General features: G+C 33.4%; 2 protein-coding genes across 9 annotated transcripts in view; both read left to right on the top strand.

Moving 5' to 3' along the window:
* Positions 1 to 20,426: 20,426 nt before the first annotated feature.
* Positions 20,427 to 50,815, top strand: LOC143229346 (XK-related protein 6-like). Of its 5 annotated transcripts, none has more exons than XM_076461551.1 (9): positions 20,427 to 20,671; positions 26,295 to 26,733; positions 29,209 to 29,432; positions 30,328 to 30,610; positions 31,901 to 32,135; positions 40,980 to 41,054; positions 45,659 to 45,712; positions 47,123 to 47,201; positions 49,536 to 50,815. In XM_076461551.1, exons 2-9 carry the CDS (start codon positions 26,330 to 26,332, stop codon positions 49,571 to 49,573), a joined length of 1,392 nt encoding a protein of 463 aa, XP_076317666.1. In that variant the 5' UTR covers positions 20,427 to 20,671; positions 26,295 to 26,329; the 3' UTR covers positions 49,574 to 50,815. The 5 variants fall into 5 exon arrangements, with proteins under 5 accessions (XP_076317666.1, XP_076317669.1, XP_076317670.1 ...); XM_076461553.1 differs by having other exon boundaries at positions 20,428 to 20,671; positions 31,904 to 32,135; XM_076461552.1 differs by lacking the exon at positions 20,427 to 20,671 and adding an exon at positions 23,160 to 23,330.
* A 7,898-nt stretch (positions 50,816 to 58,713) lies between these two features.
* Positions 58,714 to 72,089, top strand: part of LOC143229344 (XK-related protein 8-like) — a 17,861-nt gene continuing 4,485 nt past the window's right edge. The window contains exons 1-2 of one of the 4 annotated variants that reach the window (XM_076461547.1): positions 58,714 to 58,922; positions 68,584 to 69,238. In XM_076461547.1, the coding sequence (XP_076317662.1) occupies positions 68,595 to 69,238 (644 nt within the window). In that variant the 5' untranslated portion in view covers positions 58,714 to 58,922; positions 68,584 to 68,594. The other 3 variants (XM_076461546.1, XM_076461550.1, XM_076461548.1) reach the window with 3 other exon arrangements.

The following is a 72,089-nucleotide window of genomic DNA, read 5'->3' as shown; positions in this document are numbered from 1 at the left end:
TTGATGAGAAATAAAGATTAAATATCCTAGTGAAACATATTTTTTTGATTTGTTATCTTATATTTAATATATAAAACTGTGTCATTATGAAGTGACTTGACTTTAGCCTATAAAATATCATTCGGTAGATATAATATAATTTACCAAAATATCTCCTGTTCTATGCCACAAAATTTTCTAATTGTAAACACTTACTTCCAATGCTATTTTATTTTGTAATTTATAATTTGTCAACAAATATTTCTCATATAAAATCGAATCCTTATAAAATAATATGACATTAATCTAAAAAATATCAACCATTAAATATAATATTATTTACCAATAAAGCGCATATCTCTGGATTACAAAATTTTTAATTTTAGATCTTTACTTTCATTCTATTTTATTTCATCAGTTTTTAAAAGGGGAACTGTTTTTTGGTTCAAAGTTCATATGTCAGTGATCTCGAAGTCGAGAACTGAAATTACACTTGTGTGTAATGAAGCTTACCAATGTAATTTTCCTACGTAAGTTACCTTACATTTCATTGTTTAACAGATGATTCGAAGAAGTCGTGATGATGGCCTTTCTGTTCAATATTGTTCTGAAAAGGTCCAATCAAGCTTTTTGAATATATACATATTTTGTGATGAAATGAAACCCTGATATGTTTAAAATGTAAGGCTTATTTCCATCATTTTAACAATGAGAAGATCCGATATGCCACACAAATCTCGAAATGAGAGATTAATTCCTGAAAAAGCAGGAATAATTTCAATATCTCAAAATTTCAGGTTAACTCGTTGTGGACCACATTATAAAAACATATACAGGTAAACTTATATGTAGTGGTACCGCTAATGGTGTGTCTGCAAGCCATAAAACCGTAAGAGACAACACAGTTTTGTGTTTTAACAGCCCCTTATAAAAGATGTTAAGATGAGCGTATATATAGTGTTATTATTAGCTGTGTGACTGAAAATCAGAACACTGCCAAGACAACTAACTAACTGTTCATGTTTCAGTCTTGCAGTAGTTCCTATAGTTGAGGAAATACTATCTTTGGAAGATCTGATGCACACATGCAATCACAGTTACAGATCTGTATATTGATATCTCCAATTATTATAAAGATGATGATGAGACAGATATCAGTTGATACTTTAATTAGGACGATCGTAGATAGAAAATGTTTGAAACCAAACATACTTCTTTTGAAATACCATATAACAGACACTGTTTTTAATTTTTCACTTTCAAAGCTAAAGAATAAAGGAATATAACTATTTTAATGACGTAACTACTGACCTTCATATATGACATACTAACTCAGTACATATGGCATGCAACTGTAAAAACAAGAAAGGAAAGAATAAACATCTGATATTCAACTTCACTTATTTATTTAATACTAATAAATACTGGTGTCCTTTGTTTTATATTTAATATAATAAAAAACTAATAATATTCTGACTTGAGTCTGAAGGATTATATTTCTCAAATTATACATAAAATAAAAAATATCATTTACTAGATTTATTATCCTGATCATTTTGGTATATTATGACCTTTAGTGTACCGTAGGTTTGGATTACTTTGTCTGTAGTGGAATTTGAAGCTCGCTGTCATAGTAGCACTAATTAGAAGTTTAGATAAATCTTGTGCATACATGAAGTTTCGAGCACACACAAGTAATTCATGCTCAAATAATGCTGCTTCAGTGTAGATAATTACCCACAGGTTATGGGACAGTGTGTTACAGCGCCATGTCCACAGATTTACCCGCTGAATCACGAGTTTCGATATCCGGGGTGTACAGAACACTAATAGCTCATTGAATTTCTATATGCTTAACTTCAAAAGAAACAAATTTCTTTTATGTTAGACAAAAATGTGATTTATAGACTGCTTGAAAACCTAGGTGTTTTATGGAAAAATAAAAGTAGTCGAAATAATGTAAACGTACTCACATGTACTTTTTTTACCTTGATAAGTAGTTTTATATGAATTCAATCACTTAGTCACAGAAATGAAAAAAGAGTTAAAAACACACAGTTTCAACAGTCTATCTTTCACTTAGTCTGCAGAAGTCTATATTTTTGAAAATTAGGCAAAATATTGACTATAATTAAACAATTTGATATTTACCAAACTCAAAAGTAGCCTTTAAATTCCAATGTTCATTACTAGCGTTTCGTTGATGTCGTTCTGAGAAACGAAAATCAAAACAGAATTTTAGAAAAAATAATCACTTGTGTTCATCCAATAGATATGATGTTCTACACTACGTGGCCAAACGTATGTGGACACCCCTTCCAATATGTGGGTACGGCTCTTTCAGCCGCACCAATTGCTAACAGCTGCATAAAATCAAGCATATAGCCGTGCAATCTCCACAGACAAACATTAGCAGTATAATGTGTCATATTGAATAGCTCAGTGAATTTCAACGTGGACTGTTGTAGAATTCCACCTTTACAACTAGTCAGTTCGTCAAATTTGTCTTTTGCTAGGTCTGCTCCGGTCAATTGTAAGTGCTGTTATTGTGAAGTCAAGACTTTTAGGAGCAACAACAGTTTAGCCACGTAGCGGTAGGCAACACTAACTCACAGAACGGGATCGCTTAGTGCTGAAACGCATTGCGCGTAAAAATCGTTTGTCCACAGTTACAACACTCATTACCGAGTTCCAAACTGCCTCTGAAAGCAACGCCAGCACAATAATTGTTCGTCTGGAGCTTCATGAAATTGGTTTCCTTGGTCAAGCAGCCGCACAAAAGCCTAAGATCACGATGCGCAATACCAAACATTGGCTGAAGTGGTGTAACGCACGCGGTCATTGGACTCTGGAGCAGTGGAAACGCGTTCTCCAGAGTGATGAATCACGTTTCACTATCTAGCAGTCTGACAGACAAATCTGGATTTGGCGGATACTAGTTGAACGCTACCTTCCTAAATGCGTAGTAACAACTGTAAAGTTTTGTGGAGAAGGAATAATAGTTTAGGGCTGTCTTTCAAGGTTTGGGCTAGGCTCTTTAGTTCTATTGCAGAGAAATCTTAATGCTACAGCATACAATGACATTCTAGAGAATTGTGTGCTTCCAACTTTGTGGCAAAAGTTTAGGGAAGGCCCTTTTTTGTGTCAGCATAATAATGCCACCGTGCACAGAGCAAGGTCCATGAAGACATGTTTTGGCGATGTTGTTGTGGAAGAACTTGACTAGCTTGCAGAGAACCTTGACCTCAATCCCATCGAACACCTTTGAGATGAATTTAAAAGTCGACTACGAGCCAAGCCATCTCGCCTGGCATCAGTGCCCGACCTTACTAATACTCTTGCGGTTGAATGGGGCGAATTTCTGCAGCTATGTTCCAAAGTCTAGTGAGAAGCCTTCCCAGAAGAATGAAGGCTATTATTGCAGCCAAGGAGGACCAACTCCATATTAATGCCCATAGCTTTTGGAATGAGATGTTCAGTGTTCACATACTTTTGGCCATATAGTGGACCTGCTCTAGGCTCTAGAAATTATTATTTACACTGCTCTGATTCAACGTTTCTGTGACAAAGGGTAAGCAAAATGTTTTTGAAGTTTAGTTCTAAGAAACTGTATTCTCATGACTAACATTACACATGGAACACGACGATTGCTCGTGAGATGGCACCAACAAAATGATACACAAATATCATTACACAAATATGTCATAGAACTGTTCAAATGAGCGTCAAGATACGTTAATATATGCTACACGAAAGTTAAACATTTTCATGATTCTTACCTACCTTTTAGGTAATCCCTCATCCAGTTTCTAAACATTACTTCGGCAAACAATTAATGACTTCACTACCCAACTTTGAAGCCCTCAGTACCATTATAGTTTATTTGTTTTTACGTTTGTACTTTTGTCGATACCTTATTATTTCTGTGTGAAATTCTAATTCCAGAGTAACCATTTCATTACTTATACAAATGTTTTTGTTTTGTTATTTTTATTTTGTCATTTGTATTTCTTTGATAGTTGAAATTTTTACTATTATAGTGGAAAGATTAATTAAGGTTAGTTCAAATGTATATTGGAAATCCATTATCATTTTGTTTTATTATATTTTGATTTGACATACGCATTCGTACAGACCTATAATTTTATATTTTTCATATTGTTAAATATATCGTATTTTATTACTAATGTAATCGCTTTTCGCCCTAAATTGATAAAAGATACACACCTGTTTCGGTTGCAGCTATTATTGAACTTAAGATCTCAAATTAATAAATAAATTATTATATATGATTATAAAACATAAAACTACTGGTAGATTTATGACATTGTATTAGATAGTGGTCAATATAAAATCATTACTAGTTTAATTTACTTACACTGAATACACTGCACAACAAAGTTTTTGCTTCTTGAACACTGTTTGGTGTTCCTTATAGATTTTTTGGCTTGTGATCACGAAAATGATACCAAAATGTGCCCATCACGAACCGTTTCATCGAAATCTTGGTTACGCCAGGACATTACTACAATGGAAAAATAATATCAGGACAACTGGAATCCGTCAATGCTTGCTGACTACTGTTGGACACTGCAACGTGATGCACCGGACATTTAATACAAAAGAAAATCAGAAGCAAAACACTTTTAATTATGTTGAACTTAATTGCGTATTAGAAACATAAACGCAATTAAATACGTTATTGCCGGTAAACAGTTAACTGTCTATTTCTCAGAGTTCCTGAGTTTGTGATAAAGCAAAACCAAAACTATATTTGTGCATACCCACCAGGTACTTGTCACAATCAGCAAAAACTTTTCAGAAAGCGAAACTTTTCAAAAAATTGTTGTGCAGTGATATCTGAAATCTGGAAATATTCTGCCATCTGTATTTTATCGTGGAGAATGGACAGTTTATTTACACAACTGTACTTTTGGAAAATTCTAGGTAGATGAATTCTATTTATCAAGTCACGGGTTGAAAATTTCATAACCAGTTTTTTTAAACAAATAAATATGTTATTTTAAATATTTAAGCTCAAGCTTACGACATTACGCTCATTACAAAGCTTCTTTATAAGATGATACAACAAGTTTTTTTATTTATATATCTTTGTTGCAAAATTTGTAACTTATACTATATTAGAAAATAATATTTTGATCAGCATTTATGTTTTTAGCTTGTACACAGGTGTATATTTCTACAAAATATAGTTCTAATTAGATTATATACACCTGTAAATTTTCAGAAATGGAATAGAACGCAGCTAAATTATCACAACTCACGTTACAAAAGGTGGTACCTAGTGGGACAGTAGTATGACTACTGATTTTTAACTTTAAAATTAGAAATTCCATTGCCTTTGGTGGACACAGTAGAAAACGCGATATGACTTTTTTCTGTGAAACATACATACACGCACATACACAAAATTTAACTTAAACTTACGTAAGTAAGAGTGTTTTCAGCCACTGCAGAGTTTATCAAAATACACTTCCTTTTTCATGTGTTTACGAGATTTTGGCTGACAGTTCCGCCCTCTCTTAACAAATTTGGGGTCTCGAAACAGGTGTGAACTCGGGATTGTAAATACTGTCGATTTTTGTGTTTGACTACGCCTTAGGTCTCACTGGTTAATTTAATCTAATCTTGTCCAAAAGAATTTAAAGATGAAAGCAGGCTGCTAGAGATGGTGATAAGTAATAAAATTGAATCAGATATACACGCGCCCATAATTGGCATTGTTTTCACACATATGTATAGGTAATAAAAATGGGGAAAATATCTCATAGGTTTATTTACTCTAATCCTATTTAAAAGAATTCAAAGTGACACAACTTATGAAGCTTTCATTTGGTTTACCTGAAGCATAAAAAAGACTATTTTGATAAGCCTTGATAATAAGTAATTAACTTAACCTCTCAATAAATGAGAGAAATTGTGAGTAAAAGTTAAACTATTTGTAGATATTTTCATTGAAAACCAATCGTACTGAGCAGAATAAGTTTCTATATAGGTAAAAACGGCTGGTTTGAGTTGAGAAATGTTTTTATGTAGAGGAGCTAACAACGTTTCGACCTTCTTCGGTCATCGTCAGGTTCACAAAGAGAGAAAAAGGTAACTGAGCAATAGTTGACCACATGTTTGAAGGAGGTTGTGTAACTGAGTGTGGGAATGTAGAGGGTGTGCTTAGATATTGAGACAGTGAGACCAGTTAGCGTTCATATTTTTTCCCACATATTGGTACTTCTGACGACATGATCCGCAATATCGACGAAAGGTATACTGTAAGGGGCTGATTGATCCTACTGTTGTATAAAATTAGAGTAACTCAAAAACTGACTGAGGTCGCTTTTAGGTATCTTTCTCTTACTCCAGTCAATGAGCTCAAAATTAGATTTTGCTTTGTGCAGATAGAATTTAAACATAGCTTTGAGTGAGAATTTCAAAAGAAATAAGACGTAATACATTTAGAACTCGAATTTTGTTTGATTTGTAAAGTATAACTCAGAATACGAATCAAGCGCTGATTTGCTCAACTCTCATTCCTAAGAGCTCTTAAACCATATTTTTTTCCAATACAAGGTATTTGGTGAAATAGAGGCGAGTGCTTTAGACTTGTAATTATAAAGATACGAACTTTAAGCTGACAAGACCATTGTCATTTTGTTCGTGAAAAGGAAAGGTTAAGAAATAACAAATTTATTTTTGGTGTTGTACAGAATGCAGAAACTGAATCAATAGGGTTTTACGGAAAACCGGAATTAAATATATGCCCCATATGATGCAGCAACAGTAATAATTCATTTCTTAACTGGAGTTATGTTACGAAAGTGTGTTTGTTGTTATACTTCATGTTGTAACATTATGAAACTATAAAAAATAACCTTAAAGTTCTTTGGTTAAACCTAACTTAAGTTACAAAACTTGGTTAGACCTTTAGAGAATAATTCCGATGCCATGATCATTTGTTCACTCTAGATTCAGTTGTATCACATCTCATCTTAAGATAGCCAAACCCACATCAGATTCCCACAATTACTATCGGTTATTTAGTGACACTACAACAAAGGGGCAAATTTACAACGGAAGAGTTCCATGACTGTTTGTCTCTTATGATTTTAGTGATAGAGTGGAATTAGTTTGTGAAACCTTATAAGTGTAGTGTGTGTTTGCATTGTAACCCTGAATATAAGACATAGTGTAGGATCACTTAGCTTAGAGCCAAGTTCACAATATTTATATTGAAAGTAAAAATATCATGTCAATTTAAACAATAATGTCAGGACAAGCCTCAATAAGATTTTCATTTTTATCTTGATACTTTATGAATATTTTAAGGATATAAACAACAAATATAAACAAATGTTTTTACGTTCTCAATTTACTTCTGTTCGAAGTCCAACGTTTGTTCATTTGAAATTGTTGCATAAAAAATAACAAGATATTCTCGTTGTTCCTATTTCACACACCGAGCAATAAAGTTCTACTCTTCCTCAACCACCAATAAGATTCGAACTCACGATCACTAGCTTATGAGAGCAGTACTCTACTACCGAGCTACAGATAAAATTTGTAGGGGAATGCTTTTGAGTTAAAGTAAATCAAACACATTTTAAGCATAAAATATTCAACATAATTTAATGAAATTACTCTCAATCAAAGATAGCTGAGAATTTCTGTATCTACAATTCGTTTATTTTGTAAAATAAATTCTAGGTACTGGTTTAAGCATCAAAGATAGTTTTTCATTATGTCATTTACAAGTACATTGTACAGAATAAACTCGAAGCAAGTAGCAGTGAATCATTTGAGTTTTTAAACAACTTTTTACCTACTTTTCAGAAAAAAATATTTAGCACTACTGAAGTTACAAGCAGAGAAATCCAAAATAAGGCCAAAGTTGTTTTTTTTAGCACAAAGCTATAGAAAAGACAATCTAAACTCTGCCAACCACTGGTGTCGAAACACGATTTTTAGCTGTATGAGTCCTCATACATACTACCGTATTAGCGGACAAACCGCGTCCAAAATAAACGTTTCCACTTACGTATGATATAAAATATAGACACAATCATAAACTTCTATAAACCGATAATTAAAAAAAACTTTAACAAATTAGTTTCTTTAAAGGTTCTTTTTGAAAGTACTTTTGCTATGAATAATTATATCTGCAAGGAACACGAAAGACCTTTTGCTTGTTTCTTCAATATAAAGCAGAATTACTTTACCCAATACTGTGTGTTAACTGCTTTGAATTGAACTCCACCTTTTGGCATTGTATATCTCTACCCATACAACTGTACCACAAAGAGACTCACAATAAACCTGTTGTGGCCCATTTATTAGCCAATCGATCTGTTAATTAAAGATGTGTGGTTTGAAACTTGATCCTGCTTAATATGATATTGACTTTCAGTTATAGGTACATAACAAAAGTGACAGTTTACATACTTGTTCTGTTCAAAGTCGTTGTAGTGGTAGGTATCACTGACTGACAAGATTCTTCATGCTTCACATTAAAGTCATGTTGTTAAAAACGGATGCTGTTTCAGGTACGGTACAATGACCACATCAATAATCAATGTCCTTATAATGGTCATCTGATGTATAACTCCTGTGATGGAGAGTTTATTTTATAACAGGACTCAGGTTATTCGGTGTATTTCGTGATACTAATATTTTCTATTTATTTTGGCAGACAGAGACAAAATAAATTCCCCTACCAATTCGGTTAGCTTTACTATTAGAAACAGAGAACAGCCTCAATAACTAGAGTAACTTTGTCACTACTATGTCAAGATCATCGTTTTCGATCGTGCATTTAAATTGGTTCTCATCTATATCATAAACAAGATCTGACTCATTTCAGTTGAAATAGAATAATTATCGCTTTTAATTTTCAACAACGAATTTAACTTAAAATTCAGGACGGATAGAGTTAATGTGGTATTTACGAATAAACATCTCCTTGCGATTTTCACCTTGAAAAGTTTACACATCTCAAATGTTACAAAAATCAAAACTTTTACACGTCACATTTACAATCTTAACATTCTTCCAGTCATTTTAACGACATGTAGTACAACAAAGCTTTATGACCATTTGAAATCTGTTAATTGTTATAACACTATTACTCTTGATAAGCGTGGAGAAGATACATTGTTATCTGCTTCGTTTGTTTGTTTTGAATTTCGAGCAAAGCTACACGAAGGCTATCTGCTTAATTTATCAGTGTAAGACTAGAGGAAAGGCAGCTCGTCATCACCACTTTCCGCCAACTCTTGGGCTACTCTTTTACCAACAAGTATTGGGATTGACCATCACATTATAACGTCCCCGAGGTTGAAAAGGTGAGCATATTTGTTGTGATAGGAATTTGAAACTCGCGACCCTCAGATTAAGAGACGAGTGCCATAACCACCTGTCCATGTTGGGCCTTATCTGCTTCGAGATTAATGTGCAAAAATAATTTAGAACAGAACACTCTTGCGATATAAGTCAAAATATTACTTTCATTAAAATGACCTTTCTGTAACTAATAAGAAAAATGTCTCTCTCTGTTATTTAAAAATTAGGTAGGTTGACAAAAAATGTATTATAGGTCAAACCAATTACGTTCACATTCGCTAAAAAACGGACCGATTTTCCGAAAGTTGTTTACTATTCTTGATTTAAGAAGGGCTATAATTAGGAATGGTAATTTTTCAGTTTTATCGAAGAAAGTCGTGTCTTTAGAATGGGTAAAGGCATATGTCTGGAAAAGATTAATTTCACTTCTAAGTAAAAAACATTATTCTTTCCAAACACATTTGAATAAGACGATTGAATTATGCTACACGAAAATACATGGTTATACGCCTCTATAGCTCAGTGTTATAGCACTGGTCTCGTAATCTAGTGCAGACGTGTGTTTTTGAGCTCCGTTATTTGTTACTTCTTATATTTCGCTAGGCCTCGTTTTCTGAATATTAATTGTTTCTTGTGCTACTAATCGTTTTTGCTGTTTTTTCGCTGTGTAGTAGCGATGTTTTCTAATGACGTTGATGTGCTTGATGTTATGCGACGTACTGTTTTTGTTGAATGTTCTAATGCCAGCCATGGTGAAGTTATCCATGCAGTGTGTTCAACATTTGGAGCGGCTTCAGTAACTTCAGTTGTTCCACGACCCGGTGGCCATGAGGTTGCTTTCGTTTTATCTGCTGATGTCGATATGGTGATTGATTCTGGTTTATTGGTTAATGGAATGCATTACTTCACGAATGGGGTTACCAAACGTACAGTTACTGTTTCTTTCATGAATGTACCCGAGTATATCGACGATGCTGTACTTTTACAGAAGTTGAAGGACTTTGAATGTGAGGTTAAAAAGTCCTCTTGTATGGAAACGGGACCAAGGTATTTATGTTCGCCATGTTCGTGTTTCGTTTAGTGCCACATGTACATCTTTGCCATATGTCGTGAAGGTTATTGATCCCCTGGGAAAGGTTGTAATGTTTAAGGTAAAACATGACCATCAAATGAAAGTGTGTAATTTGTGTTTAAGTGCGGATCATCTGTATAGAGATTGTCCCCATTTAATTTGCCGGAACTGTCATGAGCAAGGTCACGTGCGTCATCTTTGTCCTAAGCTTGGGATTTCCCCGCCTCTCCCTCGCGATAGTGCTGTAGTGGCTCAGCCCCTATTGAAAGTGTAGAATCAGATAAGGGTGATCGACCAACTGACGTTTCACGACAAACAATGGAGGTTCCTCTCCAACTGAAAGAGGCAGCTACCCATAATGTCTTACAGGACAAGTCTTCTCGTCGTTTGACTGTCTCTGCAGGTGCGAGAGAACGAGCTAGTGGTCAACCCTCTGTTGGACGCCAACATTTAGACAGCCACTTCCCACCCTTACAGGTTCGAGGCGAGTCTGCCACAAGTGCTGTTGTGGAACCTGTATCTCGCCAATGGAAATATGCGAGTGTGGTGGCGACGGACACTCCTGGGACCACGAAGAAGGGTGGTGGACGGAAACGTTTATCGGACATGACGGTAGTGCGTCTCTCTAAGGCGAAGCCTAAGACCATGTCTCAACAGTAGTTACCTATTTGCTAATTTTCTTCTTATTTTTTGTGTCATTACGATATTGTGCAAGTGAATAATGTACTTTTATATAGTGCATTTTCTACTACATGTTGATATCTTTGTTCATCTTTTGTACTAGATTGATTTGTTTATTCATACCATGTCTTTTATCTTAGCATGATCCAATCACTTAGGGTGGGTGTATTGAATTGTAACGGTTTGCATAATATCAGCAAATTGTCGTATTTTTTGGATTACTTTTCTGCTAATTTGATGTGGTGTGTTTACAGGAAACTTTTTTTTACTAATGATTTTATTGAAGTTGTCACGGAATATTGGAAGGGTGCTGTTTTGGTCAATAATTCACATAATGCACGTCAGGGGTGGCTATTTTGTTACAGCGGCATTTGAGTGACAAAGTTATACTTAATATCTCGGATGGGGGTGGTCGAGTGGTAACGTTAAAGTTCATATTTAGGAATTTATCATTTAAATTGTCATTTGTTTATGCACCACGTGACATTTACGAACGACGGGATTTTTTTCGTTCATTAGACTTTTCTTTAGATGATTGCTCTGGATTAATAGTAGTTGGGGATTTTAATTGTGTTTTGGATGAAACGCGTGAAAAATTTCATGTATGTTTATCCCGCGATGCCAGTCGTCTAGCCTTTGAACAGTTCATTACAAGGTTCGGTTTATTGGATGCATTTATATAAACCTATAATTTTATTTTTTATATTGTTAAATATTCCATATTTGACTGACTAATACAGTCATGTGAAAAAGTTAGGACACCCTATGAAAGCCTGTGTATTTCTGTAACATTTTTGGATATATTAGATATTTAATCTCAATTTCAACAATACTGAGAGATTATAGGAATATAACTAAACAATTAAAACTGAAGAAAAGACCTTTCAAGATCTTCTGTAAATGTATTCTACAAAAATGCATACTTTAACTGAGGAAAAAAAATTAGGACACTCTTCCCCTTAATAGCTAGTGTTATCCTCTTTGGCTGAAATAACTGCAGTGAGACCCTTCTTGTAGCCATTTACCAATCTCTGACATCGGTCTGTAGAAAGTTTGCCCACTCCTTAATGCAGAATTCTGTCAGCTGTTTGAAGAGTGTCTTGCATGTACAGCCCGTTTCAAGTCACTCCACAACATCTCAATGGGATTAAGATCTGGGCTTTAACTCGGCCATTCCAGGACTCTCTATTTTTTAGTTTTCAGCCAGTTCTTGGTGGATTTACTGGTATGTTTTGGGTCATTGTCGTGTTGCAGGGTCCAGTTCCGCTTCAGCTTTAATTTTTGTACAGATGGTCTCACATAATCCTCAAGCACCCTCTGATACACAGTAGAATTCATGGTGGATTCTATGATTGTGAGCTATCCAGGCTGCAGCAAAGCAGCCCCAAACCATGACACTTCCACCTCCATGCTTTACAGTTGGTATGAGGTTCTTTTTCTGGAATGCTGTATTTGGTTTATGTCAAACATGTCCTCTGTTCTGGTGTCCAAATAATTCAATTTTGGAATATTAATTCAAAGAACATTATTCCAGAAGTCATGGTCTTTGTGTACATTCTCTCTGGCAAACTTCAGTCTGGCTTTGATGTTTCCTTTAGAGAGCAAAAGGTTTTCTCCTTGCACACCTCCCATGCAAGTTAAACTTGTGCAGTCTCTTTCATATTGCAGGGGCATGCATTTTCACATCAACAGTAGCCAGAGCCTTCTGTAGGTCCCGTGATGACATGTTAGGATGTTTGGAGACCTCATTTAGCATCTTGCGGTCTGCTCTCGGGGTGAACTTGCTTGGACGACCAGACCTGGGCATGTTGGCAATTGCTTTGAAAGACCTACACTTGTCTATTTTCCGGACAGTGGAATGGCTGATTTCAAAATCCTTTGGGATCTTTTTAAATCCCTTACCAGACTCATAAGCTGCTACAATTTTCTTTCTGAAGGCCTCAGACAGCTCTTTTGCTCTCACCATGGTGCTCACTCTCACTTCAACAGTCAGGAGCACACCAAACTAAATGTCTGAAGTTTAAATAGAGCAAGCCTCATTCAAAATGCTGAGTAACAATCTTCTACTCATGTGCACCTGGTGTGAAACACCTGTGTATGAGTTGAGCCATTTTAAGTGGTAATAAATGTGGGGGTGTCCTAACTTTTTCCTCAGTTAGAATATGCATTTTTATAAAATTACATTTACAGAAGATCTTGAAAAGTCTTTTCTTCAGTTTTAATTGTTTAGTTATATTCCTATTATCTCTCAGTATTGTTGAAATTGAGATTAAATATCTATATATCCAAAAATGTAACACAAATACACAGGCTTTCATAGGGTGTCCTAACTTTTTAACATGACTGTATATCAGGTCATCCCATAAATAATGTCCGAAAATGTAATACAGAAAGTGCGTCATCATTTTTTGTTTTTGTAGGAGGTTTTATTGACTAAAATATGTAGCAGAATGCACATAAAAATGTTCAGACAAATAAAAGAAACCAACCAAACTCCACTTTTTCAGATCATTAATCAAATAAACCCTTATGAAGATGATGTGTTTAAAGAGCACATTAGGCATATAATGCTTTATGAGTTTAAGAAAGGCAATAGTGTAGCCGAAACTACACGAATCATTCAAGGTGTTTATGGTGCGGAGTCTCTCAATGAAAGAAAATGTCGAAGGTGGTTCCTGAAGTTCAGATCAGGTGACTACAGCTTAAGTGATGCGCCACGTTCAGGTCGTTCTGTTGAGTTTAATGATAACTTACTGCTGGCTGCACTTGATGAAGATCGTGCTGTATCAGTTGCATAAATAGCACAAAGGCTTAATTCAACTCATTAAACAGTTCACCATCATCTGCAACAACTTAGAAAGTTGTCAAAACTTGGAAAATGGGTCCCCCATGATTTGACAGAAGCCAATCTTAGAGCAAGAGTAGACATTTGGACTTATCTGCACTCTCGTGAACGTAATTCACCTTTTTTGGACAGGTTAGTGACTGGAAATAAAAAATGAATATAATATAAAAATGTTAAGCGCCGCAAATAATGGCTCAGTGCAGGTAAACTGGCTAAAGCACAGCCCAAAACTGACTTTCACCCTAGGAAAGTATTGTTAAACGTTTGGTGGAATATTGTTGATGTGAGTTGCTGCCTCTCAATGTAAAGATTACACCAAACTTCTATTGTTAAATTTAGAGCACTTGGATGTTGCACTGAAAGGAAAGAGGCCTTCTTTGATCAATCGTAAAGGTGTTGTGTTACACCAGGATAACGCACGGCCCCATACAGCAAAGATTGAAGAGCTGGACTGGGAAAAACCTCCACATCCTCCTTATTCTGCAGACCTTGCCCCATCTGATTATAGTTTATTCCGAAGTTTGCAGAACTATCTTGATGGAAAAGAGCTTGTAACACGTGAAGATGTTAAAACTACACTGTCTATGTTCTTTTCCTCCAAACTCTAAGAGTTTTATAGAAGTGACATTCAGAAGCTTCTGAATCGTTGGCAGGAAGTAATTAATAATAATGGAACATACATTATTGATTAAATAACATTAAAAGCATTTGAAAACCTTTCTCTTTTCCTGAAACTAAAATCGGACATTACTTTACGCCCTCAACTAGTACAAAATACATAATTATGTCCGTCACAGCTATTATTGTACTTAATATCTTAAATTAATAAGTAAATTATTTTGTATGATTATAAAGTATAAAAGTTCTGTTAAGTTTATGATAGTGTATTAGATTGTGGTCGTTATAAAATCATTACTGCTCTATTTTATTTATAGTGTGTGTGTGTGTGTGTGTGTGTGTTTTCTTATAGCAAAGCCACATCGGGCTATCTGCTGAGCCTACCGAGGGAAATCAAACCACTGATTTTAAAGTTATAAATCTGTAGACATACCACTGTACTAGCGGGGGTCGTGTTTATAGTGAGTATCTAAAATACGTAACTTTTCTGCCATCTGCGTCTTATCAAACAAAAATTTGTTTGTTTCAAAATGAGTGTCAGCAATCATGGAGGTGAGACATTGTCCTGGATCCAATTTTGTAGAGTAATTATTACAAAGCGAATGTCTAATCTAGAATATTTTTTGTTGTCGGAGTTATTCAGTGTGTTATCCCTTTGGCTCGACCACTCCTATGACTCAAAGCCACTTAAATATTTAAACTACAAAACAAGAAATTAACAAAGCACGACTGCATGATATAAAGGTGATAGAAGTTCGTGTATGATATGCATATCATCTTTATACATTATTCCATTTATTTTTTATTGACATGAAACAGAGGCTTTGCTGTAAAGAACCAATACTTTAATAATACATTACCCTCCAAGCCATCTTCTGCATTACATATGATAGTACAAATGGGAAACAGGGAATATAGCTGTCTCTTCGACTGCCTGGCATGACCACTTTTTCAGGGCGCTCAACTGAGGTTCATAGGTTCGAATCCCCATTCCACCAAACATGCTTGCCTTCTTAGCCATGACGGCATTATAATATTATGGCTAATCCCACTGTTTGTTAGTAAAAATGTAGCCAAATAATTGGTGATGGGAGATGATTATTAGCTGTCTTTGGTAAATATAAGGATTTACAATATTGAAATCAGGAATTCGATTTCCCTCGGCAGACACCACAGATAGTCCTATGTGGCTTTGCTATAAGAAAACACATACACACACAATTATCCATTTACTTTATTTGTAAACCACTTCACTAATACATGTTGAAGCAGACATATTCGTCTAAGACTACAATGCCAGTCTGTGTATTTAAGTTTCCGAACATCGAGATTACTGACATACTCGATAAACTTTGGTTTTAGAAACACAAAGGGTCATTGATAGGAGATGCCGTCGCTGAGCCAGAAAACCAGTTCACTTTTAAACCTGGTAAAATAAACAGCATTCAACGTTATGGTCTACACGTGTGAACTTTTGTAGCATGTGTTTTTTTTCTTATAGCAAAGTCACATTGGGATATCTTCTGAGTCCACCGCGGGGAATCGAACCGCTGATTGTAGGGTTGTAAATCTTTAGACTTACCATTGGACCAGCGAGGAAAGACTTTTGTAGCATTGAGACGTATACTGTTTTGGTAAAGTATATTATATGTAATGAATGATAATTTTGAGATTAAAGATAGGTCACTTTATAGTGATCCAGTGTTACGTATTAGATATCTTTTGACAAGTCAGAAAATATGCTACACTATGACATTCAATCTTAAATGTATATCAAAACATCAAATACGTCTTCACAATTGATGAGAGTTTATAACTAAAAAAAAAAGAGTTGACAATCATAATCTTAAAATAACCTTTATTTATAAATCAAGTGATTATTCTTTCACATTTTATAAATCCAAACATTTATTGTATATCTTTAGAACAGCAATATAAAATCATAGACTTGACAAATATACTGAAAGGCTTATTAACAAAACTTCAAGATTCACAAACGATTTAAATAAACATTTTAATTGTTATACAACTTTTGCATGTTATGTTCATCTTATATTATTTCATTTAGAGTTTATATTTTATATATTAGGCTCTTGTAGAATACAAATGTTGGAAAATTTGTTAAATTCTTTAAAGTTATACCACTCTATTATTGGTTTGTTTGTTTATTGTTTGTAATTTTGTGCTAGCCGTCCACAATTTAGCATTGTAGACGAGAGGGGAGGCGGCTAGTCATCTCCACCAAGAGCCAACTCTTTGATTTCTCTTTTATCAACAAATAGTAGAATTGACAATCACAATATAATGCCCTCACGGCTGAAAGGGCGAACATGACTGGTGTGACGAGATTCAAACTCGAGAACCTCATATTTCGAGTCAAGCGCCTTAACCACCTGGTCTTCTATCGTTGAAACAATACGACAAAAGATATGGTCAACAAGAAAAGACGTATCTATCATTTTACGTACAATCCGTTTATGAATGGTGTTCACATAAAAACCGTGTCAAATATTCGTCAACATGACTGGATTTGTTTTCAGAGGCTGCTGGCCAAAGACTATGATTATTATAGTCAAGTTAGTATTATTCCTACTGTATAACATAAAAATAGAATTTCAGTTTTCATATCTTACAGGTCAAAGAAATTGTTATAAGATTTGCAAAAGTGAGTAAAGTTCATTGTAGTAACAAAAATAAGACAAAGCCATAACTCGTTATCTTATAGCTGACCCTAAAGTAACAGTCGTAAAAAAAAAAAAAAAGTTATGCTCCTGTATTAAGGAGCAATAGATGTACAACGTAGAATCTGTTGTTAGTGAAGTGTCTGTTTTAAATATTCACGAACTTGTGTTTGATGTCAGTCTCGAGGCCTCATACTCAAACCGTACAGTTAGATACACGACCAAAAGACGTAGGTGACGTAGTGTCCCTGATTAGTATAAAGTGTTCCAAAACATTGCGACTACTTTCTTGAATTAGAGAATTATTTGACGCATATCAATAAAACTGATAATACTCCTTTATGAGTCTTTTTTCATTGATCCTTCATCACAGGTCTTCAAAGAGGAGAAACGTATAAGCACTTTGATGTGTGCACCTTATGACGCACGCAGCTACTAATGATGCCTTTCACTAATGCCAAATCTCGTTTGGTCAGCTGGAAATGTAACTAAGTCTCAGTCAAAACACTATGTCAGTCATCAATGTTATATTAACTTCAGGAGTACTTAACTTCAGGAGTTTATAGTTATAAAAACTGCTTTGTATAAATTACATTAATTATGAATTTCAAAAATTTATTATTACTATAAAGTTAGTGACATTTTCATCTAGATCTCTCTGGTGATTCATATCCAAACTATCTGCACACTCATCATAACATAACGTAATGTTTCATAACAACAAGGGGCCAGTTGGTCTATTTCGTCTGTCCCACCCTATAAGTCAAACTAAAACGATTAATTAAGAAACAATCAGAACACTTAAAGTCGGCTTTTATCATTCACACATCTATCACGTTTTCTTTTAAATCTGGTGCCTCCACAACATTCAAAGACACTCCACAGGCCAACAAAACTATTTGAAAAATAAAATTATTTTAGCTGAATACGGCTTCCACCTTGATTATGTCTATATTATTGACCACTAGTTCTATAAAGCTTGTCGCTAAGTATTAAAAATGATGATACATCAATATTTTCAATTCTTTTTTACAATCTTAAACGCCTCAGTCAGATCTTTTCTAAGTCGTCTTTTCTCAAGAAAAAACAACTTTAAGGATGTTAATCTCTCTTCATATGATATCCCCTCTATGCCATGTACCTTTCAATAACTTTCATCTGAATCCTTTCCAACAATTCAATGGTTTTCCTACGGTAAGGAGCGAAAGACTGAGCATAATACATAAAGGTGGCCTAACCAATGACATATAATATGGAATTATAACCTCTTTCACTTGTATTCAATATTTCTATAGAAGGCCCAGTACGGCCAAGTGATTAACATACTTGATTCATAATATGAGGGTCGTGTGTTCGAATCCATGTCACACCAAACATGCTCTCCCTTTCAGCCGTGGGATCGTTATAACGAACGATCAATTCCACTATTCGTTGGTAAAAGATTAGCCCAAGAGTTGGCGATGAGTGTGATGACTAGTTGCCTTCCCTCTATTCTTTCACTGCTGAATTAGGGACGGCTAGCACAGATAGCCCTCGTGTAGCTTTGGGCGAAATTCAAAATAAACCAAATCAACTGCTGTAGATAGAACATAAAATACTATTTGTCCTACCACTAATAATTACTTCGATGGCATAAGAGGCCGATCAGTCATTACACCAATATTTTTTTCTTTCGTTAAATAGTCAAGGATATTTCCATCCAAATTATACTTATAATTCAAATTATGGTAACTCACATGCAATATTTTGTATTTATCACAATTAAAACCTATCTGACATTTAGTTGCCCAACTTACTAAATGATCTACGCCCTTAATCTAATCTACATACGCAGTAGCATTTTGAAAACATGTCCAAAGATTGGTAGGGTAAGGTTTTTCCCTCACGGAAACAATGTTCACTATCTGATAAAATTCTAGACTTTGTTTAATGACTTTTAGAAAGTATCTTTTATCAGATTTTCCAAAACGTCTCCCCAACTGTTGTAAGACTAGTAGACCTATAATTACTGGGGCAATGTATATTATTTCTCTCGAAGAAAGGAGCAATATTAGCTAATTTCCAATCTGTTGATACTTGCCTATTATTCAAGGATTTAGAAAAAAAGTTTGGGAAGTGACACACATATCCAGTCCTTGACTCCATCTAAAACCCTTGGAGAAATATTATCTGGCCCAGGAGCTTTATCATTCTTTGATCTTCCCAATTTAAATAGAAAGCTCAGAATTTATACAGTTGGCTTTCTCAACTGTTTGTATCTCTCAATTGCTGAAAATTATGAATACTGCTTAAGTCTTCATCAGTAAAAACAGAGTAAAGAGCAGAAATAAATAACCTAGCCGTTTCATAATCATCAGAAACAAGCCTTCCTTTATCATCTCTAAATGGTCCTATACCCACTCAAACATTTTATTTATTCTTAATGTGCTTAAAAAATCCTCACGGTGCCACTTTCTAGAACTATGATGTCGTCCCTCCCATAAGACAACTACACCTTCTAATGAATCTTAAAGACACTATGATGTAATAATCTCTGGAAGGTAGTACTTTGGCATCATCGTCTCTACCTTCCCCTAAGACAGCCAATCAGTGCGTGTGTCAAGGGTCATACTCTAACTACTGAGATCGCTATCCTTTTATGGTTAGTTTAAGTACAGTATTCGTTATGAATATATAAAAGCGAAATAGCTAGTAACTGCTTAGTTCAGGATGACACTTGTATTGAAAAGTATTGTATAATTAATGTACAAATTAACTGAAGTAGAATGGACAGCATTTCGAAGGACTTATCGAAGACGAAATACAGAAATCTTTCGAAATGTCGTCCGTTTTAGACTAGTTCTCAAATACTTTCCGTACAAGTACGACTCTGAAGAAAATAATTGCTGTGCATTTCGCCTTTGTTTATTCATCGCTATACTTGTAATACTGGTTTCAGTTCCGTAGGTCATGTATTTTGTGTCATACGTTTTCTGTCGAAAATATTAATTATTTATGCTTTGGAGTTTAGTAAGATCTAAGTAACTCTACAATATCAAACTAATTTTATATTGTAAATTTTTAGAATCGTAACAACTCTCAGACATTCTTCGTGATAACAGCAGTTTTATCTCAGAGTAATGATATCTGTATTAAGCAAAAGTCGGATTTTGGGCCACGTAAGCTATATATATGTACATACAACGCTTCAGATACTGTTGCCCTGAGAAACATACGCTTTTGGAATTAGCTTCGCGTAGCGTAAGTTTCATTTTAGAATGCACGTGTTTCGGAAATTAGGTAGAAATCTTAGATAACAAGTAGCTTATCATGTCAATAACACGTAACTTCCGTACATGATGAGAACTGACTCATTGGCTATTAATTCTAACTGAACGAATGAAAGAAGACACGTGGAACTACAAATGAAAAAAGAATAGTTTGAACACATATCTCAGAAGAAAGGTGAGCGCTTATGTATTTTTGTATATTAAAATATTATTAGAAACATTTCTAACAGTCAGTGGTAAAATAGCCTACATTAAATTACTATAAAAAGAATCATATATGACTGCTTGAACAAACACAATAGGTCATGATTATCAATCAAGTATAAGATAAAATAATTCGATTTTTTAGTGTGTCTTAGGTGAGGTTGTCAGAGCTAAACCTCTTTCGGTGTTGTGGTTACTGCTTGTATTCACACATTCTTATATACTTTCATTATAAAGAACGATGTGTGAAATCATTTAAATTCTGTTACCATTGTAATAATAAAATATATCAGCACAATAGTGAAAGTTAAGAAATATTGAATGTAAAGGAGGCCCGGCATGGCCTAGCGCGTTAAGGCGTGCGCTTCGTAATCTGAGGGTCGCGGGTTCGCGCCCGAGTCGCACTAAACATGCTCGCCCTCCCAGCCGTGGGGGTGTATAATGTGACGGTCAATCCCACTATTCGTTGGTAAAAGAGTAGCCCAAGAGTTGGCGGTGGGTGGTGATGACTAGCTGCCTTCCCTCTAGTCTTACACTACTAAATTAGGGACGGCTAGCACAGATAGCCCTCGAGTAGCTTTGCGCGAAATTCCAAAACCAAACCTTGAATGTAATATCTAACTAGATGGTTATAAATAGTTTCGGGCCACGCATGGCCAATTGGTTTGGGCGCTCGACTCATAATCTCAGAGTCGCAGGTTCGAATCCACGTCACAACAAACACGTTCACCCTTTCAGCATGGGAGCAATATAAAGTGACTAGAGGGAAGGCAGCTAGTCATCACCACCCACCGCCAACTCTTGGGCTACTCTTTTACCAACGAATAGTGGGATTGACCGTAACATTATAACGCCCCCACGGCTACGAGGGCGAGCATGTTTAGCGCGACGCGGGCGCGAACCCGCGACCCTCGGATTACGAGTCGCACGCCTTACGCGCTTGGCCATGCCGGGCCGTTAGGGACGGCTAGCGGAATTCAATCAAACATATAAATTGTTTTAAAACAATCTGAAATAATAGTTTTAAATACGGTGTGTATTTATGAAAACAATAACAACGATAAATCAGTTGAAGCCGACCTAACTTAAGGAACGTGCCCACGGAACTTTTGTAATTCATGTTTTCCATCCATAACGGTACCTGATAAATACGTACACATGGACTTTGAACATAACAGATTAACTTATCTCCAACCCCTTTCAGTTTACTATATTCTGGCTTTATTTCTCAAACTATAGCTTAGTAGATAAAACGTGTTTGTTTTACTTATCGATATTGTATGAATTAGGCCGACCGCAGTGCTCTTAATGCACTCTTTCAATCCATAGCCGTACTCTGTACGTAATATGATAAATGGGCTTTGTGTACAGTAACTTGTGAGATCTCCCACTCATTATAATTTATATTTTTTGCGGTTTATTTCTCAAACCACGACTTTCAAGATCAGAAGTTATTATTTGGTGGGCAGAAAATATCTAGGTCAAAACTATGTCAGTAGTACTATGTTAGTAGTGATACTGTGTTGGAAAATAAAACACGTGTCTTCTCGACTATAATCATACCCACAGAGTTTTCATCCAAAGTTGACTTTGTTAAATTTACAGTTATCATCAATTACTATACATGTCATATACAGCGTGTCAAATAACTGGTCGTCTTCCTTATGTCAGTTAATGCATATGTGATATACAACGTGTCAAGTCACTAGGCACCTTGCGTATTCTTCATAATTAAACAAGAGGAAATCATCAATAGCTGCGACACTTAAAATTCTTTTAAGCGAAATTAAAGTTTTTCGTCTTTGAAATTTTTTTTTATGAGCTATATTTTTTGTGCCAAAAATACCAAGTGTGGGGTGTACATAAACCCGATTCAATCTAACTACTCATCAAGACCTATACCAGCCTTTAAGACAGAATTAGAGTAGATTAATCTATGAGGCCTTGGGCATGGTGAAATGTATCAATGGAAAGGATTTAATCTCCTGAGTCCAAAAATGTAAGGAGATCTCATATCGATCAAAAAGGAACAGAGCTATGAGGTTAAAGTTTACATTTAATAAAAAGCAAATAATCAAAGCGATTATATGAGTCGCCATGCCGCGGCGAAAAATTATGTCACCCAAGTAGTAATCTTACAAACTAATATCAAATAATTTTGTTTTGTATCTAAACGGTGCAGTAAATTTGCCCGAAATTAAAAAAAAAAAAATGTATATAAACGTGTGATAAAAGACCCGCCTCGAAAATTCTCAAAATAGTTTATTTTCACTGTTGCTGTTATATATCTATGCTAAGCGTATACACTGTTCTTAATCTTAAACGTGTATTATGATTCGTAAATCCGATTATATGTGAGACCCTTAAAAACTGATTTTATCTTATCTTTTATGCAAAATTGCATTCATAGCATAAACTGCTCACAGATTATACGACTGTTCCTGCGTGTTTCAGGTACTGAAACTACAGTCTTACATGATGAGAATAATTAGTTGAAACACTTTACAAGCACTTCTTTGTTTGAAATATACGCCATATTATAGTATTAGATAAAGCTGATTTGTCTTAGTAGTTAACATGCTGATCTGCGGAATAGGAAGGTTGAAGATAAGGTTTACTTTCAGTTGAAGGTGTGTTTTAAATGTATTAGTTCAACAGCTATTTCATTAACGCTAGCCGTATAGGTGGAAAATGCTGTTGACTGTTTGCCCAACAACTAGGCAGTAGCTCTGAAGTAGAAACGCTTTGTCTGAACCATGGTTTGGTTTGGATTGAATTTTATGCAAAGCAACACGAGGGCTATCTGCGCTAACCGTCTCTAATTTTGCAGTGCAAGACTAGAGGGAAGGCAACTAATCATCACCACCCACCGCCAACTCTTGGACTACTCTTTTACCAACGAATAGTGGGATTGACCGTCACGTTATAACGCCCCCACGGCTGAAAGGGCGAGCATCTTTGGTGTGACGGGGATTCGACTCCCGCAACTCTCAAATTACGAGTCGAGTGCCTTAACCGCCTGGCCATGTCGGGCCCTGAACCATGGGGTCTCTATCTTAGTCGTGTCAAATGAGTTGCTGCTCACGACGAAAATACAAAGTATATGTGAATTTTTTAAGCAGTTTTTGAACCAATATTATTTGAGAAGTAATATGTTGACCTCAGTATTTGTTGACAAAGATGTAAATAACTGTCTTACTTCATTTATTTTAAAAAGTGTATTATATACTTTATATTATATGTTTTGTTACTTAATAGGTTTTATATTTTATAACTTTTTAAATACGAATCTCTTCATCATAATTCTTGGTGACATGCACAAAAAGATATTGATTTTAAAAATACTTTTCAATGTCAGTGGACATAAATATATTTATAACTACCTCGTTTGCGGGGCCCGGCATGGCCAAGTGGTTAAGGCACTGGACTCGTAATCCGAAGTCGCGGGTTTGAATCCCCGTCGCGCCAAACATGCTCTTCCTTTCAGCCATGAGAGCGTTATAATGTGACGGTCAAGCCCACTATTCGTTGGTAAAAGAGTAGCCCAAGAGTTGGCGGTGGGTGGTGATGACTAGCTGCCTTCCCTCTAGTCTTACACTGCTAAATTAGGGACGGCTAGCACAGATAGCCCTCGAGTAGCTTTGTGCGAAATTCCCAAACAAACAAACAAACCTGCGCAGATAACTCTCGTGTAGCTTCGCCGAAATTCAGAACAAAGAAACCTCGTTTGCCACTACGCTAATCAAGATATTTAAAGAAAATAATAGTACAAGCTGTACTACTTTAAGTCATGACGGTGTTACCACATATATTCATGTCTGGATTTATACCCAAGTGGTCTAAGAAGAAGTAAAGAAACTTTTTATATCATGATGTGTAGCCTGTTTGTAGTTAAACTAATATACATATCACTAGAACTATTTGTATAAACCTTATTTATCACATTGTACACACACACCTACCTATACAGTTCTACAGAACAGTGTTTTATTTGTCTCAAAACTACAAAATATGCTATCCGCGAATCCGTTACTGTCAAGACGTGATTCGCACTATCGATAGATGTTTTTTTTTTTTGTAAGGGAATGATTAATCCTACTGTTGTATCAGATTAGAATAACTCAAAAACTGGCCGAGGGAGCTGTTAACTATCTGCTTGTTACACCAGTCTATGAGCTCAAAATTAGATCTGGCTATGCGCAAAGAAGCTTCATACCTATTTTTGAGTGACAATTTCAGAAAAAATAAACCGCAATTCAAGATCTCAGATTTTGTTTGATTCACATGGTGAAAATCAGAAACAAACCGTGTGCTGATTAGCTCAACCCTCTTTTGTTAGATGTATTAGATCACAATTTTTTTTTCTATTTCAGGGTATGTCGTGACCTAGAGGCGAGTGCTTTAGACTTGTAATTATAAAGATACGGACTTGAAGCTTACCAGTCCATATTTTGTTTCTCCGTGAAAAAGATACTTTCAGAAAATATGTTTTAGTCTGACCAGTTACTAGGAACTGACATCGCGTTCACAAGTATATGAAAACTATTACACATTGTTGTCCCACTGTTTGTTCTCTTTTATTAACAAAGAGCTACACAGTAGGCTATTTGTGTTTCCCCACCTTGGGTATCGAATTCCAATGTGCAGTGTTATAAGCCCCTAGACTGCGTCATATAGGCCATATACTTAATCCTGGTTTCCTGTGGAACAGTACGAATTTATTTCTTAAATGATGTTATGTTTCCAAAAAGCGTTTGTTATACTTCATGTTGTTACATTGCGAAATAAAAGAAAGACTCATAAAAATTGTTTGACCTAACTTGAATCACAAAACGTGACCAGACTATTAAATAACAAATCCTGTGACATGATCAGCTGTATACTGTAGATTCAGATACATCAGATCTCATCTTTAGATAGCCAAACCCACATGAGATGTCTACAATTACTATCGGTTATTTAGTGAAATACAATGAAGGGGACAGATTTGGAGAAGTAAAATATGAAACAATAAACATGTTACCAAATTGTACGATATCGCGTGTATGTTGAACTCTACTTGTGAGAGCTACAGGAAAAAACTGTACCCACCGATAAAATCCTGTGGCTTCAAATCTCATCTTATGTAATATATGAGATATAAATATCATTCTACCCGAACAACACATTCATAAGATCAAACTAATACAGAATACTCTTAGTATGTATTTCCCTTAATATCTTGTAACACGGAAAAGTACTCATTTACCGTGACAAGATTTCTAGTCGACAACACATTAATTGAAAATAGAAGTATCTGAATAATAAGTTTAGAATATTTTCCAGTGTTCTTCAATAAACGTGAAGTAAGTGTATCATAGTTAGTAAGCGGTTCGCTTACAGACTGACAATGGTGGAAACCGAATATGGTACTGATAGGCCATGGTGCAGCTTTGCGCTGTAACAAAGAATGTTTTGTTTTTAGTTCAGATTTTGAATAATCGTGTTTCCGCACCTTTAATATATTAATGAAAGATAGCTATATATTGTTAAATATAGTTTTCGAATGTTTATTACTTCTTTTAGTCTCTTTTTTTCTTTAAATGGTGACTTAGATTGAAAACAAAATATACAATCGAATAACATATGAATGGATGAAAAGCACCAGACAACCTCTGATCATCTTCAAAAGGATGAAGACGTCGATCATGGTGATAAACGTGATGGAGAACGCTATTATGATGAAGAAACGCAAGCCTGTTCTTTAACTGAAGAAGAGCTTAGTTTCACGCTGACACAAAAGCTAAGCATCGTAGCTGGAATAGTACTGTTTATTACAGACTTATTTCTTGACATCGTTGTTTGTTATCAGCACTACAGAAAAGGATACAAAGAGTATTTTGGAATAACAGTAGCAGTTATTATTTTATCATCACTTCTACACACGTTATGGAGTCTCTCTTGGTACTTCAAGTACGAGAAAGCTTCCGTAAGCTTCTATCGATGGATATTTCGTGGGACTTTTTCTGTACTGCTACTGTCTCCAGTTTTAAGGTAAACAGAAATACGTTTTACTCTAAAGCTACGAAAGCACGAGTGTTGAGGAAATTAAATTACTTTAATTGTTTAATCAAGGCTGAATTCAAAAAAGCAGCGTATCTAGTGATCTAGCTTTGCAGTATATCATTTTTAAGGTAAACTTTTATGTAAGATTTTCTGAAAGCTGTTGTTACTAATATAGATAAAACAATTATTAGTGTTTATTAATTTTGGAAGATTAAATAAAGTTATTAATCTGCTAATAAGTATTTAAATGCAACTAATAACATGATTGTAAGTCCTATTACAAAGAGTTATTCAAATAACTTTATCATAGTAAAAGTGCTTAGATTGATACGTTTTGAAACAATAATAAACATAGAATGTTGCATGTTGCATTTGGTATTACGATACTAAACTTTACATCTCATTGCTATAAATTTATTGTAACTACAACAGTTGTGTTTGCACTTTGCGGTTGTAACTGCTATGTGAGAATAGGCTCTTTTTGCTTTAAAATATATTAATTGCAGTAGCAAAAATATTTAGCATCAATTGGTCAGATGATGGTGGGCTGTATGTTTCGTAACTGTTGTTAAAAAGTTAGTTATCTATGTTTTACCAAAATTATTCAGTACTTTTTAAAACTGATTTGTTACTCAAATTAATTAATGTTTATCTTCGTTTCATAAATAGGCTAATGATTTAGGTTTATAACTTCCATGCGCTCTTAAGTGGACCAAAGGTACACAATCCATCAGATCTACATTAAGGTACTTTGATCACATCAAAGACACAGATGGTTACTAGAGCTACATCAAGTGAATTTAAGCAAATAAAAGGCTTATATATGGTCATCAGAACTGCTTAAAGGGACTTAAAGTACATCAAAGGCACATGTGGTCACGGGGCTGCATCAAGGATATTTAAGTAGACCAAAGGTACATATGGTCACCGACATTGCGTCAAGGGGATTTAAGTAAACCAAAAGCACATATGGTCACCGAGAATGTATGAAGGGGATTTAAGTAGACCAAAGGCACATACGATAGCTAGAGTTAGAACAAGAAGATTTAAATAGACCAAAGACACGTATATTCACTGAAGCTGAACAAAAAACAACTTTAAGCAGACCAAAGTACAATGTACCTACAACAAGAAACTTCATAGTTTCTCGTTTCATCTTCTGTGCGAATGTTTTGGAAAAAGAGGTTACGTAACCTTTAAATCATAAATCATATTTTAGAAAAATATTGAAAACCTTGTCAGTACAGCTTGCTTATATATGCAGGACAGATACATATCTCTTCTGTGACAATAGTTTCTGTACTGTTTTAATATTATGAAGGAACTGATAAATAAAGTTAATTTACATGAGTTTTTAAATTATGTCATCATTTATGTATAACTTTTATTTATTTTTGCTGATAACTATTTTACTATTAAGTAACTGGTATAGTTTTGTTTATTTAAAGTAAGATATCTTAAGTCTACCTAATATATCCGAAAAATATAAATAGTGTTTGCTAAATTATCATGTTTATATGAAACTAAGAAGTTTTTAATAACATTCTTTGAATATTGCATATAATATTCGAGCAGGCATGCTAAGCGTTTATAGGTTACCAATTCTAGGTTCTGTGTTCGTAGCTTGTTGCTGCAGAAATGCGCTCCACATTTTGGACCTGGTGCACTATGCGAGTAACGATCAAATACCACTATTAGGTGGTAATATTAGTCTAAAAGATGACAGTGGATTGTGTTGATTAGCTGCCTTCTCTATTGATTGTCAGTTCAAAATTAGGTACGGTTATAAAACATTTAGATCACGTGTAGATTTATAAAACGTTTTGAAACAAAAACAACAGTATATAATACTTTATTGAAATTACACATTGGCTTCCCCTCTGTATTCAGTTCATTATGATAAACGTTTAAAACAAAACATTTATACTCCATCTAAATATAAAATAATATATCTTTATTTAAACCAGCGTTTTGCCTTTGCAGTTTCTTCAGAGTTAACATACATACACATAACATATACATTTATATAATATACATAACATAAGAAGTCGCAAAGGCGTAACATTGGTTTAAATAAAAATATATTCGTTTATATTTATCTGGAGTGTTGAGGTCGTTCTTTCCAAGTTTTATCACCAATGAAGATTCCCAGCTATAAATGTCTTTACCACAGCTTGAAAAACATTAGTCTGAATATATAGTCTTAAAAGACATATCATATGAACGTCAGAATAATTTGACAGTATACCTTGGTTTAGGCATATCATCAAACTAAAAAATGTACAGAAGAAATAAAAGAACTGAGCCTTAAATAACTCCAGCAAAAAAATCAAAGATTTAAAACCATTTCATTTGGATTACATTTTGTAATGTGATAGAATACTATAACCGAATGCCCCGTCGCTAGTACTTACCATAACATTAATCTTCGTTGTGCCTCACAAAATATATTTATCTTCTTAGATTTTTCGAGGCGTTTTGGTATGGAATTAAAATCCGAAGGAGCAACAACGAAAGTAAAAACTACTATTACGACCGTTTCTGCAGTTATTTCTTAGACGCTGTTGAACTGCGATTAGCTGAATCGTTCATGGAGGCTGCTCCACAGCTGCTAATTCAAGCGTTCATCCAGATTAGGATTATCCCTAGAAATGCTCTGTACCCTACAGGACAGGCATACAAAGACTGTAAGGCCTGATGTATTAATATATCTAAAACAAGTGTTAAGACATTTTTAGTTAATATGAAAAATATAAAGCTGGATATTTGCTGTATTTGTTTGTTTGTTTGTTTTGGAATTTCGCACAAAGCTACTCGAGGGCTATCTGTGCTAGCCGTCCCTAATTTTGCAGTGTAAGACTAGAAGGAAGGCAGCTAGTCATCACCACCCACCGCCAACTCTTGGGCTACTCTTTTACCAACGAATAGTGGGATTGACCGTAACATTATACGCCCCCACGGCTGGGAGGGCGAGCATGTTTAGCGCGACGCGGGCGCGAACCCGCGACCCTCGGATTACGAGTCGCACGCCTTACGCGCTTGGCCATGCCAGGCCAATATTTGCTGTAACAACAATAAAATGTGAATAACTTTCGTACTGAATTAACAGTCATACGAGTTAAAGAGAATACTTTAAATTGTAGTATTTACCGTATTAGTAATGACACTATGGATTAATAAGTTATTAGTTGAATCTAAATAATGTTACGGACCTAAAAGGCTTAGTAGTTAGGGGCGATTAATTCGCATGTTGAGAGTTCTAATCCTGGTGGTGAGATAATCATCAAACTATCTTGCCGTCTCTCTAGTCCTACAGTATTAAATTAGGGACGACTAACACAAATAACCCTTGTGTAGCTTTAAGCGAAATTCTAACCAAATAAATAATTTTATACTTAATTTTATAACACATATTTAGGATTTTGAATTCCATTTACATTTGATATCAAAATTTAATTGTAATACTAATATAATAAGTAATACTTACTGTATTGTAGTAAACAAAATCTGGTACGTACTAACAGAATTTGAGCTTCTGGTATGAATTTATGTTAACGTTTCTTCTTCCCTCTTCTTTTTCAGTTATTGTGCGATTAGTATCGATAGTTTCATCTCTCATTTCCTTGGCCTGGTCTCTGGTCTCCTATTACAGCGGTCTATTTATGAAATACAAGATATGTTTTAAAATCAAGATTAAAATTATTGTATTCCTATGGCAGTTTTTTACCATAGCTTCCCGTGTGATGGCGCTCGTTCTTTTTGCTTCTTTCAGTCTGAAAAGTTTTGGTATTTACTGTGGACTGCGGATAGTTTTTGTAATATCGATGAATTTGGGGAAAGGCGGCAGAATCTTCAATTGTAACTGGTAAACAGTATAGTTTTAGATATACTTTCATTATTAAAAATATTTTTGGAATATATTTTATCGATCATCATGTTTAATGACATTGAGATAAGGTTTTTGCAACGAAGAAAGTCACTTCATGTACCCAACTTTATACCACAGTAAACTAAACATTATAATTCTAAGTGGTGTCAAATAAATAATGTTAAAACCCATCAAATAACGAAAGACAACATTGTTACCAATACTTTTAGTTTAACACTTACATGCTCTGGAGTATTATACAGTGTTACAATTTGTTGTTAACACTGCTGGTGATTTTTGTATCCTTTCAACTTTACATTTTTGTTTCTTAGCAGCGACTATTTGTCAGCAACTAGCTAATTATAAAACATATTGTGGTTCTGGTTATTATTATATTTCATTATAAATAAGAGGTGTCATATGTTAATATAGCTGTATAGTTCCTGTTGTAACTATACTATAATATCAGAAAAATAGTGAAACAGTAACAATAATGTATACATTCATAAAGGCGTGTTTCGACACACTTTAGAAACAGGATTTTTTGAGAGGTTTTATAAATTAACGAATATTCAGTACAAAAAGTTGTATGTATTAACCATGATGAAATCGCAAAGACGAAACGTTAGTTACGACAAAAAGCTCCTTTTTAATTTTCTGGAGTGTGAAGGACATTTTTCTAACCTTTTTATTAAAATTTAGAATGTAGTTGTGTTTGTAGAAAATCTTTGAAATTAGTTTTTCTAAATATCGAAACTTAAAGAAATGTTTTTACTGTTTTAAAATAAGAGCTTTTAAATGCTCCTTATGAATGATAGATTTTATGTACGGATTAGTTAGACCACTCTGACGACTAGTGTTTTATAAACATTTGAATTTTCACAAAACACATTATGTTTGGTGTTTCAGAAATATTTAATATTAATTAAATTGTTCAGATTATCGAAAACGTGAAAAATTATTATTTGACATTTTTGTAACCTATAACTTTTTTGTATAATCCAAACTGTGTACATGCAAATACTAATATAAGTAGCTAAGCCTAACATTATTATGTTAATTATTCTCCAAATAAGTGCGTGATATTTATTTGTTTCATACTTTTTTAGATTTCCTGGACACAGAAAATATTTTCTATTTACATTTAAATGCTGATTTAAGTCCTATAATATTATTCATTACTTCTATGGTAAATAAATAATTGTTTGTGGATTTCAAACTGTATTTAATTAAAAAAACAACGTTGTGACGTTAATATTCTAAATGTATTATTCTTATTTCTGAAAGCAGTACAGAAGATTTCCTATTGTCAGCTATAAAGGGAATTATTTCTACGTTTTGTTACTTCAACTACAAATCTGCACCCATTAAAAGAGATTGCATCCTGTACTACACAGTTACAGCAATAGAAAACACTGTCTTCAGTATGCTGTGGTACTCTCATTCAGATGTTGCGTTTCTACTTCGTATACCATTGATGTGTTTTCTTTTTCTGAGCTTTTCTATTGGAATTATAATCATGGTAAGTCTGTATTTTACATTTGAAGCATAATATTTTCATGGTCTTGTTTTAAAACGTAATTTTATGAAAGGCATGGTATATACTTTTATTTTTCAACTAAATACAGTTTAACGAGCCAACGATTTATTAATTTCTGCCAAACTGTGTTTGAAAAATATTTTATTACATATTTTATCATGTTCTATAAGGTTCCATTAAAAGCTACTACATTTATCAAATGATTTCTTTAAATTGTATGATCACTCGTAAAATGCCCTAGTGACACAGCGGTAAGTCTGCGGACTTATAAAAACAGGGTTCAATAATTATGGTAGGCAGAGCATAAATAGTCGTAAGAGTGTTGTCCTTATGATAATTTTAAAATAAACGACTTTACCGTTTATAAGTAGAAGAAAAGCATAAAGCATACACACTCAAAAGAAAATAGAACTGATTATTTACATTACCAACTGAATTATTATACACGGTGTGTTTAGTTTCCTTCAGTAAGCTTTACTTTTTCAGAGATTTCGGGATGTATTTTGTTCTTTTCATAAAAAAAGTATCCTGGTAGGTCAGCGTTAAGTTTCCGGGCTTTCAACAAACAAAAATACTGTGTTTGATTACCTGTAATGGATATATCACAGATAACACATTTTGTAGCTTTGCAGAAGAAAAGCAACAACGTAAGAAATGTTTTTGTCTCAAGGCAAAAACTTATCAAAATAAATAAAGTTTATTGACTAATTTTAAAACAGTGAAAATAAAAAGACTTTCAGAAGATAGTGAATGCAAATGACCACTCAAAATGACGGATAAAGAAAAGGAAAGAGTGACTCGGTAACACATTCTGAAGCTGAAATACACCAAAGAAAAGTATGAGAAGTCAACACAAAACATTAATTAGTTCTGTGGTGTTAGATAACTTAAACCATGTAAAATGACGTTTAATTATAGTGACGTAATATTGAACTAGGTAAACAATTAAGAATAATATAAGTATATTCAAGAAACTGGTCAGATATTCAAACCATAATAAATAGATAATAAACAGCAGAAAAGTGAACTCTTGCAACAAGTAATAGTGTCCTAAGAAATGAGAATTAAATACTAGTCACATCGTACATCGTTGCATACAGTTTATAAAGGTCTGCAACTGATACAGGCAGCTAGTTGTCCCAGGCGAATACTCTACTGACACTAAAATACAGTTGTGATACGCAACGTTCAACTAGATATTACCAGAAAAGATATTTTTATCTGAGTTGAAAGATGAATGTTTTAAGTAGTCACCACTGTAATAATTACGTCCTACAAAATGGGCTAGATCACTCCTTTATTAAGGATTACTCTTGAAAATACAGAGCAGTCAACAAGCTTAATCAAAATCGTATTAAATCTTGTGGTTCGCACATCATATAATTAAAGCTACTAATACCTCTCAAATGCCAGTACTTCAGTTGTTGAAAATTCCAGCATATTAAAGGCGTTTATACCTTAAGAACCGGTTGTAAGGTTTAATGATTTTTCACCCTGTTTTGGGATGTCCATGGCAAAGGAATGATCCAAAATACGTGAACTGTGGCAGTGCTCATACAGCACTAAATCAAGGCTGTCACAAATATCTTTAAGTACTAAAAATAGTAAAATTATCTAAATCCTAAGCATCACCTACCAACCATATAAAGAACCATTTTTACTCCTGGACCACTGACCTAACGACTAACCATGATCCAATTAGTACCTCCACAGATACGGCCGGGCTTAACTACTTCAACATAAATAACAAGACAAGGAAACAGCACCTACACAGAAATTTTACAACTGAAATCATCTACCAGATTTGCGCCTAGACTCTTCACCACGCTGATTACACCAAAGATTTTATAACTGACATGATTCCAAAACCAATGTGTGATAACTTACAAACCTCGTCAAAATAATTTGTGCGGCATCGTATTATTATTTCTATATAAAAAAGTTCTGATTTTAAACCTTGGAAGCAAAACGAAGTTACCTAGCAAACTAACCCTTGACGCAAATATAAAATGACTGAAAGTTTTGCATCTTAATATTCAAGGTGGCTTGCGTCACAAAATATTTGAACTCCTTAACTTATGTAACACTGATGGCATAGCTGTAAATAAAACCCAACTAATTCCAAATAAGAAGTTAAAGATGTTATTCGCTCTCAAAGCCTAAAACATCTGTGTAAAACTCAAAATATTGTGTTCAGTATAACACTTATAATAAATGCTAAAAGTACGTAATAGTAATCAGCAACTCTATCGCATACCAACCACGTTTACTAAACCTCACGTGAGTAACCACTTCTCAGATAATAAACTAATTATGCGAAATTGGTGGTTATAATAAAGATAGTAATACACACACGATCAACCTAATATACAAAATGATTATTAGACCAATTCTATGACCACATGTAACACTTACTGTATATAGAGCACAGAAATTTTTATTTATGTTTGTTTGTCCTTTATCTTACTCTTTTTAAGTCGCTGGACCAACCTGTATAAAACTTTGTGGGATGAAAAGTTAGAACAAGAGGCATGATGTGTGAGTTGACAACCCATCCATTTCCATCAATGAGCGTTTATTATCTCTGACGCAAGTTAACGTAAACTACATTTATATATAGCGCAACGTTCTTACATCAAAAAACAAAAGTACTTTGAACTACAAATACATTTCTATTTTTGTCTGTCCCTTATGTAGCTACTCCTGGATCACTAGGCCAATCTCAATTAAATATTGTGAGATTATAAGTTGGAATAAGGGGCACGTTACTGGAGGTTCACAAAGCCTTTACCCTTGTTCTTGCTGTCACAAAGCGTTTATTATCTTTGACGTAAACTAACGTTAACTACATTAATGGATGGCGCCACGTTCTTATATCAAACAAAAAATTTATTAAATTTTTTCGTTCTCCAATGGCAAGACTTCGGAGTTATAACGCTAAAACCAGGGACTATTTTTCCATCAGTGGACACAGTAAATATCTCAGTGTGGCTTTGCCATAACGACCCACACAGACACATAAATTACATTTTCTGTAACATAATACACACACATATACACAATGTGTCGAAGGGCACATAAACGTCTTGTGTATCCCAAAGAGTGCACACTATAACTTTCCTTGGAAAATGCAATGAAAAAATGGCCATCACTGTTGCAAGAACCTACAAACTCAGATTCACCATAACGTTGATATGAAGAACCGTTTCCTAAGTTATTCCTACTTCCTACTTTTGACACTTCGCCGTACAATTTCATTCCACAAGACACTTCTGCAGCCAATGATCGTCAGTTAATTAATAACATGAAACAGTATGGAAGGACATTAAGAGGTGGGTATTGAATACGTGTTTACAGAAACCACCCATACCGCCACTAATCTAGCAAACTACTTTACAAAGTCCACCTAACCATCACACAATGTATATCATGTTTAAAGTACGTACTATTTAGTTCTTAAAGTTTATACAAAACTTTTGGTGCGGTAATAATGGATAGTGTAATAATATGTTACGCTATAAATATACCATGTGAAAATTAGAATTTTTGCTTTTAATTTGTCACAAACTGAAACACAGTCCGAATTTTGAAATTAAAAAAAAATGCGAGTAGATGCTATGAATCGTCGTAGGACGTTTTAACTACGTTTTGATACGTCCTACGACGAATCACCCGACAGAGATTCCTTGCCAGGTGAATTCCCATATCTAGCGACTGCCCCTTCTTCTTGGAAGAAATGCATATCCTCAAACAATATCTAACTCATGAAATTTATAAAATCACCTTGGGGCATGTTGCTTTTTCATCTGATATTACCAATATTATTATTACAATTATCATTTTTATTAATGATTTTATTTCTTCTAAGGTTATTAGTCTTTATCTTTACTTAGCTTAATTTTAATGGGTTATATACCAACTTTGTTCTTGAAAAATGTAATACCATACCTACCTTTATCTGAACTTTAAACAATATTTGTTATATTACATGGTCCATTACACAAAAGTCTTACATATACAGAGTAAATTGCTATTATAAATTTTGTAATGTCGAAATTATTTTAAAGATTGGACATGTATTATACATAAGATTGTCAGGTACCTTTATCTCAGTTATTTCAAACTTATTATTCTCATCTATTTGTACCTTGTTCTTTTTCAGATTGTTTAGTTTTACCTGTTATCAATAAATACCGATACCTCTTGATTTACGCAATACTCACTCTACCTGAAATGGTCACTAGTCAGTATTTCTTCTTAAAAAGTGTAACATGTTTTTATGTATTCGTCATTTATTTATCTTACTTCGTTTATCCCAAGGCAATTCTTATTTATTCGTACATGGGACTATTGCAATTTATTTAGATTTTACTTGTTATCGATAAGTAATAATATGCACTAAATTAAGCATTACTTATTAAACCTAAAATGATCTTCTTTTCTCTACAGAATGTAAACAGTTTATATGTGTTTACTTTTTGGAAAATATATTGTGTTGTACACTTATCATATAAGATAAAAGGTGTTATGGGTACAGTCTTGCTCCTCTGAGTTTGAACTTTCACTGCAGTGGTGTGATGTAGCTCTGATCTTCTACGGGTCTAGCATGGCCAGGTGGGTTAAGGCGTTCGACTCGTAATCCGAGAGTCGCGGGTTCGAATTCTCATCGTATCAAATACGCTCACCCTTTGAGCCGTTGGGGCGTTATAATGTGACGGTCAATCCCATTGTTTGTTGGTAAAAGAGTAACCCATGAGTTGGCGGTGGGTGGTGATGACTAACTGCCTTCCCTTCAGTCTTACACTGCTAAATTAGGGACGGCTAGCTTTACACGAAATTCAAAACAAACCAAACCTAGTCTTCGGCATAGATGTGATAATTGTATTTAAATTAAACTCTACCATAAGAATGTTTACAACACACGGGTGGCAAATAATATAAGTTCATATCTTGAGTACCAACCAAATATGTTCCACCAATTTCCTTATTATGTTTATGGGGGAGAGGTGAATAATTAATTGTGACTATTCCTGACTTATCTTATCAAAAACATGATGATTATAATGATAACCAGCCGGATTGTGTCGAAATTATATGGAATGAGGGTAAAACGATATAAATTTTTACAGACTTTTCAGTATGAATTTTAAAACATTTTAGCTCTCCAAAACATATTAGATGTACTAATTAGGTGCACAAGTCTGGCCATCCAAAATTCATTATATTAGTTCAAGCCGATTTTGAAACATGTTGACAACATGTATAACAAGGACTTTTAAGAGTAATTAAGGAATGGATACCACAGTTTGCAGCGAGCTCCAAACCTTTATTAATTGAATATTAATTGTTTAGGCGAGTTTATGTTTGACTGCAACATGGAGAATACTTTCAATATGGTAATATTGTTTCAAGTTTGAGGAGGATAGTGTCATAGGGCGTATCTTTTTCAACTTGGATGGATGCTAGCAGAGGAGTCATGAGTGTGTTTCGACATCGTCGGGTTCTGAAAAATGTCACACTACCAATTTGGTAACCTTCCACAAAATAATGTATTTCTTTAAGTATGCTAATGTATTTTACTATATAACATTTTGTATCCTGTCCAGCAGTTTGAGACTAAACGTTCTGAAATGTCCAGAAAGTCTATTTAATTTAACGTAGCTGCTCTTGGCATTTTGGAATTTCTCTGAGGAATAGAGGAAACAAACTTTAAATATTTTCTACTCTTAAAGTGGTTTGTAAGGAAAAAACATTTTATTCTATTAAATGTTTAACAATGGGTAACTGTCAGTAATGGAGTAGAGAATGTGATTAATGCCAAAAACTGGTTCATTTGCTACTAAGGCTACAACTTAGCAACAAACAAAACCTCACTTTCTCAAGGAGTGTTGGTCACGGAATTCTGTGTATAAGATGAATAACGTCTTTCAACCATCCGTACACAGTGAAAAAAGTCAAAATTCATGTTTAACTTTCAACCGTATTTCAAAACAAAAATATATCTGGCTGGTGCATCTAGAAAGTTGGTTAACAGGAAATTAAAACGTCTGAATGAATGTGTGAAAAAAAGTTTGGTTAAAAATGTAAAACATTAACAATAAATATTTTTAATTACATTATTGAACAGTTGATAGATGACAATAAGGTCCAACAATATAATTACGTTATTTGTGGGCCTGATAAAAATATTTAGAAGTTTAAAAAATAACGATAGGGGTCCTTGGAAGATAATATTTCCTCAAGGGTTTTCAAGGAAGTTAAGGATAGAATATGTAAACCACTTGATGCTATTTTTTAAGTTCAAAGGATTGGAAGTTAGCAAATGTCACTTCTCTTTTTAAGGAAGTTAATAGAAATTGTCCCAGTAATTACAGGCCTATTATTATTACGTTAGTTGTGATAAAAGTTTTGGAAAATCTGATGAAAGATGTTCTACAGTATCATTTAACAACTTTAGAATTTTATTGGATATTGAACTAGGTTCCAGTAAGGAAACATCTTGCCTTACAAATCTTTTGACGTTCTTTGGAAATGATACTGAATACTTAGATTAAAGATACGGGTGTAAGTTTAGTGTATCTAGATTTTCAGACAAGGTGCCACATAAAAAACCTGCAAAAATGTTCAATTTAGGTAAGAGGGATAGGTTAGCTAATTGGACAGAAGAATGGTTTGATGGAAGAAAGCAGAGGGTTGTTATAAATGGAGTTCAATCAATCTATATTAATGATACAAGGAAGGTACCTCAAGGTTCAGTCTTATGATCTTTGCTCTTTTGATTTACATCAGTGATATAGATGAAGAAATGGTTAATAAATTATTACAATTTGCTGTTGATATTAAGATCTTGGGTGTTGTTAGCTGTTAAGAGAATGTTGCTGATTTACAAAAGGTTTGTTTGTTTGTTTTCTGTATAGCAAAGTCACAAGGGTTATCTCCTCAGCCCACCGAGAGGAATCGAACCCCTGATTTTAGCGTTGTAAATCCGGAGACATACTGCTGGACTAGCGGTGGGCTTTACAAAAGGATTTAGATAATTTATTGAGTTAGGCAAATATGTGGCAAATGGTTTTAATTATAATAAATGCAGGATGATCCACGGGAGTTATCATAATTTAAATTATAAATATAGTTTGGATAGATATAACCTTAACAACATTATGAAAGAATATTCTAACAAAGTTGTTGGCATTTAAAATGGAATGCCTTAGAATGTTGTGGAAGCAGAAATTGAAGTGAATTTAAAAGTATACTTGATAACTCTGCGAATAAGAGCTAACTTTAAGATTTTTGTTTGTTTATTTATTTGGTAGTTTTAGTTTAATCTAAAAATGAAACAGCCGAGATGGATAAAGTTGTTCCTGTCTGTCCTTAAACTTTATGTTATGTTATATATATATATAAAGCACAAAAATTTGTGTGCTTGTGTCTGTTTCTCTCTTATCTAACTACACCTAGGTCGTTGTACCAACCTTAACCTAACTTTATGGGATTATAGTCTGGTACAAGGAGCATGTTAATGGTGGTTTGACAACCCTTTCATCTTCCATTATTGCTTTTATCAAGAGTTTATTATCTTTGATGTAAGTTAACATTAATTAGATTCATAGATGGTGTCATCTACTTACATCAAAAAAGACTATTAAATATTATTAACAACTAAACCATTAATGTAGATGGTTGTTTGTCCCTTATCTAACTACTCGTTTGTCGCTGTATCAATCTCAGCCAAAGTTTGTGTGATGATAGTTTGGAACATGGGACATGTTAATTAATGAGGTTCTCAACACTTAATCTACATTATTGATGTTATTAAGTATTTATTATCTTTTACGTAAATTAACATTAACTAAATAGCAGATTTAGTTCTGGTGCTACAGATGGTGCTACGTTTCTACATTTTTCGTTTAGGCTTCGGGTAAGTAATTATTGTCATCTCTCTCACAGTTGAATAATGTAGTTAGAAATTTAATGTACAGTGTTTAACAAACGTTATGTCTGCGAGTTTTCAATCAATACTTTAATTGGTAACTTACTGGCAGTATTAAGTTAATTAATGGATGTTTAGAATGCTTATTTGAGGAACAGTTATCTGTTCTGATTGAAGAATTTTGTAATTTTAACAACGAACATTTTCAAGATACCTACGGTAGTTTTGACGTAGTCGATTATCTTAATATGTTGCATTAAAGTGTTATGTTTTGAGTCTCAGTCTCCGAGTCAATTCTTCTTTCTAAGTATAAATTTCCTCGTGTTAGTGACTTGTGTACTCCACTCACGACAGTATGATCTTGAGTTCATAAATAACTAAATAAATCTGTTGTTCATTGGATGAAGTCGAACTCCAATGACTAGCTTACATGGTGTCTACATTTACACATGTTTCATGTATATATATATATATATATAGTGATTTTTTAAAGCTTATACAAAACGTTTGGTGAAGTAATAATGAACACCGTAATAACATGTTATGGTATAAATAAATAGTACGAAATTTAACATTTTTATCATAGCATCCAGTCCCCACAATATTTTAAAATTCATAACCTGGACAAAAGATGAATACATTAGCTTGTATTAAATGTATCTGTTATACTTTCTGAAAACAACAAGCAGTTCATAATAGTTATTTCATAGATCGAGTTTGATCACACTATTGCACCAGAAGATTATATTAATAGTTAGAAATATCTTTGTGGTATTTTGTTTATAGTCAAATCTTAAAAGTAGTTGTTTTTTTACAAATTATGATTACCTTTTATTTATTTTTTACTCTTGAAACCATAATACAATATCATATATATGTATATATATAATATTTAGGTTTTTCTACTGAAAAACCAAAAGGTTATGCAAAATCAGATTGAAAGAATGATTACTACGGTGCACATCAGACAAGTAAGTATCTTTCTGAAAGTTTTTCAACGATTTCCATCGTGAATTTATTTACAATATTACCTAACTGGTGGAATAAACCACAGTTAAATGTTCGATGCTTTTAACAGAAAATAGCTGTATCAGTGATTGTCTGTAAATGTTTTCATAAATTCTACGAAGATTGTTTTTTGTTTGCAATTAAGCGCAAAGCTACGCAATGGGCTATTTATGCTTTCTCCATCATGTATATTGAAACACCGTTTCTAGCGTTGTAAGTCCGCAGACATACCGTTGTGCTATTGTGGGGCATTTCAGAAGGAAAATGTTTAAAAGACTTAAATTATTAGATCTATCTTCTGTAAAAGGTTGTTTACTAATGATAAGTGCCAGCATAAAAGGTTGTAAAAGATACCATGAGTAAGTCTAAAAGTAGCATAATTAGCATTGGTTTTCTATTAAATTTCTAGTAGAAATCGAAAACAAGGGAAAAATATTTTCTCATCACCCTAGTAATCAAAATTCCCAAGATCTCACCACAATTTAAGGATAACCAGTGTACAATAACCAGTATTTAAATTACACCTCATGCCATCCACCATTAATCAATCATATTATGTTAAACGTTTTCAATGCCTGTTTAAAACATCCAAATGACATATTCAAAATAAATTGTACTCTTCCCATGTAATACAAAAACAGATCACACCTACCGGAGCAGACAATACATCTTTGTACATAAAATCTCAAGACGGAAAAGCTACTCACAACTATTCCATTATACATGCCAGAATTTTTATAAAGCGTTCACCAAAATTGTGACAGACACGTAGTTCGGATCTTTTAACAAAATTTAACATATTTTAACAAAAATGAAAAGTCATATTCCCATCGCCTGCGGTGAGTCAGTGGTAAGTGGCCTAACTCCCATTGCTGGACAAAGTTCAGAGATCATTGCTTTCCACTAAGAAGACGACAATTTATGTCTATTGTAAACAGAAACGTGTCATATTTGGAGTTAAGTGTAAATGCACCAAAGAATATGTCTGGGAGACACAAAGACCATCAAAATTTAGACTTCAGAAATCTGCTACTATCGTCTCTCTTGGACATCCAGTCACCTTCAGCCATCATGAAAAACAGTAGAATACTACGTAACAAAGATATACGTGAAAGAGTTGACACACGTCTTGTTAGTGAATCCAATTATAGCAGGAAAGGAACAGCTCAGTATGAGACTTCTTAATCTTATCGTCAATCGATTGTATTGAAATCTAATCTCAAGAGGAAATTTATCTTGGTTATGACATGATAGATACTATACACTACAGGTAATCATGTTACTTTTTACAGATCTAATATCGTTTCCTTTATTACCTTTTGTATACTGTAAAATTGTATATGTTTTAATTTTATTCTTTAGTAATATTTTATGCTCAATAAACTTGGGATTTTCATTATCGCAGACAGTTAGACTTAACAGATAATCAAATGTGTGTAATACTGTTGATATTCCAACAGAAACAATATATCATTGGTTCTTAACCTTGTTGGAAGTACTAAACCCCGGAAGTTTCGTACTTGCATTCACTGAACCCTTCGTAATTGGAAAAATGAAATATGATTTTTTCAAATTCAAAACATAAGCAGACATTTTATTAGTGCACAAAATGAATCATGCATCAGTTGCACGCAATATCACTGTGTTCAAAGAACAAAACCAACAGAACATGAATTTCACACAAAAACAAAAACATAACTCATTGAATGTTTCTGCAAATCAATGTGGCTTTTGCTATTGCCTTTCAGAGACAAGTTCAGAAATGCACGGCTTCACCTTGGCAACTGCCACTTTCATATCATTTTCGCAACAAAGTCTGTTCCTTTTCTTCGTTTTTATGTCTATCATTCTCGAAAATGATTGCTCGCAAAGATACGTTGTAACAAACGGTATGAGTATCTCAAGGGCTTTCTTAGCAATAAGAGGGTACGCTATGATTTGGTGACATCAAAACGTTGAGAGCGTTGTTGTTCTGAAATATTTCTGTTAAACCTGGCTCTGCTGAAGTTTAATGATTTCGTCGAGGTATTCATTATTGACATCTGCTGTCCCTACACTAAACGTGAACGGCTGTCTCACCCATACTTGATATGACTCTCTGGTGGGGAAGTATCCGTCGAGAGACTTTGCGAGCTCATCTAAGTGCATGGCAATTGCTTGCTTCAGTTCCACGGGTACAGAAATGTCTCCGATTTCAGACACATCTTCGATCTAACTTACACAGTCGTCCAGCAAGGGAAAGTTTGCGAAATTATCATTCTATGTTCGTCGTTTCCATAACGGTAGCCTTTTTTGAAAAGCCTTCAGGTTTTCTTCCGCTTCGATGATGTTGACTCCACCGCCCTGCATCTATTGATTGAGATGATTGAAAGCATTGAAGATATCGGCCATGTACGCCAAAATGAGAATAAACTCAGATTTTTTTGAAGCAATCTGCATGACAATGTTGGTGCTTTAGCAAAAACAGGGCTAATTCCACACGCATGGCAAAAACACGATTCAGCACCTTTCCACGGGATAACCACCGAACGTTAGAATGGTACAGAAGTACCTCGAATTCAGAACCCATTTCATTACACAGCTCTTTGAAGATGCAGTGCTTCAGGGCACTATTTCGCACAAAGTTCACACATTCCACTACAATTTTTAATACTTCTGCCAGTTTTGAAGGCAAAGTTTTTGTTGCCAACGCATGCCTGTGCAGAACACAGTGCGTTACAATGATGTGTGGTAAAACGGCTTTCACCAGCGCACCAAAACCAGAGTTTCGTCCTAGCATGACTGGAGCTCCGTCCGAACAAACTGCAGAAACCATATCCCAAGAAAGATCGTTGTCTCTGAAGAAGTTATCCACAAGTTTCTTCACGTCGGCTGCCTTAGTTGTTGTTGTAAGAGGCTTACAAAATAAAAAAAAAAAAATTCTTTTATCTCGTCGTTCTTTACATAGCGCACGAATACAACAAGCTGGCTTAGACTAGAAACGTCGGTGGTCTCTGAATTTTGCTGGGCTTGAAATCAAATCTGCAACTACTTGAGCCAAGATGTCATCGCTCGTGTCATCTATTCTGCTGCTGATGGTGTCATATGAAAGAGGAATTTGGGATAACTTATTTTCAGCAGCTTTTCCCAGCATGATATTCGCCATCTTCAACGTAGCTGGTTTTACGAGTGCTTCACCAATGGTGTGTGGTTTGCCCTGCTTTGCGATCAAGTACGCAAATTCGTACGATGCTGTGAGGATCGATTTGTCGATGGGTACAAAGCCGAGAACAGGCAAAGTAGCCTTTCATCGAACCTGGCTTTCTTTACCTTCAATTCAGCAATCGTTGTGTTCTTGTATTTCCCATCTCCATGCAGCTTTAGGGAGTGTTCTCTTAGTTTTGCCGGTGCTAGACTAGAATTGCTCAACTTGGCATTGCAAATCATGCATTGAGGACGCTGACTCCCATCATATTCCGTTATACACGTGAAACCATATTGTACGTATTCATCCAACCACTTTCTGTTTTTGCTCGACACAGTTAGTATGAAGGAATTGAAAGATTAGGAAAAAATCACAAATGACGCACGATTACTACACTCACAAGTCGATTGCTAAGCGCACGAAGTCCCTGCAGCACAGATATTAAGGCCAAGTGATGTAACGTGATCAGCCGCAGCCAATGATGGCCAAGTGGAGCATAACGTTACGAATGATACGAGTGGGGTGAACGGAACGGACACACACACAGTGTGTGTGTCTTGACCTCCGCCTAACCCCTGAGACTGACTCACCGAACCCCTGGGGTTCGATTGAACCCTGGTTAAGAACCACTGCAATATGTGTATAATCTCGTGATATGTCACATTACCTTATTCCTCGGGTATCAGGCGTTTTTCATTAATTTTGCTAATTATTTTATTTGAGATTTATAAAAAAAATCCTGGTATTAGAATATAAGAGTGACTATGCAGTAGAACAAAAACAAAACAAGCAAATCTTCTTTATTTGTTTCTGTTAGCGGTTCCAATAAAGGGAAAAATCATGTAGGAAACCTGGAATTTAAGTGTTATCACTATTCAATTGTTATTTTATCACACGGGACATGAGAGTTCCCAGTAAAACTAACAAAACTCGAAGTTTCATTGTGTTGTTGTGTCACTTACAACAAAAATCTCACGGCGGGATGCCTCTGGACTTAAACGCTATAAACCGGGTTTCGATACCCAAGGTGAACAGAGCATAAAAGGCCCATTATGTAGCTTTGTGCTTAACATTGAACAAACAAACGCAGTGATCACATTTTCTACTGTGTATGAAATTTTCATGTTAAATTTCAAAAGTGACGTTTTATACATGTATGATTAGAAACTAATTATCAAACAGTATTCGATTCAGAGTAATTTTTCTCATAAGTACCATTATCCTAAAATTATTGAATTCGTTAAAACACACTGTATTTTAATATATTTATTAAAGTATTTTTGACATTGAAAACTCGAAACATTTTTCGAATCTCTTTTTTTAAAGGAACACTTTTTTTTTCTGCTTTCAAACTTTAACTGAATTAATTGATTCTCTTTACAGTTTCTTCAGAAACATTGTCCGAAACGGACATCGAACATAAAATCTATATCAGAGGTACGAATATATTTTACATTTTACTGCAGTATCTAACACATTAACAAAGAGTCTCTGAGTCAACCAGGCCATGTAAGTGTATCTCTTGGTGACAAACTTCCTGTGTTTCCGTAATTCAAGATAAGCACGCCAATCTGTAGACCGGATATATTCATAAAACTGTCCGAGAACGTGAGCAGTAGTAGACAGAGAGGTCAGAATGATTAACTTTGGGAAGATCTAAAATCATTATGACCACTAAATCCATAGATAAAGCCAAACAAAAGACAGCTTAGATCAAGCCCTACAGATCTCTATATTTTATTTTAATTCTTACGAACTCCCGGATCTCTCGTAGATTCTACTTTTACTAACAATTACACAATTGATACAGTTAACTTAGAGACTTGTTGTTAATATGAATGAAAACTAAAAGATGTTGAACGAAAAAATACATATTTGTATATCGTACATTATTACTGTTCTCATATGTAAGTTTGTGCAAAATATCTTTTTTATATTAACTTTGTGGAAACGTTATTTGTTTGCATTAATTGGAGCTGATTTTATGTCAACGTTAAGGAAAAAGTCATCTGATTATATCTTCAGTTGCAAAAAACATAACAGTATTTATTATGTAACACATTTTTATGTATTTGAAAAAATAATGTCTTTTTTCTCTTTTTTATATAGAGGTAAACATTAATAATTTTTCCTTCAAGATTTATCAGCTCATAACTGTTCCTACTTTCGAGACATTAGGCTAGAGGGAATGCATGTGGTCAGTAGCAATCACTCTTGCTTGAAAGAATACCGTGATTTATCTGTCACTTTTATATTGCACTTGCAACCATTAATTGCATGTGCATTTATACGGCAAAATGCTGCGAAACGTGAATTATTATATTAACAATCCAAGAACGCTAACCATTAAATCATAACCAGCCTGTGATGTCCATGATTCCAATGTTAAGATCACCAATTATAATTTGTACTATTGTTTATCCCACTCTGTAAAGGGGTGGGAAAATGAGAAAAATTGTTGTATAAAATCAGTTGCTTGTTCTAAAGTATACTTAACCGTTATATCAGTTACTTTTTCTTGAATCGCAGTCCTAAGTATGGTTATTATTAAGAAATTCCCATGTAAAAACAAAACCAAAACGAAATAGAACAGTATTCATTACTGTTGTTTAGTATTTTTAGAAGTACTGATCATGATTTAGGTATTTTACACCATAATACTCAATACTGTCTTGAGCTATAAATAAACATTTAAAAATAAATGTGCACCTTTTAGAACCTAAAATATTTGCCTTATCGAAATCAAGCCGATTGAGAATTTTGTAAAATAACTATAATAACCATATATGAAACGAACATATTTTACTTATTCTTAGGATTAATGATTATTATTACTTATATTTCCAGCTTAAGTCGGTATTGGCAGACTACCGTGAATCATTGGCTAGTATTACTACACTAGAGTTTTATGTGATGTTAACATGTGGTAAGCTGAATATGTACATGTGTTTATCTCTCTTTGTGTAATTAACTACTTTATTATGAAATAGAGAATAACGTACATAATCTTTAAGATAGCTTTGAAAGAAAATCATAGATCGACCTGCCTACTCGTCTAAACTTTCAGCACTCAAAAAGTATTCCTATGATATTACTTCCCTTTCTTAAAGATATATGTGACAACTAAACACATATTAACAAAGCTTCTAGTAGACACTATTTGGTATGCCAGTTTTACTTTTGTTATACTGTAATAAGAGTTTAAGATTTTTCTTCTTTACAATTTTTAGATACTTTGGTATTAATTTAAATAAGATTTTTTTGCACTTTTTACATGTTGCAACATGAATTCTAATACCTTTAACAAGTGCGATACGTTGTAAAACAAACTTAAACACATTTTCTTGAGTATTTTTTATATATTGTGACACGAATTTAAATACCAGAAGCTAAAACTCAGTTATTACCGATACAATATTTGATCATTTTGTTTAAAATAATAAAAGTATTAATTATTATAATAGGATTGCAATTATTAATCGATATCTAATGTAAATGTACCTCGAAATCCTAAATAAATATCATCTACTTAAGTCATTATCATCATAACCTTTATCGATATGTTTTGGACCAGGAAAGGTCAGCTTTAGCACAGTCCTCTTCCTCCTTATCAGGAATTGTTATTTTGTTTGCACTCTTACTAAAGCCAATAAAATAACCCTTGTTACATTACTTACAGTATGTTACATTTTGTCAATTTTCCTCGGATTAATTAACATACTCCTTTTGTGTTTTGTTAAATTCATGGGATAATATTAGCTCATGTTTTCACTAGTTTCACTTATGTATAATCGCACTATTAGTCCGTGTTCACAATGCAGTTCCGCTTAGCAGTCACACACACACATATTTCTTCCAGTTTGCTTTTTTGTAGTTGCATATTTCTGGGAGTTGTGTTTTATTATGGTGCGGTGAAAGATCGAATACATTCTATGTGGTAAATGGTTGCTGTTTGAATCTTTTTCTACATTGAATGTTAGAAATTTGTTTATTAATGTTGGTGAATATTTACCAGATGGTATATATCACTGGTGTGTGTTGTATCGTTTAATAGGTAGGTATCCGAATCTTCCAGAATGTCAGTAGATTTATTCTATTAGCATTTGATGTTCAACAACCAAAAATTATGTTTCTGCTGCTGAGGTCGTCTGTAATCACATATTTATTATTATGGGAGATATTGTATAATAAGTGTAGTATCTACTTTGTTTTGGTGAGCAGCATATTCCTTCTGTTTTGACCCATTGATTATTACTTAGAAGTACATGTATTTAATATTTCCATTTTTGACTTTAAATGTATTGTGCTAATATATACTTTTTGTATAGAAGTAGTATGCCCGGTTCTGAGGATTCCTTCTTTAGTCTGTTTTTCTTTCTACTTGATATCCTATCATTTTGAAGGAATTGTAGTTAAAGATCATTGTTACAGTGATAAATATGATATATGCCTGTGTGTTTGCATCAGCGTGTTCGAATTCATACCGCTTGGTAACAAAGTTTGATTGAGCTTCCTAGCCACCTGGCTATGCTGGGCCCTAAGCACATATTTATGTGTTTTTTTTGCACGTCTTGCAGCCTATCAGTACAATATCAGATATGCTTATAAATACTTTTGCATAAATATTTAAAATATATTTTATTTTGACTATTTGAATAATGTCATAAGGACGTTATTTATTTATCCAGTTGTTATTCTGACCTTCCTGAACCTTTATGTAAGATTGCTCAATAATTTACCTTCAAATAGAAGTCCCACTAAAATCATCTTTCATATCCAAAGTAAGTTCAGGTTAAGCAACTTAACTGCTTAGATGTAAGAACGTGATATAAAGCAGGCAGTTTTATGGTTTTGAAATTGTAATAGGTATACCATAAAATTCTTTATGAAGTTAAACGGTCCAATGAAACACATTTTTTAATGCCTAATATCATTCATTATGGGATAAACAACTTCGTAATTTTGTACCTCTATGCTTAAATGTCCAGTTTTCTTAAATGTCTGACTTGCGATATTGTAACTTTTGTGGCATATGAATTTCCATTATATACTCTTGGGAACAGACTACTAAAGGTCCATATTGTTTTATTATTAACATATATGGATTAAGGAGTTTTACAATTCTAAAAAAAATTGCATGATAATATATTGTTTATCTATTAGTTTACACATCACTTGAATCAGAAATAAAAAAAAATGTTTCTAAAATATAGTAATTACAAAATAAATATTCGAGTAAATGTTTTTTTGTATTTTTCAGTCTCAGTCTATATGCTGTACCAAATGTTTTGGAGTTGAAGAACTGAAGACTGTTGTAATAAGTTACTTAATGGTCCATGTTTAATTATTTCTGTGCAGTGTCTTTATATATTCACTTCCGAACTCCTTTTGTCTGTTTAAAACACGCCTTGAGCAAATTTTACAGGTTATAAACTAAACAAGTACGTAAGTTGAAGCTAATACTATACTGTATCAAGAGACACGCATATTGTTTTTTTATACTTCGTTTGCTTTTGACTATTCCCACAAAACTACTCACTGGCTATTGTGCTGGCCCATCCTAATCTGGAACCGATAATCTATTGAATGGTATACATCGGCAACTCTTGAAATAAGTTTACTTGATTGAATAATAGTATTTGGATGTTGTCACGTTTATAACGCACTTGTGGATCGCGTTCTTTGTTTTCTGCTGACGGGACACTAACATGTAGTAGGCAGAGCAACAAGCCGGTACGTTAACCACAGGACCGCGTTCAACCGGTTTCTCCAACAAACGGCTACGAAATTATATTAGTATTAAAGCATGATCCATAAAACATGTTACAAGATGAGTCTGTTTAGTATTGAAAATGATATTTTTTACAAATATTTTTAGTGTTTATTTATTTTAAAGGACAATAAGTAGCCACAAAAAAGAAATACATGCTCATTTTTTTCACAATGTTCTCAGTGACAACGGTTAATTATTTATTGATTCATATTTTAGTTCGGTCGAAACAAGCACACGAAAAATAAAGCAAAGGAAATATGAATAAAAATATAAAAAAAATTAATAAATATTTTGGAAATTAGAAAAAAATACAAACATCCCGGAAAATTACACAAACAGATTACAGAATGACGCTTACAATAAAATCAGGGATTCGATTCCCCTCGGTGGACTCAGCAGATAGCCCCATGTGGCTTTACTATAAGAAAACAAACAAACAAACAATCCACTCTTACAATGCCATCTCAGTGGCACAGAGGTAAGTCTGAAGGCTAAAAAAACATATTTCGGTACCCGTGGTGAGCACAACACAAGCAGCCGTTTGTGTAGCTTTGTGCTTACCCATAGTCAAACAAATCAAAGACTCTCATAAGTTATTAAACATTTATATATTGTATTCGATAACAAGTATATTATTTAAACACAATTTAGTAATTAGATGTATCATGATGTGACGTATCAGGTTCATTAACCGAAAGATATCGGAATAAAAACAAGCATGATGAAAAGGTTTGCAAATAAAACATAAATAAAAATTTATCAACTAAGATCTTTCGTCGTATTTATTCTGATATACACATTTAACGATACTACATATATATATATATATACAACGTCGGTTATAGGAGTGAGCAACCATTAGCGCAAGTAATTGCTCTTTAACCCAACGCCATCACAGCGTATCAACGCACTTTGAAAAAAACAAGCAAGTTAACATAAAATTTCATAACAGTGTTGTTACTTGCACTTAGTTAAGGCACGATTGTTCTTCTTCGATTAATTATGTTTTTTCTATTAAATTATGGAAATATAACCTAGCTTTTGGATTGCTTTCAGAATTGGTGAGACACTCATAATAACAGTAACTTTTGCAGGTAGAAAGTATTCATACTTAAAAATTGATGAAAACTATCTTGCGGTTATCTGTTGCTCAGAGTCGCTTATCTAGATTAGGAAACACAAACATCAATTATATTTTAGGCAGACACGTTTCCTTGTTTAAATATGCCAAACAAGCAATTCGAACAAGATATGGTTATTCCAGAAAATAGTGTAATGTAATTGACTGAATTTAAATTAAATATTAATCAGACTGGACTAAACATATAACACTCTATGAAGGGAATATTTATTAAACACAAAGAGAAAAATAAATTTTGCGTGCTTGCTTTACAATGTAAAACCCTCTTGTTTGGTAATAGATTTCCAAAATGCACACTATGTGAAGACCAGATAAATACTAAATAAACTAAATATTGCTTTTTAACACGAATTTTCTTATTTACCTGATGTAGTGAGATATCACGTAACTCATTATTCTCATTCCATTTTATCCGTATTACCCGTACAAGCTGACATGTAGTAATATTCTTAATGGGTGATAACAGCTACGCTTAGCTTTGAAGAAAAAAAATAGTGGTAATTTGAAATAAAACTAACCTAACAAATTTTCTTGAATACGTGTTATGTGGAAACCTGTATGTATTTAATACAAATAAAGTAATTACAATAAATATTAACACTATAGAAATAAATAAATAGAGAATGGTAACTCTTTTATCAGTCTCGAAGTTACTCTTTGAATTTACAAAGCCATAATATAGTTAAAAATATTCAACAATGATACGATACAACAAAAAGTCTTCAATAATGGTACAATACAAAAACATTCAACAATGACAATAGACAAAATAATCATAACATTGAAATATCCTTTTTACAACAAATTACTGCAAATGAACGACAATAAGAATAAGAATAAAGTACTTGTTATATGACAAAATAAAACATTTTTACAGGAAGTTCTGATTAGGTTATAGTTTTAAAATAATCCTTTAACAAAGTAGCAAAAGTATATCTTTTATAGTCAATAAAACATAAAATTAAATTACTCTTTATATATGTTCCTCAGTGACAACGATATGGCTGCAGAGTTATACCACAAGAAACCAGGTTTTGATACCCGTCATGAATGGAGTATAGATGTTTGTTTGTTCCTAATTTCGCGCAAAGCTACACAATACGTATCTGTGCTAGCCGTTACTAATTTAGCTGCGTAAAACTAAAGGTAAGGGAGCTAGTTATGACCTCCCACTGCAAACTCTTGGACTACACTTTCACCAACGAATAGAGGAACTGACTGTCATATTATAACACCTCTACGGCTGAAAGAATGAGCATGTTTGGTGTGACGTGAATTCGAAGTAGAAGTCCGACAGTCTTTATGACTGAAAATATTCAATCGTAACCAATTAAAACATTGAGTCCACTAAGCTTACAATTCATGTGATTTTTTTCAGTTAATATCATGCAATGTTGATAATTTCACCATGTCATAAATATTTTGATTAAATCTATTAGTAAAATTTTGTTTCACTTTCACCAAAAAAAACATCAGATAAAACTGTAATTTGTCTTATATATAAAGTGACTTTTGGTTACTTTTATACTACAATGAAACCAATATTTGATGAATAATGTAAAAATATAAATATATTCAATCAGTATTATTGAAAATAGTACTACCAAATTAAGTAATTGTAGTTAAACTTCATATTGCATAGACTTAAAGTTTTGATTAAAATGTATTTCAATTCAAATGCAGGTTTAACAGTTGTGTCTTGTATATTTAATTAGTTCTTGTTAAACAACACACGTAAATGACTTTATATGATTTTTACACAGACACACACACACACACACACACATATATATTTCAGGTAACTGGCATTTTACGTATTTTGCAGCAAATACTATCACAACATTATTAGAGTATAACAGATTACTCCTGACATGAGTGCAAGTTTTCTTGGTAGTCGCCAAGTTAAGTTGAAAAATTATGGCTTGTAATGTGCTGTATTCTAGCACCATCAGACTTTTAGGGCTTTCTTTTGATCCATCACAAAATGTTGTTGTTGTTTTGTTATTTTTGAATTAAGCACAAAGCTACACAATGGGCTATCTGTGCTCTGCCAACCACGGGTATCGAAACCCGGTTTTTAGCGTTGTAAGTCCGCAGACATACCGCTGAGCCACTGAGGGGTATCACAAAATGAATGACCTCAGTAGCACAGCGGAATGTCTGCAGACTTATATTACTACTACTAGAAACCAGATTTTGATACTTCTGGTAGACGGAGAACAGATAATCTATTGTGTAGATTTTTACTTTGTTTTGTTTTGAACTTCGCGCAAAGCTACAAGAGACCTACCTGCGCTAGTTGTCCTTAATTTATCAGTGTAAGATTAGAAGAAAGGCAGATAGTCATCATCACCCACCGCCAACTCATGGGCTACTCTGTTACTAACGAATAGTGGAATTGATAGTCACATTATAACGCCCTCGCGACTGAATGGAAGCATGTTTGGTGTGAATTCAAAGTCACGACCCTTAGATTACGAGTCGAGTGACTTAAAAACAAAGAAACAAAATAAATCATTTGTAGCAGAATGAAGCTAAATCGAAATATTTTAGTTAGGATTCTCAGAGACAAAATTAATTTTTATTTTGTTGCTATGGTATAAATTTTAATGTGCAATTTCTCATTTCACAATACATTTTATCTCAGAAAATCCACCAGTAGATTGAAATATAACAACTGTAATACTATTTCAGTCGAGTGTTTCACCATTAAACATGTTATGCAAATTGCTGACATGTTCAAACCGTCTTAACTCATGATACGTCAGTGGTATTCGTACAAATATAGATCATACATTATAACACTCAATCAAGCAAGGAGAACTTCTTCCTTTTATCTCAGTCTTCGAACCGTTAAATGTCATCCTCAGTCACAAAAACTGTCGATATATTGGCAGTATATTTGCCGACAACAAGTGTTCTATGATAATGAAGTGAAAATTATACAAAATAACATATACCTTGTGCTGTGAACATTACGTCACAGCTAAAAAAACAGAATATATTACAGTAATGTGCTCTATGGAGTTTTTATATCTCTGCTAGATTAAATGAGTAATCGTGAAATAGTGGATAGTTTGGTTAGTAGAATATGTTACGTATTACAGTTTTAATTACCCGGAAGTTGATCAAAATGATAATTTAGACTTAGAGGCTAAATAAATGTGTATCCAATTTATGATATCTGTCAACAAGATTGACACACACGGTTTTCTTTTTAATACACACATATTTTAATGTACAAACAAAAATATACTTATTTATATATAAAAAGTCTTTACGAATTTATAATTAATTTTGCGACTTCTTTGCGATTTGAAACTTTCCTGATATCTTATTGATCATTTACGATGAGTGAATTAATTTTGAGCTTATTTTTGTGTTTTTTTTCTTACAGCAAAATCAAATGGGCTATGTGCTGTGTTCACAGAGGGGAATCAAACTTCTGATTTTAGCGTTATAAGCTCAAAGACTTACCGCAGTCCCTTTGGGGCACATTTTGAGTCGATATTTATATAATTAACTGAACAGGAAGCTAGCTAGCTCTGTGTTCTTCGTTCTTCCCGAGTTACCTATCTGAAGTCTACGATTAATAAGCGTTATGTAAATCACAGTCATAGCTCCCGAGATTTATAACACCCATACTGTAGCAAACTAGTAATATATATTACCTCTTGGAGCGTCGCGTTGGTTATATTCATAGGCGTGAGGAGAGTTTCTAGAAAAAAATAGCCAGCACAAAAATACTGACGATACACTAGTGTTTTCGTACACACATGATGTTAGTTCTTACCTTGGCCCGGCATGGCCATGCGTGTTAAGGCGTGCGACTCGTAATCTGAGGGTCGCGGGTTTGCATCCCCGTCGCGCCAAACATGCTCGCCCTCCCAGCCGTGGTACATTTATCTATATTATTGCACATTTAACGTTTATTATGTTAACAAATAAAACTGAAACAGTTTCCTATTCTTTGTTACAAGTTTTTATCTCTTCTGTCCAATGGATGTGTATTACAGCTAATAACCACTAAAATATATTTATAATCAGTATATTTAATTCGCTTATTTCCATAGTTGGCACTCAAATAAACATCCATAAACGGGCAATAACAAAAAAAAGCAATCTCATATATTAACTGAAATACTAAGTAAATATTTTCGAGAATACGACATCGCCCCCTGTCCCTCAAAAAGATGTTATAGCATGTGGGGTGTATTTGCTCCTATTTTACCTACATAAGTTAGGAAAATTAATAGTATATTAAACAGTAAGTAAATGTAATATCTGCTTTATTTTCGGTATTAAAAGACAGATAATAACATATTATATGTGCAACTTATTATTTCTCATGAAATGAGACCTTCAATTCTGTTGTTGTTGTTTTTCACTTCGCGATTCAGGGCTTTTGAAGATTACAGTATCAAAATACTGTACATAATTCACATTTTAAACAAAAATATCAAATATATTAAAAATATTCTTGTAATATCGGCTCTTTGTTGTAACAACAGGTTATCTATATAAAATTCTTACCGTGTTTTGTTTAAATGGTTACTACAAAGATTCGCATACTGCTGCTAAAATGTACTACAGTTATAATGGCCATAAGCGTGAAACTATCACAAATAATGTTAATGAACTGCGTACTTTATCCATTTCTCTGAGCTGAAGTGACCTGTAACTGTACTATAAAGTGGCAGGAAGGTACTAAACATTTTTTATATGTATAAAAGAATATATTTCTTCAAAAATGTATTTACTATATAACACGTTGTTGTAACTTCAAAATGAAATTGAAATAGTTTACCTCACAGGAAAAAACATTAGGTTTGTTTTATCTTGGCCCACTTGCTTGGGGCTCAAATGAACTATAGTTGAACAACAGAGGGTTACAAAAGTATTAAATCTTTTCAAAATATTTAAAATGAATGCATTTTCAAAATGTCAATGTAATAACTCACTATGAAGTGAAAATGTCAGTTATTTTATTTTAACACAGTTGTACAACGTTATACGTTTTTTTCACATTACTTGAAATGCTCAAAATGTTCTCCATCTGCATTTATGCATTCGTGTACATTTTCGGGTATGACTTCCTCTCAGAAATACTAGCTTTGTATGAAAACAAGACCAAGAAGGTTCAGTAAGATACGACTATCAGTCGCATCCCCATTCAGTATTTACATACTTCAAGTTCAGTCCAGTGAATTCTGATCGAACTGTTAAAATGAGCACTGGAAATCATTTAACTTCACACTCTAGAAGCATTATGGAAAGATAAAGGGAAGAACTTTATGCTTTTGACAGGAAAGCTGAAACGTTTTGTAATTGAAACTAAGCTGCAGGTTTATTGTTGAGATACGTTATTGTCAAATAGAACATGATTAGACGTGATGATAAGGAACTTTGGTCAAATTCCAAAATAAAATTAATGTAACCCTTCAACCTTTTCTATAGTAATGAATCCAGTCTACTTCATGACGATAATATAATCACTTATACGTTTCAAGTGTCCTTTTAACATAAAGTAATAATATTACTTTTTTTACAGTAGTATAGGTGTATAAAGAGACAAAAGTTGAAGGGTCCATATTTTATATCATACTTACTATAAACCTTTACTCGATTTGACTTGGTTCTGTGCGCTGAAGTTCAAAGTCTGTTGAATATCTCTCTTGATAAGCAAAAACAAAGATACTTAACAAGTCACATGACTCAGTTATAACTGCTACAAGTTTATTCTAAACAAATATTTGGAAGAAATACGTTAGCAGTGTGAATCACAGTGTATACTTTAACTGAAGAGATCTTCCTGTTAACCCTTAAACGGCGGCCATCATCCTACCTACAACATTTCCACTGTTTAAGGGTTAATGATAAAATAAAATAAAACTATTTTTGATGGTTAAACTAATAACTAGTATATATTTACAAAACAAATTCATTATAGATGAAGCCATTTGCGGCCATCTTTGATGAAAACATGGATATTTTGCGAGAGTTGTTATATTCAATCATGTAGAACCACAACTGTAACTAACAAGTAATTCTAATTTGGGCTCAACTACGGTATGTTCTTTTAACATGAGCATCCGCTTTTCAGAGTTTGGGTTTCCTTTAACATTTAATTATTTCGTCACTTGATACTCTTTCTTAGGCGTGGTATGTATTCATAAACATAATGTCAACTTTAAAAAATTAATAATATTAGTTTTCTAATGACAAAATTGACGTCTCACATGTTTCAAATTTTAATTCTTCTTCTAGACAGGCAAGCATTTTTGTGATCTCAATTTCATCACTATCTTATTTGATTATTCTGCACAATTGTTAGTCCTGAACGTTTAACTAATGTATGTTATATTTTTCTATGGCGCTTCGTTTCTTATAATTATTGCTAACTGATTTTTACAACAGTGATGCCAAATAGCTAAAACACTTGCTACCAAGCAGTCGTTTTACAATAAACAAGTATATTTGAAAACTGAAATATACATTTGAGAAGTTTGAGAAATTGTGAAAGTACCTTATACTAACTATATGATGGATAAACGCATTCTTATTATTTATATGAGCTTTATCTTGTACTCTAACATGTCAAAAGCTAGATCAACAATTTACGGACATTGTATGTTAAGTACACATACTTTTATATCCAATCCATTTTCACATAGGTATCCTATTCTTTCGAAATAAACCGAAATGAAACGGCACTTAATTTTAAAACATCTTTTCTGAATTACCCTCACAATGACGTTTTGCACGGCTTACTTGGAAAATAGTACATGTAAAAGGGGAAGGGGCAGAACGTTCACGATCTTGGGTGTTTAAAAAAATGGGAATAAAATGATTATAAAAGTGTAACGATGTGTAGGTTATTAATCCAGTAAGTCACCAAACCCAGTCCTGCAACCATTTTATTGTTTTGAATTTCGCGCAAAGCTACCCGAGGGCTATCTGCGCTAGCCGTCCCTAATTTAGCAGTGTAAGACTAGAGGGAAGGCAGCTAGTCATTACCACCCACCGCCAACTCTTGGGCTACTCTTTTACCAACGAATAATGTGATTGACCGTCACATTATAACGCCCCCACGGCTGAAAGGGCGAGAATGTTTGGCGCGACCGGGACGCGAACCCGCGACCCTTAGATTACGAGTCGAACGTCTTAAGACGCTTGGCCATGCCGAACCACAACCATTTTATTGTGTGTTGAAGTAAGTTTAAACAACAACAAAAACCAAATAAACGACCTTAGAATAAAAGAATGCCAGAAAGACTCAACTCTCAAGAAATTTACGTGAACACTTAAAAAATAAATCAAAACAAATCCAATTCTACTCATGAAAAGCAGACCTGGCAACATTAGCCGTAGAGAACTTCATACTTTTATTCATGGTTAGGGATAGATTAGATAACTGCTCAATGCTCGGTATATGATATTTGAGCAGAGTTCCACATTTATATTTTTTGTATTGATTGCATACCCATAATCCTCATCAGATTTCAACTTATTCCTGTTGGTTTCTGGATCATATGATGATTCAAAGATTTATACTACAAAGAAATATTTATTGTGAATGTTGCAATCTCGTTGAGAGTCTCACAAAACGTCGGTTGTTTACTTTCGATGAAGGTATAATCACGTGATCAAGAAGTCCTCATTGCTGGGCAGCATTTATTACGAAGTACACCTGAATGTTGCGTAGTGATAACGCTATTTTTTCCTCGAAATAGGTTAGTATTATTTCCTCACCTAAATAGTTCTTAGTTAGACAGTTAAACTGTATTTATGTTTTACTTTTATATTTTAGTGAACTGTATATTACTTATATTTTAAGACGCATATTTAAGAGTTTAAATTATCCTTCAAAATAACTTCATATCGTTTTACGAAGATTAACTTACAACGCGAATATTACTACTGCAAGAAACATTTTATTTGAAGCTTGCACACGTTGCCCGATGATAGCACAATATGTTGCTGGCTTCCTGTGGAAAACAGTTGGATATCTTTATAGGTAAGCAGAAAACTACACACCCTCTAGTAGCTCAGTGGTATATCTGCGGATTCATTCCATTAGAAACCGGGTATCGATGCAAGTAAAGGGCGTAGCACAACTCATTGTGTAGTTTTGTGTTTAATATCAAACAAATTTACACAGTGGGCTTTCTATGATTTTCTCACTATGAGGTATCGAAACACGGTTTCAAACGTTGTAATATCGCAGACGTTCTGCTGGAGGGTAGAACAGTTGTTGTTTGTTGTTAAACACAGTGATAAAGGGCTATTTGTGCTTTGCCACTGTGAAGAGGGGCAGAATAATTGGTAACCTGTACAGAATAGTAAGAGAAAGAAAATTAATTATACGTGAAAAGGTAAATAGTAGAAATTAAAAACACAACCGAAAAAGATATTTAAAGATTATTCGACGAATAATTAAAATATATGTGCATATTTATGTAAATTAATTTTAGAAATTTCATTGGATTTTACCTTGATGAGAACAAATTAAATAACTACGGTTAATGATATGGTAGAAAAAAATGGCAAGACACATATAAGTATTAACCTCAAAAAGGTTTTGATACTAATTTAGGAGATTCTAGAGGTTATACAAATAAAATTAGGAAAGTGTAAGGTGAAGACATCATTTTAAATATTTTAACACTAAAATCACTTTGCACTCGGACATTTCAGTGTTAGAGTTAGTGACTAAAGTAGATTGAAAAAGAAATCCTTATCAGAAATAATCAAATGATACTAAATACTTTTGTCCGAAATACTTGTATTTTTTAAGAAAATCGTATGATTTTTCATGAATATACATTATGAGCGCGCGGAATTATAACTTATAAATAGTGTTATTTTATTACAAGTCACAGCTTTTATACTTAAATTTAGTGATAATGGATTTCCCAAGACAAGTCCGTGTAACTGAAAATTAAAATCAAACAGATGTCTAGTTGTAATAATTCGTTCTTCTTTCTATGTTCATTCTCTTTCTGGGGTATTTTGAGATAATTTTTGTAGTAACTTGTCTTGATTCATGACAAAATGTTTGAGGGAACAGGTTTACCACATCAAAACTAGGCATAATGGCGTTATTGTCTAGACTATGTAAGTGTTCTGGAAGCTGAGAAGTGATTTTTCACTGAGTACTTATTTTGGAAATACAGGGTTCCAAAAATACATCATCCTTCAATAGCACAACGGTATGTCTACGAGTCTACAATGCTAGAAACCGGATTTCGATATCCGTGGTGGGCAAATCACCAATGGCCCATTGTGTACCTTTGTGCTTAGCTACAAACAAACAAAATTCATCATAGTATTTGCAAAAGTTGTAGTTTAATGAGCGATAAGAAAACATAATTGGACTTAAGTTTATTTGGGTTTGTGATCTTTTGGTAAACTGTAAATTTTGGTGTTTTGGTTGACCTGTACGTAAAAAATGATAAACTTTAAAAGTAGTAGTTTTTGCTTTTAATGCTATTTTGAGCTGTTTGCTCAGTCTTTTGTTGTATGTTGGATTAAGTTGAGTATTTGATTGAGTAAACTTAGACGTGTCATTCAATATATTTACCATTTAACTTGGTTGTTAGAATCACGATAAGTTTCCTGTATCGATTCTTTTTGAATAACGATATCTTTATTGTTCCTAAAGCTATTTTAAAGCCTTTAAAGTTTCTTTCTGCTGATGTTAGATTTTGTTGCAGAGGTTTTTTGTTAGGTGAAAGTTTATATTCTGAATCTGAACTAACAATATCTTATCATCAATGTACATTGAGATGAAATTATGAAAAATATGAATATATATTTTCTTGATATCCTGGTAGAAGACCTGACCTAGTGGTTAAAACGTTTGTCTCACAATATGAGAATTGCGGGCTCGAATTTGTGGTCAATTCCACTGTTTGTTATTGGTGGGTGGTGTTGGCTAGTTGCTTTTCCTGTAGTCTAATAAATTATGAAAGGCTAACACAGATAACCTCGTGTAGCTTGGCATGACATTCAAACAAAATTTTGTAAATAATTTGTTTATACAACTTCCATTCATGTTATAGACAATTAAATCTGTTTTTCTTTTCACGTAAATTTTATTTCTAATTTCAAACTTTCAGTGTACTAATTTTATGCCTGAAACGAATACAACAGATTAGAAAGACACTAATAGATTTTCTTACCTTTATGTGAGTGAAATTATTTATTTCTGTTTATGAAGAACGTTTGTTATCTCTCAAAAGTAAGATGTAGGGTTAGTAATTCCAAAAAAGTACAGAAACAAGGTAAAAATAAAACACAAAATTATACAAAAATCACTGCATAAATATCCAAATATTTCTAAGAGTAACTTTTATGCACAATTAAATGTTGAATTTCTTTCAGTTTCATGAATTCAAGTTTAAATAAAAGTATTTAAAACTGAATAGTGCTACATGGACTTACACAGTCTTATAAGATTGACTCAGTACTTACCAACTACTAGTGTAAGTATTTTGTATGGTTTTGTGCAACCACCCATATCTTATTTTTATACTTTTCGGCATTGCCATCTTTACATCATAATTTTTGGGATTTTTAAATTCCTCGTTCCCCTCATTTAAACAATTTAATTGAAGTAGGTCAATAACCTAATATGATTTTTATCTCTTATAATTCAATAGTTATATCTATCGCTTGTACCATATCACTTTTGTCAGTTTAAGATATCTACGAGCTTCACCCAGGTTTGGGCTTACCGAAATCTGAAGAAAAGTAGACCATTATATAATATACTGTTTTAATAGTTAAACTGGTATTTTAAACTCGGGTATCTATAAAATGTACATAACTCTCTCAGTTGCATAAATACTTGATCTACTTGATACCTGGAATATTAATTGATTATTCTTTTTTTTTCTTTATTTATACTGAAATTATTTTGGCAGATGTTATGTTAGGGAAGAAAGTCATAAACGGTCGTTATATAAGAAACTTTGCACTGCCACCTGGTGACACAAATGAAACCGATATTTATGAAATATAGAAATAATATGTTTAAAATCTAAGTCACTGATTGATAAGTTGTAGTTTTCTCTTCTACTATTTTCCACAAAAATATGTATGATAAAAGAACAGAATACTACTATTTTTATACAAAATGTAAAACACTCAATAATGGCAATTAGGTGCTCAAATAAGGCTATAATTCAGCTTTATTAATTATTTGTAAGCGTCGTAGGATAAAAGATTGAATGCAACAGCCCTTTTTTCTCACCCACAAGAAACAAACCGCTAGAACACAAACAGTTAATAGACTGCATGCCGTATCATTTCTGGATAGCAATTTGTTTCTGTATGCACTTTGACATTTTTTTGTTGTTCTTTCGTCTTTATGTCCACAAGGGTTGTAGCACAAACACATTCTGTTATATTTTTTTGTAAATTTGTTCAAAGTAATAATTTTTTCTCCTCGATTTCTAAAATAAAAATCATTACGTGACAGAAAATATGAATATTATTATTTTTGAAAGTTACGTAGCTGAATTATAAAAAATCCGTTACTGACACCAAAACAACTTTTATTAAGTTTACATTCGTAGGTCTGTGTAATTAAATAATTTGATAAAAAGGGATCGTGACAAGTGTTTATTACTTTTTTTTTTAATTTCTGATGTTTAGTCATTCATATACTGAGCTTATTTATGTCTGGTATTACAAACAGACATATAAGTATGTTTTCCAGGATTTGGTTTCATCATATTCCTGGGTTACTATTACATTTTCTTTTCTTTTTTTCGGTGTTAAAAATATTAAACAGCTGTTTGAATATGTAATAAAATCCAAACCCTTTTGATTTGGTGTCACAGCTAAAGAACTACTTTGACTGTAATTTAAAAAGGAAAGAAACGACTTGGTACTGTGCACGAAGCTGTCAAGATACAAAACATTGTGAGTGTGTGTGAAGCAACTCTATATTCTATAGTTGGTTTATGCAAAGTATTGATAATTAACAAACAGAGACGAAATGGGCAGTAACACTTGTCGAGAAAATTTTGGAGAATTAATCTAAAACGTAGCTGAAGTATGATAGAAATTTGCTGCTTATTCCGCATTTGTTTGTTCATCACTATGCTTGTGACGTCAGTTTCACTTCCATAGATCATGTATTTTGTATCATATATTTTTATTGAAAATCTTCACAAAGTACAATCACTTACATCTTTCGATTTCAGTAAGACTTAAGTCGCACACTAAGCTTAATATGTTTTTGTTGTATTTAACTGTTTTTATAACTGTGTTAGAATTGTAGTAACTCTCAGAAACTTCTGCATGATAAAAACAGTTTTATCCTTGATAACTATATTCGTATTAACCAAAAATCCGATTAACATTTTCTGTGGGTGAATATTACGTTTTGGATATCATGTGATTTATGAATTATTTTATGCTCCTCAGTGGCGCAGCGATGTGTCATTGGGCTTACAACGCCAGGAACCTGGTTTCGATACCTATGGTGGGTAGGACTCAGATACTCCAATGTGTAGCTCTGTGTTTAATTACAAACAAATAAAATTATTTTATGCTTACGTTTTGGTTGCATGGGGTATTAAGAGTTTGCATCAAATACAGATGATCAGAGTAACATACACTTTTGTATTAAATTTCGGGTAGTTTTAGTTTCATTTTGTTATGTATATGTTTCGCCGAGATAGATATTAACGTAAAAAATTCAGATAAGGAATAGATTTTCAAACTACTAGCTCATAAGTAGTTACGAGTACACTATAAACACATATACTGATTGGCTGTTTCAGACAATTTATAGGATGGTGGAAATGATGTTGTCATAATTCCACGAAGTGAGGTCAGAGGGCGTTCTGTTAGGGGAGAGGTGATATTATAGTCCCATTGTGACTCGCCAGAGGATGTTTTCCTGGAAAAATATTGTGGTTTAAAATACTGTAGGCAAACGATGTTACTTAGGGCAATATTACTATAGATTGATAGAGTTAGAAATGGCAGTATTACTACAGGTAGATGCTATTACGAAGATACTATAGGCTGATTATATTTATAAGGATAGTGTTACTATAATTCCTTATTGTTACCTTATAGTTTGCAGTTCTATACTTAATATTTAATACTCCTACTGTTTTGTTTCTATAAGTAAAATTCATAACATTAAATGAGGCAAATATTATAGTATAACCAATAATTTGCTTTTCATACTTTTACGCAGACCTGCTAACTTAAGCTTTATAAAGATGTTTTAATTTTAATAACGGATGTTCCCTAATTCGGCTACAAAGACTTCAAAAATAATATTCTTTTTCTTCATTACTTAAGGATGTATTATAAATCTGGAAAAAAAATGTAACTGAGGTTAACTTTACAACCTTGATGAATATGTAGTTTGACTCATCATAACTTGTTACTAAGCTTTTGTATGCTACATAGGTTTTCATCAGTGTATGCGAGTAAAATTACAAACTGCAAACAAGACTGTTGACACAAATACTGAAACAAACCTTCAGGTACTGCGTTATGGATCTCAGATTAGTTTCTATGATTTTATAACTGATCATTCATAGTAAACTTGTAAGATAAGTTATCAAATACCAAGAAAATAAAAAAACAGAGTTTTAAATCTCACTAATGATACATAGATCAACTATGAAGAAATTAAACATTGTAATTTTAGTTTTATGTATACTATTTATGAAAGCCACAAACACGCATCACTACGACATTTGAACTTGTTTGTTTGTTTTTGGATTTCGCGCAAAACTACACAAGGGCTATCTGCGCTACCTGTCCTTAATTTAGCAGTGTAAAACTAGAAGGAAGGCAGCTAGTCATCACCACCCACCTCCAACTCTTGGGCTACTCTTTTACCAAAGAACAGTGAGATTGACTATCACATTATAACGCCCCCATGAGTTTAACCAAGTATTACAATTATCCATATATTTTTCTTGTATCGAAGAAGTGGTTTTATATGTTAGTGAACGTGACAGTCAATAAAAGAGTTTATCTATTATTTCACTTTACAAAATATTAAGTGCGAATTCATGGCATTATCGTTTTTAAAATTGGATTCTTCTGAAAGAGAGCTTTTGTTTTCACTGATCTAAACTGTCAGTAAAAGGTATCTCGATTCGTTTAACTAACGATACACACCAATAAACCATAGCAAGTAAGAAAATGACACTCGATACTAACATTAGCTTTAGGATCGCAACTTTATAATTCGGAACAGACCAATATGGCCTGGTGGTTAGTGCGTTCGACTTATAATGTGAGGATCGAGGGTCCGAAACCCCTTCACATCAAACATGCTTTTTCTTTCAACCTAGGGAACATTATAATGTGACGGTCATTCCTAATATTCGTTGGTAAGAATAGCCCAAAAGTAGACGGTGGATGGTGATGACCCAGCTACCTTCTCCCTAATCTTACACTGTTTAATTAGGGATGGCTAACACAGATAATCCTCCTGTAGCTTTGCGTGAAATTAAAACAAACAGACCTATACATTCAATAAACAACTAGTTTATTTAAAATAAACGAGGAAGTTTTTCCCAATTTAAAACATTGTTAGTAATTTCCTTTACAGTAATGACATAAAAAGTATATTAAGACGATCATGTAACCATCCGCAGGTACACGGTACAGCTGTATCAAGCATCATTATTTACGAGAAAATATATGACGCTGAACATTATTTAATTAGAATGATTTCGCAAAATTTAGTAAATTTGCGCTTAAAAGTTGGTAACCAGTGTGATTCTTTTAAAACTTAAGCTAGAAACTGCTAATTTGATTTGCTTGGCCTAATCAATACTTGTATAGAATTCGCCCTATAATTTTGCTACTATAAATCAGCCGCATTTCATCCAAGTGACAAAAAAAGGTCCACCTTTATTTTTACGTGACGCTGTTGTAAATATTTGAGATACATAGCTCGTGTTTTGCGTAAGAGTGGGCCTTTTTGATGACACTGAGTAATTTGTGTTCGATAACAATGCACACGACTTGTATTTAAACTGAACTTAACATTTAATTGTATGTTTTAAAGATCTGTCAAAGTACTAAATTTGAAAAAAAAAATCCATGCAAGCTATGTATGTTCTTCTATCAAATAAAATTTCTATACTTTCAATGCTAAAAAAGGAAGAAATTCTATGAAACTCGGATATTTTATATCTCATTTTTTTACAACGCTTTGAAATTTAATATATGTATAGTAATGGTCCAGTAGATCATATTTTTTGAAAATATATGATAGTTTGGTTTATCAGTCTGAACTACAGAAAGTGGAAAACTATTAAATTATCACTCCTTTTAATAACACACACATATATACTGTGTCCTGTAAGTTGTTTTGTCCGCACGACACACATTGTGAGTTTTAATCTGTACTGAGCGTCTACGTTACCTTGAACTTAGTTTTATTATAACGTATAAATACTGATTAAAATCGTTTTATACTCTATCTTTTACGTCATCAGTTATGCGACTGCTCTTCCACGTTTCAGGTACAGGAGACTACAGACTTACTAAGAAGAAGAACTGACACACTTTCAAGCAGAATTTTGTTTGCCATCTACATAATATCATAGTGTTTGATAAAGCTGGTTAAAGTTTTTACATTGTGTGAACATTTGAATTTATTATTAGAAATATAAAAACTTTTAATTTCTCAAAGTGACTTTGAATCATGTTATAAATTATATACTTTAATATGCTAAATCAGGTGGACTGGATTAGTTCTAGTAGTTAGCGTGCCGATCTGCAGAACGGAATATCCATAGTTCAAGTCTAACTCACCTTCAGATAAAGGCGTGTTCTAAAAGTAATAACAGTGGAATCTGTCTTTCATTAAGAGTATTCTTGTAAGCGACAGATACTGTTAAGTGGTTGTCCTCCATTTAACCAGCAGTTCTAAGCTAGAAATGACTATGTCTGTACCATGCTGTTCATATTAAAAACACAAAACCTATATAAAATTTTAAACCAGTTTTAGAGTCCACTTCATCTGGTTATCACATTGTAAAAAAATGTAACTAAATATTTCTAAATAACTAAATTATTGTGTTAATTCGTTTTGTTTAACAACGTTTATTGTTTGTTTGGATTTATTGTTTACACTTTTTGAAATGTAATGTATTTCATGATAAATCTAAAGTAGGTGTAAAAAAAACATTAATAAAATTACTTTTTAACATTAAAGAAATTGATAAATACTTCGTGTTGCGTCTTCCTTGCCTAAGGTATTATGAAAAAATCATAGCAAACTTTGTACTGAGCTAAATGATAGAAGTGCTACCCATAAACTCACAAGTCTCTCTTTATGGCAAAGGCGACTAATAAAAGATAAAGTCGCTTTAATACTAAGCAGTTGCAGTGTTGAGAGTAGTTAATCAGTGGTTAAACTAATGTACACATACCTAGATACATTCCACGTATTTATCATAAATTTGCTGTTGAATACGAACTAATCAGAAACCTAGACCAAAAACTATTTTAGACAAGGTTAATATAGTGGATTAATTGTTATTGTGTGGTAATTATTTTTGTGGCAAATAGTAGGTTAGAACTCGTATTATTATGCGGTCTCAATCCTAAGTTATCTCCATTTTACCTGAATGTTATACCTAGCTAGGGCTGATGCTCAGTATAAGGTTTGAGATCTTTATTATATCACGTGTAACAAATATCTGGTTATATGGTATTTAAGATTAAATGTTGTCCTCGCAAAGTTACTCATTTACTGTAACAAGCTATTCTAGTCAACAATAGTAACTTTACAGAACGTATATTAATAACGGTATTAGACCATTTTTCAATGTTCTTAAATAAGTTGCCCTGGAAGATGTAGTCATTTCTCGTGACAATCTGTTTTATTGAACAGTATATTATGTATTACAAAACTTATCTGAATAATGATCTTAGATTATCAGTATTATTCAATAAATAATAAATAAATATAATTTGTCTTTAATGATAATTAGATATTATTATGTTTACTGTTAGGTTAAAGGTAAGTTTACAGACTTACAATGCTATAAACCAGGAATCGACTCCCCGTGGTGCCTCCAACTAGTACAGCGTTATGTACGTGGACATACAACGTTAGAAACCGGGTTTTGATACCCATGATGGGGAGAGAGCAGGTAGTCTAATGTGTAGTTTGTGCTTAATTATAAACAAACAAGCAAACTCTCTGAAGTGGACATTGTACAGACTGTGCAGCTTAAAAACGGAAAGCTATGATTTTGAATATATGTGTATCCATACCTTTAATGTGTTGCTGACAGACAGCTATAGATTGTTAAATAATATTTTTACAATTCATTTTGGTCTTCTTTCTTTAAGTAGTATCTTAGATATAAAATTTGTATGTTATAGTCGAATGACGTATGATGGACGAAAAAGATCAGAACGCCTTTGATCATCTTCAAAAGGATGAAGACGTCGATCATAATGATAAATATGATGGCGAATGTTACCTTGATGAAAAACGCCAGACAATCTCTGATCATCTTCTAAAGGATGAAAACATTGCTCATGATGAAAAAAACGATGGCGAATGTTACTTCGATGAAAAACACCAGATGACCTCTGAACAGGTTGAAGACATCGGCAATGGTGATAACTACGATGGAACATGTTACTCTGATGAAGAACACCAGACAAACTCTGATTGTCTTCAGGATTTTGAAGTCGAGGATAATGATAATTATTTCTTAGATGACAAATTGCGAGACTGTTTCTTAACTGACGAAAGGCACAAATTCACATTATTAAACAAGTTAGGCACGGTGGCTGGGATAGTGTTTTTCATTATAGACTTTGCGTTGGATATCGTTGTTTGTTATCAGTACTACAGAAATGGAAATAAAAATTATTTTGGAGTAACAGTAGCAACCATTGTTTCATCATCACTTCTACATACGTTATGGAGTCTCGTTTGGTACTTGAAATTCGAAAAAGGGTTTGTAAGCGCCAGACGATGGATATTTCGTGTGATATTCTTAGTATTTCCCCTGTCTCCAGTTTTGAGGTAAGCAGAAATACATTTTTACTCTAAAGGTATTAAAGCATTAATGTTTGGGAAATTAAATTACTTTAGTTGTCTAATCAAGACTGAATTCAAGAAAGCAGTATATCTAGTGTTTTTAAGGTACAATTTTTGTGTAAAATCTACAGAAAGCTGTTATTACTAATCCATGTAAAAATGTTTGTGGCTGTTTATTTCGGTTCTCCCTCGTGGCACAGCAGTATGTCTGCGGACTTGTACTGTTAGAAACCGGGTTTTGATACCGTAGTGGGAACAAAACAGATAGTTCATTGTGTAGCTTTGTGCTTAATAACGAACAACAAGTTCATTGTGGAAGATAGAAAAAAAAGTTATTAATTTTCCAGTAAGTGTTTAAATGAAACTAGTAACAATATACTTTGGTAAATACCTTTCAAAACTTTAGTAAATATAGAATGTTGTATTATGATATTAAACATCATGTTTGTTTAATTTTAAGTTCAACACATAACTACACAATGGACTATCTATGCTCTGTCCACCAGACATACCGCTGTGTCACTGAGAGACTAAATTTTCCATTTGGTTGTTTAAATATTTATTACAACTACATCAACTGTGTATGCACGCTACAATGATAATAACTTATTTTCTAATAACGATTAATTACCACCAGTTCGTAAGATGACCAGTAGGTTATATGTTTTATAGCTGTTGTTACAAAGTAAGCTGTTCCATACTTTATCAAAATTACCCAATACTTTTTAAGATCAATTTATTACTCGAATTACTTAATGCATTTTAAATCTGATTTGTGACAACTACCTAGTTTTTTTTTCCTTCTACAAACCGGCTAATGGCTTAGGGTTGTGACTTTCAAGCACATGCTTAAGCAAATTAAAGATACAAAATTTTATTGGAAATGGATGAAAGTGTTTTAAAAGACCAAAAGCTCATATTTTCATTGGAGATGCACCAGTTGACTTTAAACAGATCAGAGACACAAATATTCTCTGTTTCTACCAGAAATATTTTTAAGCATGCCAAATGTATGTCCTCCGATGGTACAGTGGTGAGTTTACGGACTCGCAGCCAGTTTGATTCCGGTAGACCCAGCAGATAATCTAACGTAGTGTGCCATAAGTAGAAACCAAAACGTGAATGTGGATATATATGGGACTTGTAACAAGTGACTTTATAGGTATGTGGTCAAAGTTGACTGTATGGATTCCACTTTCTTGTTTCATCTTTCTACGTTAATGATTATTTTATACCTTCGGAAAAAGAAGTAACATAACCTTTAAACCACTAATGAGGTTTTAAAGAAACATTTAGTGCATTGTCAGCCTGGTTTATCTTTGTTTGTTGAACAGATTTATATTTGTCACGTAACAATAGTTCTTGGACCGTTCTAATATTATGATGTAAACAGGCACATGAGTTTTCATTTGTAAATAATTGTATGTAAAGTGTAGTCGTGTTTTATTGCATAGAAACGTGTAGTTTTAGCATAAAAGTAATTAAAAACAATAACATTAAAAATTAAACACACAAAAATTTTAAAGTACACATATTCGAATGAAATAAGCTCACCTTAATTTATTTTAAGTTCATTAGTGTTCTGTTTACATTTTTCAAGTGAAGTACTTACAACAACCCTAACGTATAGTAAATATCATTGGCACTGATGAAATTGAATACGTGAATTAAAATACAATATGAAATTAAGATAAAAGTTTTAAACTAATAAATAACGTTTTAATACAATAATTTGTATATAATATATTCCTTTTTATAATGATTATTTTACTATTTGGTCGGGTCTGGTTAGTGTTTTATAAATTATGACTTCAAGGCTTTATCGTTCAATAGTATCCTTCTACTCGTTCAGAAAATATTATCTCAAGAGTTGTCGGTGGATTGTGTTAAATTGCTACCTTTCTTCTAGGCTATCAGTGCAAAACTCTGTGGAGGCTATACGCACATACTCAATCAAGATCTGCTAAAACATTCTGATAGAAAAACAATATGATATATATATATCATACTAATATTACACATTGAGAATCTTCACAAGAGTTGTGGACGTTATTTTTTACGCTGTATACAGTACATATATTTAGGGATGGCTACAAATTCGAAAACCTGAAAAGAACAACAGAGAGTTAGAGAGAATGTTCCAAAAAAATCATGCAAAGTTAGGGAATATTGTCCCCATTTTATATCAGAACATGTACACACACGAATATCATGTTTAAAATAAAGTCAGCGAATTAACAAAATACGGTTAATAATAAAAACAACAGGTAAACACTGCAAAATTGTTCAGCAAACTTTAAAAGGTCTGTGGAAATTGTTCACCCATATTACCATATTATGTATCCTAACAATAGCTCATTAAGTCGGATGAGATACAACAAACATACAGCCCTCACAAAAACATAATTTGTGTATAATGAAATATTCAGTAGCGACTATTATGTTAAAAACAATCATTGTGGGTTAACACGTGGTCAGACAAGGTCTTACATGTCTCTAAATGAAAGGATAGATATAAGCCGTAGAGGGTTTATTTTAGGCATATCAAAAGCTTGAAACGTTGACTGGTCTTACGATTTAGAGCCTTCATTTGGAATTTCCAAGTTAAATGTTTATCAAAGACGACACAAAGATATTTACAAGTGTTAGAGAGCCGAATGTTAATGTTTCTGATGCGGATGGCTTGGAGAAGAAAGAAGCAACAGAGATCTATCAATGTCATGGAAAGTTAATCACAGCTAAGTGATTTCCGAAAACGTTATGTTATGATAGTTGATGTCAGTCAAGATAATATAACTTTTGCCATCTCTATCCAAGTAATGGAAGAGGTTATGAA

Source organism: Tachypleus tridentatus, chromosome 10 (genome assembly GCF_004210375.1).
Source record: "Tachypleus tridentatus isolate NWPU-2018 chromosome 10, ASM421037v1, whole genome shotgun sequence".
NCBI lineage: Eukaryota > Metazoa > Arthropoda > Merostomata > Xiphosura > Limulidae > Tachypleus > Tachypleus tridentatus.
The sequence above is the reverse complement of the archived record's forward strand: the minus strand, read 5'-3'. Positions and strand labels throughout refer to the sequence as shown.

Coding starts and splice junctions, on each gene's coding strand:
- LOC143229346 (XM_076461551.1), top strand. CDS start 26,330: ATGGATGAAAAGCACCAGACAACCTCTGATCATCTTCAAAAGGATGAA. Junction 45,713..47,122: donor ACATAAAATCTATATCAGAG/GTACGAATATAT, acceptor TTATATTTCCAG/CTTAAGTCGGTATTGGCAGA. Junction 47,202..49,535: donor TTATGTGATGTTAACATGTG/GTAAGCTGAATA, acceptor TGTATTTTTCAG/TCTCAGTCTATATGCTGTAC.